The sequence below is a fragment of the Papio anubis genome, chromosome 7 (genome assembly GCF_008728515.1).
Source record: "Papio anubis isolate 15944 chromosome 7, Panubis1.0, whole genome shotgun sequence".
NCBI classification, from domain to species: domain Eukaryota; kingdom Metazoa; phylum Chordata; class Mammalia; order Primates; family Cercopithecidae; genus Papio; species Papio anubis.
The window spans coordinates 133,856,531-133,928,619 of NC_044982.1; the positions used below are offsets into that span (position 1 = coordinate 133,856,531).

The 72,089-nt window shown below is 37.2% G+C and overlaps 1 protein-coding gene across 2 annotated transcripts; it reads left to right on the top strand.

The window, feature by feature from the left end:
- The first annotated feature begins 10,992 nt into the window (after positions 1 to 10,992).
- Positions 10,993 to 27,027, top strand: LOC116275827 (protein unc-13 homolog C-like). 2 transcript variants are annotated; one of them, XM_031668659.1, is made up of 4 exons: positions 10,993 to 11,068; positions 12,334 to 12,339; positions 13,519 to 13,590; positions 26,074 to 27,022. In XM_031668659.1, exons 1-4 carry the CDS (start codon positions 11,021 to 11,023, stop codon positions 26,323 to 26,325), a joined length of 378 nt encoding a protein of 125 aa, XP_031524519.1. In that variant the 5' UTR covers positions 10,993 to 11,020; the 3' UTR covers positions 26,326 to 27,022. The 2 variants fall into 2 exon arrangements, with proteins under 2 accessions (XP_031524519.1, XP_031524520.1); XM_031668660.1 differs by lacking the exon at positions 12,334 to 12,339 and having other exon boundaries at positions 10,995 to 11,068; positions 26,074 to 27,027.
- The last annotated feature ends 45,062 nt before the right edge of the window (positions 27,028 to 72,089 follow it).

Here is a 72,089-nt window from a genome sequence, read left to right on the forward strand (position 1 = left end):
TCATTGATTGGCATTTGAGTTTATTCTGTGTCTTTGCTATTGTGAATAGTGCTGCAATGAACATATGAGTGTATGTATCTTTATAACAGAATGATTTATATTCCTTTGGGTATATACTCAATAATAGGATTGCTGAGTGAAATGATGTTTCTGCCTCTAGATCTTTGAGGAATCACCATACTGTCTTCCACAATGTTGAACTAATTTACATTCCCACCAACAGTGTAAAAGCATTCCTTTTCTCTACAACTTTTTTGCTTTTTTTTTTTTTTGTAAATTTGTTTAAGTTCCTTGTAGACCTTGGATATTAGACCTTTGTCAGATGGATAGATTGCAAAAATTTTCTCCCATTCTGTGGGTTGTCTGCTCACTCTGACGATAGTTTCCTTTGCCTGTAACAACTCTTTAGTTTAATTGGATTCTATTTGTAAATTTTTGGTTTTGTTGCAATTGCTTTTGCATTTTTGTCATGAAACCTTCCCCTGTGCCTATGTCCTAAATGGTATTGCCTAGATTTTCTTCTAGGATTTTTATAGTTTGGGGTTTTACATTTAAGTCCTTAATCCATTTTGAGTTAATTTTTATATCATATGTGTAAGGAAGGAAGGAAGGGGTCCAGTTTCAATTTTCTGCCGATGGCTATCCAGTTATCCCAGCACCATTTCTTAAATAAGAAATTCTTTCCTTATTGCTTGTTTTTGTCAGGTTTATTGAAGATTAGATGGTTGTAGATGTGCAGTCTTTTTTCTGAGTTCTCTATGTGACCTTTTTTTTAAACCAATGCCATGCTGTTTTAGTTACTATAGCCTTGTATTATAGTTTGAAGTTGGCTAGCATGATGCCTCCGGCTTTGTTCTGTTTGCTTAGGATTGTCTTGGCTATTTGGGCTCTTTTTTGGTTCCATATAAATTTTTAAATAGCTTTTGCTAAATTCTGTGACGAATGTGAAAGATGGTTTAATGAAAATAGAATTGAATATATAAATTACTTTGGGCAGTATGCCCATTTTCACAATATTCATTCTTTCTATCCATGAGCATGGAATGTTGTTCCATTTGTTTGTGTCCTCTCTGACTTCCTTGAGTGGTGTTTTGTAGTTCTCCTTGAAGAGGCCCTTTACTCCTTGTTAGCTGTGTTCCTAGGTATTGTATTCTCTTTGTAACAAATGTGAATGAGAGTTCATTCATGAATTGGCTCTCTGCTTGTCTGTCATTGGTGTAAAGGAATGCTTGTGATTTTTGGACATTGATTTTGCATCCTGAGAATTTGCTGAAGTTGCTTATCAGTTTAAGAAGCTTTTGGGCTGACACGATGGAGTTTTTAGATACAGGATTATGTCATCTGCCAACAAAGACAATTTGACTTCTTGTCTTCCCATTTGAATACCTTTATTTCTTTCTCTTGCCTGATTGCCCTGGCCCAGAACTTCTATTACTGTGTTGAATAGGAGTGATGAGAGAGGGCATCCTTGTCTTGTGCCAGTTTTCAAAGTGAATGCTTTCAGCTTTTGCCCATTCAGTATAATTTTGGCTGTGGATTTGTCAGAAATGGCTCTTATTTTGAGTTATGTTCCTTCAATACCTAGTTTATTGAGAGTTTTTAACATGAACGAATGTTGAATTTTATTGAAGGCCCTTTTGCACCTGTTGAGATAATCATGTGGTTTTTGTTTTTAGTTCTGTTTATGTGGTAAATTACATTTATTGATTTGTGGATATTAAACCAACTTTGCATCTCAGGATGAAACCAAGTTGATTGTCATGGATAAGCTTTATGATGTGCTGCTAGATTCAGTGCCAGCATTTTATTGAGGATTTTTACATCAATGTTCATCAGAGATATTGACCTGAAGTTTTCATTTTTTGTCATATCTCTTCTAGGTTCTGGTATCAGGATGACACTGGCCACATAAAATCAGATAGGGATGAGTCCATCGTTTTCAATTGCTTGCAGTAGTTTCAGAGAAATGGTACCACCTCCTTTCTGTACCTCTGGTAGAATTCAGCTGTAAATCCATCTGGTCCTGGACTTTCATTGATTTGTAGTGTCACAGGATCCTTGGAGTGTGACTTTGCTAGCTGGAAACCTCTGGCCACCAGCACCTTCTGCTTGAGTATTGCTTATGACCACTTACCTTGTTCCATCCACTTGCCCCAACTAACTGTGCTTAGCTTATGCCACTGGCCCAGATCCTACACCAGCCAAGGACAAGCCAGGTGCAGAGTGGCAAGGGCTGTGTTGGAGAGCAAGCCTGGGGTCCAGCCACTGTGTACAATCAAGCTGAGGCTGGCTGCTGAGGCAGGGCAGGCAGATCCAGGCACCAGCACACATGTTGGCTCTGTGAGATGCTACAGCTGGACCAGATGTACTGCATGTGACTTGTACTGTAGGCACCTATGTCTGGACAGGGGGATCATGGTGGTGCCTGGAAGCTTGGAGACATCAGAAACTGCAGAACTCCTAAAAGTGTGTTAGACTCCTGGCTCAAGGAGTCCCTAGGTCTGGGATCCTGGAGGACATCAGCTCTTCTCCTTCTCATTACCCACAACGTGGCAAGCAGGGAAGGGTAGGGGGCATGTTTCAGCCCTGTTTATGTTACAACTCTTTTAGTCCCACCATTCAGTGGGTCCTGAATTCTTGTCCTTTGTCCAGGAAGAATGAGGCACACAAACAGCTGGAGAGTGAGCAGAGAGGAGCTTCATGGAGTGGCTGAATGGTTTTCAGGAGACCTGAAGTGGGCAGCTCCTTTCCTCAGGCAGATCGTTTTGATTTCTGTTTAAGTTTGGCTGAGTTCAGGGTTTTTATGGGCTCAGAAGGGAGGAAGTGTGTGCTGATTGGTCCATGGGTGGCCAAGGGTGGGCCTGCAAAAAGCACCATAAGTTCTTACTCCTGACTGTGGACTCCCCCTGGAACTGGCAGCCCAGTCCCCAGGCTTCAAGCCATCCCTCACTTGAAGGTGGAGTTTCACCACACACCCACACCTTTCCACCCTGGAGCCTGCCTGTTGCCATCAACATGACATTTATGGCACCCAGGCTGCTTGTGCCAAGGGGCACCTGCCAGCCCATGCTGAGCCATCTTCGGCACCCCCTCCCACCCTCCCTGAGCTCTTTGGTGCCTAACTCTTCAGAGGGAGACTGAGGGGGAAGGGGGGCTGGTATATCAGGACTTCCCTGAGTGCACACACAATAGCCAAGTCACAACAGTATTCCAGGCTTGGTTTCAGCTTTGTTCCAAAAGTGGCCCAGAGTGAGAAGGTATGGTGCTTTTTCCAGGCACGGGGAGTGGGTAGAGGCCAGGGAGTGAGACCAGGCACTTCCAAGCCTTGGGGGACAAGGGGGCTTCCCGGGCCCCCGAGAGCTCAGGGATGCCCAGGTCCAGCACCACAGCTAGGTGAGTACATCTGTGCCCAGACCACCACTGGTAATGTGCTGGGTAAGTCTTGAAGCCGGTATAGTACTGGGTCTTGCCCAAGGCCTGTCAACCACTGACTGGCTACCACTTATGTTCACTTAAGGCCCTGAGGCTCCACAATAAGCAAGTGGTAAGACCAGCCAGGCTTGTGTCCTTCCCTTCAGGATAGTGAGTTCCCTCTTATCACTAGTGGGTCCAGAGATGCCATCCAGGAGCCAGGGCTTGAAGTCAGAAACTTTAGGAATCTACCTGGTGCTCTTTTCTCCTGCAGCTGAACTGGCACCTCAACCATGCGACAAAGTCCTACTCACTTTCCATCCCTTTTCCACAGGAAGACGTGTCTCTCCCCATGGTCACTACTGCCCCAGATTCATAGTTAAGTACTACCTGGCTGCAATGTCCATTCAAGGCCCAAGGACCCTTTTGTCAGCTTGTGGTGAATGCTGCCAAGCCTGGAGTTCCTTTTTCAAAGCAATGTGCTCCCATCTGGTCCAGGGAAGGTCCAGAAATGCTGTCCAAAAACCAAGGCATGGAATCAGAGATCCCAAGAACTCTGGGTCCTGTACCCCACTGTGGCGAAGCTGGTACCTAAGCTGCAAGACAAAATCTCTTTCATTCTTTCCTCTCCATTTCTCAAGCAGAATGGATCTCTCCCCATTACCGTCACGGCTGGGAATATGCTGCGTTACACCAATACCAGCGTGTCTCTGAGTCTCACCCAGTGCCCATGGCAAGTACTACCTGGCTACAGCTCCGGATTATTTAGGGACCGAGGGTATTTTAGTCAGCAGGTAATGAATCCTGCCAGGACTGGATTCTTTCCTTCAAGGCAGCATGTTTCCTTCTGGCCTAGGGTGTGCCTGGAACTGTTGTTTAAGAGCCATGGCCTGGAATGGGAGTCTCAGAATTCTGATTCCCTATTCTACTGTGGCTGTGCTGGGTTCCAGCTTGCACGACAAAGTCCTCCTACTCTTCCCTCTCCTCTCCTCAAGCAGAGGGAAAGGGTCTATCCCAGACCTGTGAGCTGTGCTACCTGGGGTTGGGGAAATAGGTGGTACAAACTCTCCCTTAGCCACCCTAGATGGGCAAATCTAGGTCATTTGCCCAAGTCCACTGGCTCTAAGGATAGCACAACGCCAGGATTTTCAGTTCTTGTGCCTAGACTGCCTTTCAAGTTTATTTAGGACCCAGGGGCACTGAGCCTTTAGTGGCGAGGCTTGCCAGAACTCAGGATCCAACAGCTGGGACGGGCTAGTCCCCACTTGCTAGTGCTGGTGTAAATGCTCCTGCTGTGGGCTCTGGCTGAGTTCTGCCTGTTGTTGCTTTCTGCTGTGACAGGACAGCATTGAGTTCCAATGTTCCAATGCAAAGTCGCACAGTTACTGCACTCTCCCTCCCTCAAGCACTCAGATTCTCTCTCCATGCCATGTGGTCACTGCCAAGGGATCAGCGAGGGGTGGCATCAGTAGTTATACACTTTCATTCTGATGCTCTCCAGAGCCTCTTTTAGTGATATAAGTTAAAACCAAATATTATGATTGCTCACCTGTTATTTCGTTCTGATGAAGGTGCTTTTTTGTGTGGATGTTTGTTCAATTTGGTATTCCTGTGGAGAGGATGATTGCTAGAGGCTTCTATTCAGTCATGTTGCTCTACTTCCTTGAAAGCTGAGTCTTTTTTAATCACCTTACCGTTTGTTTATTATTATTTTTAAATGATTGGAATAATTGTACATATTTATCATGTACAACATTATGTTTTGAAGTATATTTACATTGTGAAATGGCAAAATCTAGCTGGTGAACACATGTGTTATCTCAGATAGTTATATTTGTGGGGTGAGTACACTTAACATCCACTCTCTTAATGTTTTTCCAGAATACAGTATATTGTTATGAACTATATTCACCCTATTTACAATAGATCTCTTAAACTTACTCCTCCTGTGTAAATTTTCTGTATCTTTTGACCAATATCTCCCGAACCTCCCCTTCCCCACCATCCACCTCTTGTAACTACCACTCTATTCCCTAGTTCTGAAATCAACTTTTTTAGGTTGCACATGTGATCGAGATCATGTGGTATTTGTGTTTCTATGGATGGCTTATTTCACTTAACATCATGTCCTTCAGGTTCATCCATTGCCACAAATGGCAGGATTTTATTTTTTTTAAGACTGACTGGTATTCTATTGTGTATATATACCACATTTTCTTTATCCATTAATCCACTGATAGACACTTAGGTTGATTTCATATCCTGGCTATATTGTGAATAATGTCACAATAAATGTAGGAGTGAAGATATTTTTTCAACATATTGATTTCATTTTATTTGAATATACTTTCATTGGTAGGAGTAACGAATTACATGGTAGTTCTGTTTTTAAGTTATTTGAGGAATCTACACCTTGTTTTCCACAATGGCTGCATTAATTTACATTTCCACCAACAATGTGCAAAGGTCCCTTTTTCTCCATTTCATCACCAACACTTGTTACCTTTTATTATTTTCATGATAACCCTTGTATCACTTGTGAGATGATATTTCATTGTGGTTTAAGTTTGCATTTCACTAATAACTAGTGGTATTGTGTATTTTTTTATATCCTGCTTGATAGTTTTCACGTGATATTTTCCTGGTGTCTTCTCAAATTTCTTTTGCAATCTATATACATTCAATATGTTATTAGTCAATTTTGAGTGAAAATAATAATCTCTCCTTAATCAGTAAAATCAGCTTTTATTTTCTTTATCTAAAAATGAAGTGTCTTAAAATTACAGAACATACGTAATTTGTATACTCTATATTACATTTATTTTATAACAAGACAGTTAACGGAACCTGAGTCAAGGCGTGGAGCAATATACTGTACATCTCAGATTTTATTAAATTCAGTAGACTCATTTAAATATTGTGGAAAGAACTGAGAAACAAAAGAAAACCACGGAAAATATTTAAACTATGTTGGCTAAGAGTGTATATTTTAAAGGTCTCACTACAGAAAATAAGTGAGGTGATAAGTGTGTGAATTAACTTGATTCAATCAGCCCACATTGCATACCTATGTCAAAACATTACATTGTACCCCATAAATAGGTATAGTTATATGTTAATTAAAATATTAATAAAAACTTTGTAATAGAGATGCTATTGAATTTGAGCATGCTTGATTTAGACTTTAAAATAATATCCATTTTGTTAATTTAATGTGATCATTGACTTTCCAAATATTTCCATTGATGTCTTCAGTTTTTTATCCCTCCTGTAATGCCTATAGTCTAATATGTCTGTTTTCCTAAGGAGAACACTTGAATAGTTGGCGAGGGGTCATTTGAGGAAGACTGAGGCTATTTTGTACAATGAAACAGGGTTGTGATCTGAAGATAACACTTTCCTGAAATATATTGAAAAAATATCCAAATGATGGCAAAACTGGTCCATGTGTCTTATTTCTTAACAAAATACTTATTGATTATTAAGAACATTAAGTTTGAGGTAAAATGATCCTGCAGTGGAAATCAATCTCTGCAATATATTAGTTTCATTAAATATAAAATAATATTAATTGTAGACCTCAGTTCATATGAGTTTTAGAGATATAGGATATCCCAATCAGATAAGCAGTGGAGCACGGTAAGTCATAAACTGTGTGCTCAAATCTGGGCACTGCCATTTCAGATCTAAATAGTGACCTTGGGTATGATTTTGAAGGATTCTATGTTTTCATTTTCTTATTATAAAATGAGATAAATAATTGTACCTATACCTCATATGATTTTTTAAACATACAATGAATTAACATAAGTAAAGTGCTTAGAATAATAAGCACTCTGTAAATGTTGGGTACAAATAGTAGCATTGTATCTGTCACCTAATAAGCACCAAAAATATTAGTTATCCTTAGTGAGTTTTCTGCCTACAGTCAATGACATCTTAAAACAATAAACTATACCAGAAAGGGCTGAAATGAAACAGTTTCTCTTCTTATCAGACCTTAACTTTAGAATTACTTGTCTGCTATGGTCTGTTCTGATAACTTCATCGGACTTCTTCATCAAGCCTAGACGGTTTCTTCTGGATTTTAACTATTGCGCATGAACTTAACATCTTGCCTAGAAAGTCAATGATTTATTTATATATGAATATTTCCACTATTTACTAGTTTTTGTTACTTAATCTCTCCAAGATCGCTTCTGGCAAGAAGTCTCCCAGTAAATATTACAAAAATAGTTTGCATTTATGTAGACCTTATCCATATGTGTCAAGTGCTTCTCTATTCATGAGGTGAGGTCAGTAAGGTAGACTGTTTTCAAAGTCATGGTTTACAATAAAATTTTATGTTGCTTGATGGATAGCCTTATCAAGGCTTCTTGTAGGAATGATGAAAATATAAAAGTAAAAGGAAACAACCTGAGAAGGCTATGTTTTGAGGCTGTGAAGGTTAAGAAAGTGTTTGTATTGTCTTGCAATTTTCCAGATTATAAAATGTAAGTTCAGTGAAATTCAGTGGCAAACTCAAAAGAGGCAGAGTTGAATTTTGGATACATGTCTGCTCACCTGGGCTTGTTATACTGCAGTGCTCATATTTGTCCTAGGTCCTTGGATATCTCTGCTCTGATGAGACAAGCATAGGAGTGAAATGTTAGGCCTGATAATGCACATGCTTATAATGATTCCCAAATTTGTGGGTAAATAAGGTTGGTTCAAAATTTTTGGGTGTACTTTGAAAATTTGAATTAAGTTCCACGGAAAGGAAACCTAAAAGAAATAATGATTAGTGATAAAAGAAAATACACAACTCATTTATATAACACTTTGCAGTTTATAAATCACTTTCTCAACCATCATCCGAATTGAATGTATTTCTTTACATAGCTGTGAAAGTTGCATTATTTAGAAGTCAAAACATTTCAAAATACTTGAAGGTTTATAGTTAACATGATTAATAGGTACTGTAGTGAGAAAATATTTATTCATGCATGTTTTAGTTCATTATTGATACTGTTCACAGAGGAGAAAAAGTAGAAACTACTTGGAATGACAGCCTAATATTGGAGCACATGAAACTGGAAGAATCCTTCTAGGTACCCATTCACTTAGCCTATTTCCATGTATTTGATGTTTTGAATGTGAAAGGGTCAAGTATGAATTGGCAGGGGGTGGGAAGGAATATGGAAAGATGACAGGAGGGAAGCAAGAAGTTATTGATGGAGTAGTGCTGTGTATTCTCAAGGTGGGGCTTAAGAAAACAAGTTTATCATTCTTTTCCCTTTTCTATTCTGCAGTTTCTTGACATTCAAAAGAGTATGTCACCAATGGTTCTTTCTTGTGATGTACATTCTCAAACTTTGACTCTGTGACTATCACAGCCCTTCACCTAGAGAGTGCCAATTATCATTATTCTGGGCAATGGGGGAAATCATATTAGCTACTTTATCATAGAATCAGTGGAGAAAAGGGTCTTTTAAATGTCACCTTTCTCCCTGAACACATTCTCTTCTGTTCTTTTCTTCTCTCTTTTCTTTCATCTTTCTTGACCTCTGCTCCACACGTATTCTATTTCTTTATGATCAAAATTAAGGGGGACATTTAGTTGAAGTGCACAACTCTGAAAATAATTTGTTCATCCTTGACATCTTTCTTACACATTTGCAAAGGTTTTAATATTTCTTTTTTTTTTTTTTTTTTTGAGACGGAGTCTTGCTCTGTCGCCCAGGCTGGAGTGCAGTGGCCGGATCTCAGCTCACTGCAAGCTCTGCCTCCCGGGTTTACGCCATTCTCCTGCCTCGGCCTCCCGAGTAGCTGGGACTACAGGCGCCCGCCACCTCGCCCGGCTAGTTTTTTTGTATTTTTTAGTAGAGACGGGGTTTCACCGTGTTCGCCAGAATGGTCTCGATCTCCTGACCTCGTGATCCGCCCGCCTCGGCCTCCCAAAGTGCTGGGATTACAGGCTTGAGCCACCGCGCCCGGCCAGGTTTTAATATTTCACACTTCCTGCATTTGATCCTCACTTCCAAGCATATGTTATGGCATGATTACTATGCATTTATTAATTCATTTTATCTTTATTACTACTTCGTTTTTTTTTCTATTGACATGAATTTGATGACACATTTAGTGACTTGTTCAAGACTACCATGTTAGTAGTAGTGGATACCTGAAGAGTGTTGGAGTTAGGATCATGACTACTAAGAAAAATCCAATAAGACTAAGTTTCCTTATGTTAAGCTAAGCAGCAAGAACAGAGAGGCCATCTCTCCACTGGTGGAAAACTGGACTACAAAATGCTATTGATCTATCATTAGCCTTTGTAGCCTGTTGCAGTGACAGAGACACCTAGCTATAGCCCAGGGGCATGAACTGTGTTGCTCATGGTGAATAAGCTGACCATGGGCAACAGGTCAGCAAGGGGTTTTCTAGTTCAAGTAAGTATAAGGAGAAGCTATCATCAGTAATATTAGCATCTTGTTGGTTATATTAAATGACTGGATTTAATGCAATAAAAAGTCAAATTCAATGTATCAAACTCATTCTAGAGAAACACAGATTCATGCCTCTTAGAAAATAATTTTAATTGCAAACTAATACATGCTTATTAAAAAATTGAACATTACCAAGTTTGTAACAGTGAGTTTTCTCTTTCTCTCACCAAATCTCACTCCACAGAGGTAACTACAGTTGTAGATTTTGTGATTATTCTTCTAGATATTTTCTGTGCATTCATAAACACACAAACACACACACATATATATGTATTAGTAAGTATATATATTAGTAAGTATATATATATATGTGTGTGTGTGTGAGAGTATACTAAACTTACTACTATGCAAACTTGCTTTTTCACTTAACATCTTATGAGTATTTTTATGTATACACACACATGTTTACCTATTTCACTTTAATTATTCTTCCCATTGATTCATTTCATCAATATACTATTGATGAACATGTAAATAACCTAGCTTTTATTGCTATTATTTCAAAGATGCAATAAACATCCCTCTACAACTACTTATTTAAATTCTGTGCATTTACCTGTAGGATGAATTCAGATAAGCAGAACTTGTGGTATAATGGTAATTCCCAATATCTTAAACATGTCCATGACTCCTTGAGACATTATTCTGGAGTTTAATTTGTGAAGCGGAAGCACACAATAACTGGTATTTTTATAATGAAGGTAATTTATTTAGCACCACAGCCAGACCAAACTTGCACCAAAAATGGTTTGGTTCTGTTTTCTCCTGGAGGTAAGACGTTCCACAGATCTTACATGGTGATTCTTGTCTCTGTGATACTAACAGAAAATAGTGTGTCCATCCAGGTCATGTGTATCTTAAAATTTCAACTATCCAAGAAGATGAGTGGTCAGCAATTGTGGTAGCTACAGTCATTTTTCCTCACTCAACAAAGTCCTAGACGCTTGTATCTTTGCAGCTTTGTGAATTATTTGAAAACTATGGTATCCCTGTCATCTTTTTCACAGACTTTATACCGTGAACAGTGGATGTTTTTCTTACAATACATCATTTTACCCATTGAAATTATTGGTTTTATTTTCTCTTTCAGGGCAGGAGGTGGACTTTATGGTATTGACAGCATGCCAGATCTCCGCAGAAAAAAGACTTTGCCTATTGTCCGAGATGTGGTAAGTTACAACTGTTTACTTCTCTTTGATTGCATGTGTGATTTTTTTTTCTTGCTAAAATGTAATATCCTTCTCATTCACTGTCTAGTCTGTAAATATTTCATGGAATAAAAGTATATGAGGCCAGATGCTACCTGCTGTTATATTTATTATTATTTCTTTAAAATCTATTACTTGGAGGAAATAACTCAAACCTTTTGATAGCTTTTGATATAAGTGGAAATTATAATTAAGTTAATACGACCCTATAATTGGAGCAAAAAGAAATCACACAGCATGCCAAGCAAGCGAATAGACTTTGATGTGTTTAGTGTTATGAATGACCAGAAGTTTAATTCACAACGCTCTTCACCTTAACACAGTGAACCTGAATACTTTATAAAGCAAGCAGATAACATTAATCAATTCTTTATTTTATTATATTAAAGTCAATTCTAGCTAAATTAATAAGCTCTTTTATTTAAAGAAAATCATGGTTCACTTTGGGAGGCCAAGGTGGGTGGATCACGAGGTCAGGAGATCAAGACCATCCTGGCTAACATGGTGAAACCCCGTCTCTACTAAAAATACAAAAAATTAGCCGGGCGTGGTGGCGGGCGCCTGTAGTCTCAGCTCGGGAGGCTGAGGCAGGAGAATGGCATGAACCCAGGAGGTGGAGCTTGCAGTGAGCCGAGATCATGCCACTGCACTCCAGCCTGGGTGACAGAGCGAGACTCCATCTCAAAAATAAAAATAAAAAATAAAAGAAAACCATGGTTTGCAAGTCATTAACATCATTATTACTTCTGATCATGACTCTGAATAAATCTGTTTCCTATATTGAAATATGCTGCCACCGCCTTGATAAATGCAAAGAATTGACCATGACCTGTATTAGATTGTAAAACAAAAAAAACATCATGAAAAAGTGTCTCTTCTGTCATCCAAAATGTCTTCACATTTTATACGCCTATTTTTAATATTATATGTGATATGAAAAACGTATTTCCCCCATAAAAAAGTAAATTTTTTCAGCAACAGTTACATAATTTTTTATATCAGTAATTTTTAATTTTGCTAAGAAAGGCTTCATCTGAAGGCCACCACTTTAGTTTTAAAATATAATCCTGACTGAAAAGGTCTTATACTGGAAAGTATAACATGTCAGTACATTTAGCTCAGATTTCTGTCCTTACTGTGTGGAAATAATTGCAAAGTGTTAGGCTAATTTAACATTGTTATACTCTTTTCCTACCTTTCATGTGTCTCACTTCTGGAATCTTCAGGCCATGGTAAGTGCTTTTCTATTTATTTAATATTTTACAGTCTTCTCAAACATACATTGCACTTACTCATGGGGTAAAAGAGGGCAAGATGGAGAAATGAAAAGACAGACATACAAGAATAAGTTTGTTCTACAAGAATTTAACATCCGGTTCATTTCTGAAAGAGAAAATTATGTATACAACAGGTGCAAACACAGACCAAAATAGGATACAAATGTAGTTTTAGGGAATATGTTTTTCAGAGATGAAAGATTTTCTTGGGTAAACTCTTGGAGGTAATTCTTCAAGGTAAATGTGGAGATGAGTGGACAGTGACATTCTTACTCAGGTGTAGGCTGAATTTTATTTGAGTTAATGACTTTGCAACCCTGAGGAGATACGTATATAACCAGTTGGGTCTTGGGTGATCAAGAATGCACTATTCCACAATGATGTCCCTTTGCTCCTAATAGGATATCAGTTTTAATATTCCCATATGGAACTTCTGATTTCCAATGCTTGCTATAGCACTGCTGAGTTTCTTGTAATTCATATATTTTGGGTAGGAGTAGGTAGTGGTGGTTATGGTTTTATTTTATGTGGTAAGGAAACTAAAGGGACTTGACTCTTATTTAAGATCACCCAAGTTACCAGCATCAAGTGAAAAAAATGAATCTGGATATAACAATTCTTAGCAAATTAAATGGGCACTTAGAAAAAATATCTTGAATAGATATGGAAGAATATTCTGGGGAACTATGAACAACTCAAGAACCATCTAATACTAATTATGATTAAGGGCCATCACCAAAGTCAGGCTGGCTCTCTACCTACGGTTACGTATTCTGAATGAATATATCACAACCACCTTGGGGAATAAGAAAGTTTGAGAAGCCTCTTGCTAGCCTGAGGTGCTTGAGGGGGCTAGTCATCTTGAGGCTGGTCATCTTGCCTTTCTGGGCCTCACTTTCATCATCTATAAAATGTAGGGGCAGGGTTGATGAGCTGTGGGACCTTTCCAGTTTTAATATTGTATGAGTCCATATTCTTAGTGAATCGACTGATTATCAAAATAAAATGGCAGGTCCTTACTAACTAAAATATGAACAGCGATAGCTGACACTCTTGCGTTTTCACCTTCTGCTGAGCAGTATAAGCATGTCAACCTCCCTATGTATTAATAAGTCATAATTCTGTTTGTTTTAGACCCTGGCTGCCAGGAAATCTGGACTCTCCCTGGCTATGGTGATTAGGACATCCCTAAATAATGAGGAACTGGTAAGTACAATGTCCATTACTAACTAGATATTCCTCATAACCACAAGGGAGAAACTGTTCTGCTTGAGCTACTCATCTGTGATGTTTAGTCCAGTGTTCCAGAAATAACTGGGAGCATGAGGAAAGCCTGACTTCAAACAAACTTCCTCAGGGCATCAGCCAATCATTTTCTTTTCCTCAAATACGCATGAACCTTCCTATCTTGACAAATGCTGTTCAATTCTAACATAGCTTCCCTGTTATTCTCCCTGTGGAAAAGTCCTACTGATTTTTTACATAGTTTAAGTTTTGCCTCTTTTACAAGGTTTTCCCCAAATATCTTCCTCCCTTCCAGCTGAATGATTAGTTTCCTCTTCGGGGCTTTTATAACTTTTTTTTTTTTTTTTTTGGTGACGGAGTCTCGCTCTGTTGCCAGACTCGAGTGCAGTGACCCATCTTGGCTCTCTGCAACCTCTGCCTCATGGGTTAAAGTGATTCTTCTGCCTCAGCCTCCCTAGTAGCTGGGACTACAGGTGCATGCTACCAGCTAATTTTTGTATTTTTAGTAGAGATGGGGTTTCACCATGTTGGCCAGCATGGTCTCCATCTCTTGACCTTGTGATCTGCCTGCCTTGGCCTCCCAAAGTGCTGGGATTACAGGCATGAGCCACCGCACCCGGCCCTTTAATAGCATTTAATCATGACCTCCATATTGTCATATGTTTACAAGTGAAGTCAGCTTGGTATGAGTCCCATCTGTGCCACTTAATGAGAATTATTATCTCCCACAAGTTATGTTACTTCTTCAAGCCTGAGTTCTCTCATCTACACAGTGAGGTGACAAGGAAACTGAGGGGATTAAAGAAGTAGATATATGCTTAACATTCAGCATAGCTTAACAATTAGTAAATATAGTAAACAATACGTATGAGCTTCTGTTTTATTATTTTTATTACAACTATTTCGATTATTTTGCATACACCTTTTGTTTTAGACTCTGATATCCTTGAGGGTAGCACTGTAAGTTGTTTGTTGTTCTTGTTAAATGTTTCTACCACTATTGCTTAGCACACTGTCTGACATGAGGTAGATGTTTGTAAATTCTGATTGAATGAAAGAACAACGCTGACTAGAAGATGCAAGTAGGTTGTAATTATTTAGGTCAGGGATTCTTAAATCTGGCTCACTGGAACACTTGAGGGAGCTTTAAAACATACAGTGCTGGGGTCTCATTCTCAGTCACTCTGATTTAATTGGCTTCAGGTGAAGTTTGGGTCAAAGGGATTTTTTAAAAAATCCTTGTGTTTTGTGACTGGCATGTTCTGTTCTGGTAAATGTGTCTTGCACACTCTACGGGGGATTTACTTGAGACAATTTATCTGTGTCCCTCCCTACACTTGGAAACTGATATATCCTACCTCCCCAATTTTAGCAACTTTGTCATTCTTATAGAATAAAAATTCTGCCAAAAATATTATATTACTCATTTTGACTTTCTATAACTTAACATTTAAACACCATTTTTATGTCTATATTTCTCATTCCCTTCCTCCTTCTTTCTCTCATTGTCATCTTTCATCCAAATGTCAGTCTTTCCTGGGTTTCTCCATTAGCAAGCTCCCCTACCCAGTATGTGTCAGTAAAACAAAGCATATTCATTTGACTCTCTGGAGGCTACAACAAGTTGATGCATTTTCTATTGTGCCACAGGAGAAAAAACGTAATTGCATTCTCAGATTATTATTCTTTCTTTCTCCTCATTCTTTTTATGTATTTGCTTTTTGCAGACAGAGTCTGGCTCTGTCATCCAAGCTGGAGTGCAGTGGTATGGTCATAGCTCACTGCAGTCTCAACCTCCAGAGCTCACATGATCCTCTGGCCTCTGCCTTCTGGGTAGTTGAGGCTACAGGCATGTGCTACCACACTCAGCTAGTATTTTTAATTTTAGTTTTTAGAGACAGGGTCTTGCTATGTTGCCCAGGCTGGTCTCAAACTCCTGGGCTCAAGCAATTCTTCCACCTCCCAAAGTGCTGGGATTATAGACGTAAGCCACCATGGCCCCCACTTCCTTATTCTTATCCATTAGGTTTATGTTGCCATGTAATATTTTGAGTATAATTTAGGCATAAGACAAAGCGGACATCCTCTGGTGTGGAGAAAGCTGCATATTGCTTGCTGAATCTCAAAACATCTAGTCGTTTTTTTGAGTAAATAATACACGCTGAAGAATTTTATTGATAAACTCCTACAGTGTTCCTTTCCTGTGTTTTAAAACATGGTATTTGATTTGTACTGTTTCCTTTGACATTAGTATTTGAACTAATTCCTTTCACAAGTTAACAGGAAAGCATAGAAATTAGTGGAATGTGGAATGCTACTGTATTTTCTGAGTCCTGAACAGAGAACATATCCTCAATTTAAGGTTAAATCAGCTATTGATCTGCTTTTCAACAACTTAGTAATATCACCTTTACTCCTTTAGTTTCAGAAGAACTCAGTAAAAAACTGCGTTGGTGTTGAATGGATGAACAGAATCCATCAGTTCCCTCTCAAATTCATAAAGCTCATTTCCCTGGGACTCATGTCTCAAAAAGTAAATGAACTATGACTTCTGTACAACAGGCATATTAAATGTCACTCTTGATGAGCTGTCACATTCAGTCATTACGCAGGCAACTAACATAAATGCTGGAGCAAATAATTTGCACTCCTTGGTGCTGAAAATCTTCCTAGGCACACTTGATATAAAAGCATAAAATATTTGCTTGTGTGTGAAGGGACATGGCTTGGTGATGTGGAAAACAACCAATGGTACCACTTCTATTTTAATTAAAGAAATGTACAGTTTGAAGCTCAGTCATCTCTTCCAAGGACAGAACAGAGTCTAATGCCTGATGCAGGATGACAGTGGGTCACCTAGCACTGCCTCCTCCGCTAACGCTCTGCTGGCCATGGGTGAAGCATCGCCAGTGCCTCCATCCATCACCAACTCCACCTTACCCACGAGGCGCTATTAGGACTGATCGAGAATCTCAGCTCAATAAGCTGTTAAGGATTATGATTTCAGAAAATTTCCATCTAGCTTCGTAACATAGGAAGGACCAACCAATCTAGTATCTAAATACCATAGCAGTAGTCTTCCTGGCACTCCACTATCCATCTCTGTGCTAGTTTCACAGACTGATAATTTCTTAGGTGTGAACCTGACAGTGGAGCAATCAAAGTAGATCCATTCGGTAATTCAATACATGCTTATCGACTGTCTGCTGTGTGTTGGGGGTTGTTTCAGACTGGAAATAAAGTAGGCAACAACTCAGCCAAAAATCTCTACTTTCATGAGGCTTACCAGACAGTGGGCGGAGGACTGAGATACTTAATTTTGTATCCACTGTTGCTACAAGTCACATGGAAGCTTCTAGTAGGCAAGAGTGTTCAAACCAAGATAGTCTCAGATGAGGTTTATGGGAAACCAGGTAGAGGGAGGAATGAAAATCACCAAGCATAAGAGGGATCCTAGAGCCCTGTTGGTTCTGTCTGGGTTGAAGGGTGTGTTGAGGCTGGCAGGCTTCTAGGAAGTGTCCGTTCTCAGTAAGGGAAAGTTTGTCTAGGATCCAGACTTAGTGAAAGGGACTAGCAAGAACTAGATGAGAGGTAATCAGGAGATCAAACCTGAGCCCTATTTCCAGCATGACACTAGAAAGATAAAATGGAAGGCGAAAGCTGCTCAGAACACCTCTCTGAGACTTCAACTTCAACCAGCGCTGTAGGCTTACAGCACGCCCAGGTACTTCAGACCCCTACTCAGGAGCAGGAACCCTTTCAGGCCACCTGGATAAGCTTCGAAGTGAAAGGGGCCTGAATTAGAATCTCCACTCCACCTCTCACTAGCTTTGACTACTTGTTTCTTCTCAATATTCTGCACCTTCCTGAGACGACTTTGCTTCATCAATAAAATGAAAGTAATAAAAGTTACCTCACAGTTTGTGAGAATTAAAAGAAATAGCTTATGTAGAAAGCCCTTTGTTTAGTCAAACCCTTCCCATTCCTCCTTTTCTCTTTATACAGTGGCTGGCATGGCAGGTGGCCATCAGCGCAGTAGGGCAGGAACTTGTGATCGGGTCTGCAGAATACGTGCTGAGTCTAATGCCTCCCTGCCCTCTTTGCACCTGAGGGTCAATTTCCTTTCCAGGAAGTACTGACATGGAAGCCAGTAATAATGACACCAAAATAAAAATTATTTCTTATCTACAAGTATTGCTATTGGTTCTGTTATTCTTCATAAGCGTGGACTTCGGCTTGAGATCCAATGTGGGTCCAGCTCCACAATTTACCTGCTGTGGGGCCTGGGGCAAGTTATGGAAATGTTCATGTCCTTGATTTTCTTATATGTTTACTAATTATATCATATTTTTGCATCTACTTTGCATCATAAGGTAAAAATGGCTATGTTTTTCTGTGTCCTTGAACAATTTTGGCATCAATATTAAACTAGCTTAATAAGATAAGCGGAGGAGATTTCTTTTTTTTCCTTCTCCTGGATGTTTTCTATAAAATAAGTTCTGTATCTTGAAGGACTAGCAAAGCTTGTCCTCCAAAACCACCTGGATATGGTAGTTATTTTGAGAGTAATTTTTTGACTATCGAAGCAACTTATTTAATATAGTGATTATGTTCCTTAAGCATTCATTCTTGAGTTAGACTAGACAATTTATACTTTTTTCAGTAAGTTGTCTTGTTTTTCTAAATTTTTGAATTTAATATCATCAAATTGTTTATATGATTATATCATAATTTATATAAAAATGTGTGCCATTTTATCCTATTATTATTTATTTGTATTTTCTCTCTGTTTTGTAAACTCAAAACTGCAGGAAATTTCTCTGATTTTGCTTTGTTGACTCCATATTATCTCCTTGTTTTTTACTTCATTTATTTATGCTCTTGGTCATTTTTAGATTTTTTTTCTATTCTTTGTATTCACCACAAAACTACTTTTCTAAGTTATAGAGTTGAACATATAGTTATTGATTTTAATGGTTCTTATTAACTATCCCATATACACAAAGTAATATTTGCAACATAAGTGGAGAAAATAAATAATAATAATAATCATCATCTAGCCATGTATCCATTTTTGAGGCATAAGTACGTACTAAAAGTTAATTTTGTTATTAACTATTTTTCACTACACAATTTCCCATGGTTCCCTGACTGACTTTGCTTGTTTACATAAAAGGACAGTAACATGGGATCTATTTATAGGAATGGTCAGCCCCTGCCTCACCTTTGTTTTATAAAATCCGAAACATTCTTCTTCTCTTTTTTTTCCTTTAACTTTTATTTTAAGTTCTGGGATACATGTGCATGATGTGCTGGGATACATGTGCAGGATGTGCTTGTTACACAGGTGTGCCATGGTGGTTTGCTGCTCAGATCAACCCATCACCTTGGTATTAAGCCCAGCATCTATTCATTAATGTTCCTGATACTCTCCCTCCTCCCACTCCCACTCCTGACAGACCCCATTGTGTGTCATTCCCCGCCACATGTCCGTGTGTTCTCATCCCTCAGCTCCCACTAGTAAGTGAGAACATGTGGGGCCTGGTTTTCTGTTCCTGCATTAATTTGCGGCGGATGATGGTTTCCAGCTGCATCCATGTCCCTACAAAGGACATAATCTCGTTCCTTTTTATGGCTGTATAGTATTTCATGGTATATATGTAGTACGTTTTCTTTATCCAGTCTATCACTGATGGACATTTGGGTTGATTCCATGTCTTTGCTATTGTGAATAGTGCTGCAATGAACATATACATGCATGTATCTTTACAACAGAATGATTTACATTCCTTTGGGTGTATACTCAGTAATGGGATTGCTGGGTCAAGTGGTATTTCTGCCTCTAGATCTCTGAGGAATCTGTCTTCTACAATGATTGAACTAATTTAATTCCCACCAACAGTGTAAAAGGATTCCTTTTTCTCTGCAACCATACCAGCATCTGTTGTTTCTTGACTTTTTAATGATTGCCATTCTGACTGGCGTGAGAAAGCATCTAATTGTGGTTTCAATTTGCATTTTTCTAATTATCAGTGATATTGAGCTTCTTTTCATGTTTTTCTGACTGCATAAGAGTCTTCTTTTGAGAAATTTATGTTCAAGTCCTTTGCCCACTTTTTAATGAGGTTTCTTTCTTTTTTTTTTTTTCTTGTAAATTTGTTTAAGTTCCTTATAGAGCTTGGATATTAGACCTTTGTCAGACAGATAGATTGCAAAAATTTTCTCCATTCTGTAGGTTGCATGTTTGCTCTTATGTTAGTTTCTTTTGTTGCAGAGAAGCTATTTAGTTAAATTATATCCCATTTGTCAATTTCTGCTTTTGTTGCAATCGCTTTTGGCATTTTTGTCATGAAATCTTTGCCCATCACTGTGTCCTGAATGGTACTGCCTAGATTTTCTTCTAGAGTTTTTATAGTTTGGGGGCTTTATATTTAAGTCTTTAATCCATCCTGAGTTAATTTTTGTATATGATATAAGCAAGTGGTCCAGTTTCAGTTTTCTGCATATGGCTAGCCAGTTCTCTAGCACCACTTATTAAATAGGGAATCCTTTCCTCATTACTTGTTTTTGCCAGGTTTTGTCAGATGGTTGAAGGTGCATGGTCTTGTTTCTTATTTCTCTATTCAATTTCATTGGTCTATTTTTCTGTTCTTATACCAGTACCATGCTGTTTTGACTACTGTATCCTTGTAGTATAGTTCCAAGGTGGGTACGGTGATGCCTACAACTTTGTTATTTTTACTTAGGATTGTCTTGGCTATTCAGGCTCTTTTTGGTCTCATACAAATTTTAAAATAGTTTCTTCTAATTCTGTGAAAAATGTTCATGGTAATTTAATGGGAGTAGCATTGAATCTATAAATTACTTTGGGCAGTATGGCCATTTTCACAATATTGATTCTTCCTATCCATGAGTATGGAATGTTTTTTTGATTTGTTTGTTTCCTTCTAATTTCCTTGAGAAGTAGTTTGTAGTTCTCCTTGAAGAGGTCTTTCCCTTCTTTTGTTAGTGTATCACTAGGTATTTTATTCTTTTTGTAGCAGTTGTGAATGGGAATTTGTTCATAACTTGACTCTGTGTCTGCCTGTTGTTGGTGTATAGAGATGCTAGTCATTTTTGCATGTTGATTTTGTATCCTCAGAGTTTACTGAAGTTACTGATAAACTTAAGCTTTTGGACTGAGACAATGGAATTTTCTAGATATAGGATGATATCCTCTGCAAAAATAATTTGACTTCCTCTCTTCCTATTTGAATATACTTTCTTTCTTTCTCTTGCCCAATATCCCTGGCCAGAACTTCCAATACTATGTTGAATAGGAGTGGTAAGAGAGGGCATCCTTGTCTTATGCTGGTTTTAAACTCGTAAGAATGCAGTCTCCACCCCAAGTAGTAAGTATTAGACTTCCCACATTAAAATGGCTAAAGTTTCCCCCAGTGGAGAAATCCATATTATTTTTAGTTTCATGTATTTATCAAATTAATTATCTCATACCACCCACATCCCTTGTATACATTTTTATTGAAAGTTTGAATTGGGAAAAAAGAACATTTATAGTACATAAAAAATCTATCATATTTTGTTTTCAGATTATGTTCTGTGTCATAACAAAGGGCTTATGCTATATTGTGCTCTCCTTGAATTAAGGAATCATCTACGTTAGCATTGTTCTGCCCTCTTTCTTTGGACTCACCCCATAAGTCTCGTAGAACGATGTTAATTTATATCTGTTATAAAGCAATAGAAGTGAAAGAAAACTACTTACATTCTCACATAGATAGGAATATAACTTTTAGTCTTCGTTTGTACTTTCTGCTACAAAAAAAAAATTACCTGAATAATTTTAGCTTCTACAGTCAATCAATCTTATAGGATGATTACTTAGATGAGCAATCAGCACTGAAATTATGTCTGTTTTTATGCTCAGGATTTTATCCAAGCATTGCTCTGTCTTCACGTTTATAACAAATTTCAAAAATCATATTGTACCTAATGTTTGCTCTGCAAAAATTCTGATGCTTTTGTCCAGAAACAATAACATTTGTACTTTACAGAAGAGCAAACATATTTTTTCTAAAAAGTATCCATCAAGTATATGAAAAATGCCTCAAAACAAGAAGTGTATTTTGTCTTGAAAGTATCAAAATGTGACATTTGGGGGGTATAGGAAAGGTGTGGCTTACATAATCTCACGAGGAGGATTATTTCCTCCCCAGGATGAGGAGGAAAATAGAACTTCATAGGTTAGTCACTGGTTAACACAGAAAGGAAAAAGGAGAGAAATAATGTGGCAAATTGAAGCAGGCAAGCTTTGTTCCTGTTATAATTATTAACAGTTGGTAGATTAGAATATTGATGGTCTGAAAACACTAGTCATTGCTCTTGGCAGGAAGCCTGATTCCTTTATATCTCAGGCTCATTTTAGTTTCCTCAGGTAGTGATGAATAGAAAAGGCAATTCATTTCTTTCCAGTGTCCTAATTGTTCCAAAAGTGATGTATTAGTGCAACTTGCTTTAAATTTATTTGTTGGAGAAGAAAGTTCTAACAAAATATTTGCTAGGGTGTAGTCTACAGATTGTACTTGCCTACAAAGGCTTATCAGAATGTGAAAACATTCCTTACTCATTTCTACAGGTTAACAAGATGTCTATACACAGCAGAAAAATATTGCCTTCTTTGTTGGAATCACTTAAGCAATGTGAAAATAACGGGTTTTTTTTTCTAATTGCAAGAGTATTACATCCTGTCTATACATATAAAAGAATACGGGAAGGATATGTATCAAATAATGCCTAACTTTAAAAGGCTAAATTGAATATTTTTATTATTTATATTAGTGCCTTTCTGTTTTATAAATTATTTTTGCAATGAGCATGCATTTTATTATAATCTTAAAATACGTATTTTTAGAAAAATACATTTTTGTTGTAGAACATTTGAAAAGTTGTAGAAGATTTGTAAAGTTTAGAAACATTTAAAATAGATTAGGAGCTGATGAGAACACATGGACACAGAGGGGAACAACACACACTGCAGCCTGTCGGAGGGTGGGGGTGGGAGGAGGGAGAGCAGCAGGGAGAATAGCTAATGGATGCTGGGCTTTATACCTGGGTGGTGGGACGATCTATGCAGCAAACCACCATGGCACATGTTTACTTATGTAACCTGCACATCCTGCACATGTACCCCTGTACTTAAAATAAAATTTAGAAATTTAAAAAATTAAATAGATTAGCAGCAAGTCACTCATTTTGCCATATCCCGCTGTCCTTGGGTCCTAATTCTAGTAACTAGGTTTTTACTTGTTCTAGGGACCTCCATATGTCTGATTCCAAGTAGTTTACCTAGGCCAGAGACCCTCTCCTGATAACATACTCAGTTCCATCCTTCAGCTCTTATCTATAGCTGATGATTAATCTGCCTGCCCTAAGTGTTACTTTTCTTTTTAATGGTTTTTCATCCCTTCAATCTGATTCCTAATGGTAAACTATAGACTTCATTTGCTTCCATCAATGGCAAATTTTGGGGTTTCCCCTTGTTTTCCTCTGCCATGCTTTTATTTAGTGCTTCTTGCTCTTTTCACCTTATTCCACACAAAAACCCACACTTTTTCCTTCTTATAATCTTATTTCATCTTGCCTGATTTTGCTGCCGAGAAAACAGCTTTCTCCAAGATGCATTATCACCCTGAAATACCAGAATCCCCTATTATGAGATTATTTGTATATGATTTTCCTACCTATTTCATGTTCCTAAACTATCAGCTCAGCATATACTTTGCTGAAAAAAGAATGGTTTTGTATGGCATTTATTTTAGAGTAGAGTAATTTTCAGCTTTGATAAACACATGCCCATACCCCCGAAAGTCAAGAGTGAAAAGGATTCATCATTCCCTAAAGTGTTAAGCCCTTATTAGAGGGGATATATACCCTCTGGTAGGTCGTCTAATGTTTAATGTTTTTCTCTAACTTTAATAACTTTTAAATATTGGCATTTATTTCAGTGCCCCACTCAATTGCTTTTCAATGGGCTGTCTAGTAAATGTTTCATGTTTCTTATTTTCAGAAATTAGCTTCACTCTCCCTTTGCAAGAAATGAATTATGGCTCCTTAGCCAAACCAAACAAAACATTTTAATGAAATCTGCTCGGCTGTTTATTCAGAACTTTTACTTGTTTTCCTCCAGTCTGTTTAATTTTTTAGCAGGGTTATTTATTTTTATTACTCCTACTATAACCTATGGACTTAGAGTACTGACTATATATCACTCGACTTCAGTAAAAGCAAAGTGGACATAGGGAATAAGATCATATATATTAATCATTTACTTAATCTTGAAATATATGAATAAGTTCATGTTCAAAAACAACCTTATTCCCAACTCTACTTTCTTCATTTATGTAAGGTACATTACTTACTTTTCTGGTGTTCATTGGCAGACTCTGTTTTATTCCCACTCAGTATTCCATGTAATTAAAATATTTTATTATTCTATTGTTATTATTTTTTTCCGTTAAAACAAATGAGTTGCCTGATGCAACTGCAAGTATATAAATTAATTCCCTTCCTAATTTTTCTTCTAGACCACAAATGCTACATTACACACACAAACACACACACAGCCCCTCAGCCCAATTAGAACAGGAGACTCTGTCTGTGGGTAGCTAATGAAAAATCTGTTATGCCAAGGATTATTTCATTTGTTTTAATGATAGTGAAGATACTCGCTATGCTAGGTATTAAAGAGGAGGCAAAGGTGAATAATACATGCTTCTAATTCTCAAAGAACTCTTAACAGTTCTTTGTAAGACATCTTCATTATAAAATGAAGCCAGGAGATTTACTTGTTTCAGACACTCTTTATTGAAAGGTGATGGATCCAGTTGTTCTATCTGAATAAACTCTAATATTAGGGTCTTCCACTTGAGTGATGCCCGAATTTGACCATACTGCTGCTCTGTAGACTCACTTGAAGTATAAAGAGCTCTGGATTGACCAGTCCCTTATCTAATAGCAAGGATGGATCTAACCATTCAAAATTAGAAACATTCTTACTGAGGCTTCATTCCCTGGTAGGGGACCTCCCAGTACCATTACCAAACATATTCTGGGAAAACACAGAGTGAGAGTAATGTAATAATAAAGGGAAATATGCTGTTACCATACTGTGGAATTGAAAGTTAGTCATTTCAACACTGTGGGAAAATATTCTGAAATGAGATTTGAGGATAATTAATGCAAAATATAAATGCTTCCCTTCTAGTATGACTTATCCGCTGGGCTCCTACAGGGTTTATGTAAATGTCCATTCATTCTGCATCAGGCAGTTGTGTGAAATTTTCTGTAAATGTAACCTCTGAGAGTGCTGGTCTTTCTCTCAGGAAGTCACCTGCTTTGTGGGATATGAGAAGCGTAGAAAAGGACTCATTTAACCAATTCTCTTTTCTATTGGCCTGTGTTTATTGTTGGTGGGTTTTTTTTTTTAATCCAGCATCAATACTAAGTATTTATTTGGTGTTTTGAAGCCTATAGACTACTTCTGTTATCATTATACAATTTGATCTTCAAAGTAATAGCATTTAAAGCAGAGCAGAGGAGGAGAGTGAGTCTTTGAGCCCTTACATCTCTCTGTAGATTACAAGATTCATAAGTGGCAGAACGTTTATTCATTAAAAGAAATGTACCTCTACTGTGTTCCAGGGACAGTGATAAGCTGTTTAGGCACTAAAAAGGAAAACATGGAAGGCAGTTCCTGCTTATCGAGGCCCCTTTTAAGTATCACATGGTTGGGCCTAGGAGAACTCAGATCTCCCAGCTACTTGTCCAATAGATTTTTTTCACCTCACTTATCATTAGAGAGTCCTTCCATGTGCTATTAGAAACTATTTCCTTTTAAAATATAAATCATCATGGGAGAGTGCCTCATTTGACCTTATCTACTACTGATGCTTTCTTATGAATTAGGTGATAAGATCCTTCCCAGGTGATAGGTGCTGAAAGCAAATTTCCTGCAGATTGCATGACAGAAGCATTCCTTGGGGCTGAGGAGGGGTGAAGTATCAGGGAGGACAAGGGAGTCAGGAAATAACCACCTGGGTAGAAAGTAAAAGAGGTGTGGGGTTTATAGCAAAGCAGGGACTTAGACATCCTCAAGTCATTAGACCTGTGTGCTGCTGGGAAAGAAGCTGCAGACATTGGAGCCCAGTCCAGTCTGGAAGATTAGGGAGTTCTTTGTGTACAGATAACTGAATCAGGCCCTAAAACATTGAGAGAAGAATAAGTTAGCAGAGTTATTATGCTTACTGTCATGACTTGAATCAATGATCAAGGGGCTCTCTCAAAATAGCATTTTCAGAGAAAAGTGATAAAATGGTTCGTTTTACTATGAAACAATTCAAATCCATTGACTTGGCGGTACGCTGGTAACTTCTCTCATGTTCACAGAAAATGCACGTCTTCAAGAAGACCTTGCAGGCATTGATCTACCCTATGTCTTCTACCACCCCACACAATTTTGAGGTCTGGACAGCTACCACGCCCACCTACTGTTATGAGTGTGAAGGGCTCCTGTGGGGCATTGCAAGGCAAGGCATGAAGTGTCTGGAGTGTGGAGTGAAATGCCACGAAAAGTGTCAGGACCTGCTAAACGCTGACTGCTTGCAGAGTGAGTACTTGGTTTGGCTGACAAAGTGGTAGGCAGAGCCTGCCTTATTCCATCTGCTTCATGTTAAATCACTTCAACTCTTGCCGGTTGTCAACAAATCCTACCCGCTCCCCTCCCACCACTTACACAAAGACACACCATACTGTCCATCAAATCATAGTTGATGATGCAGTCTGACAGTGTTGAGCTAGGCGCTGTTAGAATCCTCAGGGTGAGTACCTGGAGTGAAATTGCACTCTCATCCAGTATAAACCTTCAAAGTGACTTCCTATCTATTTTCTTACTCATACATCATAATAGCTCCATGAGGTAAGTGGGAATATATAAAATCAGGTTCCCCAAACAGGGCTCAAGACATGCTCCTGCATTGGCAGCAACTGGAATTCTTTTTTGAGGCCTGTCTGGTGCCTGTCTGGCAGGATCCATGTCCTTCTACAGTTCCTGCACAGGCCTTGGAAATGGGATGTCTTGGGGTTGACTGTCAACAACAAATGTAACTTACCAGATATGTGACTTTGAGAAAATATTTTTACTTCTTGAGGCTTTATTTTTCTCCACTCTATGGGCAGAAATAACAAAATTTACCTTAGAAGGTTATTGGAAAGGCTAAATGTAATAGTCTCTGCTAAGAGCCTGGAACACGGTAGATGCTCAATAAATATTAATGACTTTCCATCCTTTCACACTCTTGAATGAGTACATGCCACATTGATTTTTATACATTACCTTAAATTTTTTATTTCCAAAAAAATCCTTTATTTGCTACTTTAGATCTAGAAATGCTGATACATCACATTCTAAAATACACGTAATTGACTTTTCATTACTCTATTTATTTGGTAGTATTGCTTAAAAATTGCCAAAAACTTGTATTTCAACATGATGTTCATTTGCAAATCATATTATTTTCACATCTAAATTTTGTGCCCTCTATTTATGGTTTATATGGATGTAGTCAATGTAAGATATGTAGATAGCTTGACACTGAAGGGAGGGGAAGAGGAAAATGTGAAAGATTAAATCAGAATTGCTGTCACAGCTGACTTGTAGTCACGATCATATACATTCTAAAGTTTTCTCTACCTGATTAGTATTCTCCATACAAGATCAGATCAGATTGAGGCTATGTTAATGGTAACAGGTGCATTTTTTTAAGCAAAACAAGTGGTATTCTTTCTTTGAAAAATAAGAAGTATAGTTAAGAATAAATATTTTAAAGGAAGGGAGATTGACTTGATATTACTCATTGAATTTACATGCAAAATCTCATAATCCAATTAATATTCAGCCCAATTGTTTAAAAAGTGAATTGTGTACAGGTATCTTAAGAAATAAGCATATTAGGACAATGACATTTAAGAAAATAGAAAACACACTGTCATCTAAAAAAAAATGGCTTAAATTTCTTAGAGAAAAAATGATGCTGCTCATACCTAAGAAATGAATTCATTCTTCTAGTCTTTCAGAAAGGACAGATGCTAGCCATTCATTAAACTTTAGAAACATGTTCATAATCTATTTCCATTTCTCAAAACAACATTTATTATTTCATATTTGTTAAATTATGCAATTCAAAATTCTCTTTGCCGTTCATTAAAATGCACATGTAAATTGGAAGAATCAAAAATAGTGCAGAACAATGAAGGTGGATATGCATGTCCCAGGGAGGGTTTTTTTTTTTTTTTTTTTTTGGTTAGGATTATTATTTTATTTATTTATTTTTTATTATACTTTAAGTTCTAAGGTACATGTGCACAATGTGCAGGTTTGTTACATATGTATACATGTGCCATGTTGGTGTGCTGCACCTATTAACTCGTCATTTATATTAGGTATATCTTCTAATGCTATCCCTCCCCTCTCCTCTCCCAACAATAGGACCCGGTGTGTGATGATCCAATTCCTGTGTCCAAGTGATCTCATTGTTCAATTCCCACCTATGAGTGAGAACATGCGGTGTTTGGTTTTCTGTTCTTGCGATAGTTTGCTGAGAATGATGATTTCCAGCTGCATCCATGTCCCTACAAAGGACACAAACTCATCCTTTTTTATGACTGCATACTATTCCATGGTGTGTATGTGCCACATTTTCCTTTTTTTTTTTTTTTTTTTTTTTAGACACAGTCTCGCTCTGCCGCCCAGGCTGGAGTGCAGTGGCGTGATCTTGGCTCACTGCAAGCTCCACCTCCTGGGTTCATGCCATTCTCCTGCCTCAGCCTCCCGAGTAGCTGGGACTACAGGCACCCGCCACCTCGCCCGGCTAGTTTTTTTGTATTTTTTAGTAGAGACGGGGCCCACATTTTCTTAATCCAGTCTGTCACTGATGGACATTTGGGTTGATTCCAAGTCTTTGCTATTGTGAATAGTGCCACAATAAACATACAGGTGCATGTGTCTTTATAGCAGCATGACTTATAATCCTTTGGGTATATCCCCAGTAATGGGATGACTCGGTCAAATGGTATTTCTACTTCTAGATCCTTGAGGAATCGCCACACTGTTTTCCACAATGGTCGAACTAGTTTACAGTCCCATCAACAGTGTAAAAGTGTTCCTATTTCTCCACATCCTCTCCAGCACCTGTTGTTTCCTGATGTTTTAATGATTGCCATTCTAACTGGTGTGAGATGGTATCTCATTGTGGTTTTGATTTGCATTTCTCTGATGGCAAGTAATGATGAGCATTTTTTCATGTGTCTGTTGGCTGTATGAATGTCTTCTTTTGAGAAGTGTCTGTTCATATCCTTTGCCTACTTTTTGATGCGGTCGTTTGCTTTTTTCTTGTAAATTTGATTGAGTTCTTTATAGGTTCTGGATATTAGCCCTTTGTCAGATGAGTAGATTTCAAAAATTTTCTCCCATTCTGTAGGTTGCCTATTTACTCTGATGGTAGTTTCTTTTGCTGTGAAGAAGCTCTTTAGTTTAATTAGATCTCATTTGTCAATTATGGCTTTTGTTGACATTGCTTTTGGTGTTTTAGACATGAAGTCATTGCCCATGCCTATGTCCTGAATGGTATTACCTAGGTTTTCTTCTAGGGTTTTTATGGTTTTAGGTCTAACATTTAAGTCTCTAATCCATCTTGAATTAATTTTTGTATAAGGAGTAAGGAAATGATCCAGTTTTAGCTTTCTACTTGTGGCTAGCCAATTTTCCCAGCACCATTAATTAAATAGAGAATCCTTTCCCCATTTCTTGTTTTTCTCAGGTTTGTCAAAGATCAGATGGTTGTAGATGTGTGGTATTATTTCTGAGGGCTCTGTTCTGTTCCATTGGTCTATATCTCTGTTTTGGTATCAGTACCATGCTGTTTTGGTTACTGTAGCCTTGTAGTATAGTTTGAAGTCAGGTAGCGTGATGCCTCCAGCTTTGTTCTTTTGGCTTAGGATTGTCTTGGCAATGCAGGCGCTTTTTTGGTTCCATATGAACTTTAAAGCAGTTTTTTCCAATTCTGTGAAGAAAGTCATTAGTAGCTTAATGGGGATGGCATTGAATCTATAAATTACCTTTGGCACTATGGCCATTTTCACAATATTGATTCTTCCTATCCATGAGCATGGTATGTTCTTCCATTTGTTTGTGTCCTCTTTTATTTCACTGAGCAGTAATCTGTAGTTCTCCTTGAAGAGGTCCTTCACATCCCTTGTAAATTGGATTCCTAGGTATTTTATTCTATTTGAAGCTATTGTGAACGGGAGTTCAGTCATGATTTGGCTCTCTGTTTGTTACTGGTGTATAAGAATGCTTGTGATTTTTGCACATTGATTTTGTATCCTGAGACTTTGCTGAAGTTACTTATCAGCTTAAGGAGATTTTGGGCTAAGATGATGGGGTTTTCTAAATATACAATCAATCATGTCATCTGCAAAGAGGGACAATTTGACTTCTTCTTTTCCTAACTGAATACCCTTGATTTCTTTCTCTTGCCTGATTGCCCTAACCAGAACTTCCAACACTATGTTGAATAGGAGTGGTGAGAGAGGGCATCCCTGTCTTGTGCCAGTTTTCAAAGGCAATGCTTCCAGTTTCTGCCCATTCAGTATGATATTGGCTGTGGGTTTGTCATAAATAGCTCTTATTATTTTGTGGTACGTTCCATCAATACCGAATTTATTGAGAGTTTTTAACATGAAGGACTGTTGAATTTTGTCAAAGGCCTTTTCTGCATCTATTGAGATAATCATGTGGTTTTTGTCTTTGATTCTGTTTATATGCTGGATTATGTTTATTGATTTGCATATGTTGAACCAGCCTTGCATCCCAGGGATGAAACCCACTTAATCATGGTGGATAAGCTTTTTGATGTGCTTGATTCGGTTTGCCAGTATTTTATTGAGGATTTTTGCATCGATGTTCATCAGGGATATTGGTCTAAAATTCCCCTTTTTTGTTGTGTCTCTGTCAGGCTTTGGTATCAGGATGATGTTGGCCTCGTAAAATGAGTTAGGGGGGATTCCCTCTTTCTATTGATAGAAATAGTTTCAGAAGGAATGGTACGAGCTCCTCCTTGTGCCTCTGGCAGAATTCAGCTGTGAATCCATCTGGTCCTGGACTTTTTTTGGTTGGTAGGCTATTAATTATTGCCTCAATTTCAGAGCCTGCTATTGGTCTATTCAGGGAGTCAGCTTCTTCCTGGTTTAGTCTTGGAAGAGTGTAAGTGTCCAGGAAATTATCCATTTCTTCTAGATTTTCTAGTTTATTTGCATAGAGGTGTTTATAGTATTCTCTGATGGTAGTTTGTATTTCTGTGGGGTCGGTGGTGATATCCCCTTTATCATTTTTTATTGTGTCTATTTGATTCTTCTCTCTTTTCTTCTTTATTAGTCTTGCTAGCTGTCTGTCAATTTTGTTGATCTCTTCAAAAAACCAGCTCCTGGATTCATTGATTTTTTGGAGGGTTTTTTGTGTCTCTATCTCCTTCAGTTCTGCTCTGATCTTAGTTATTTCTTGCCTTCTGCTAGCTTTTGAATGTGTTTGCTCTTGCTTCTCTAGTTCTTTTAATTGTGATGTTACTTTGTCAATTTTAGATCTTTCCTGCTTTCTCTTGTGGGCATTTAGTGCTATAAATTTCCTTCTACACACTGCTTTAAATGTGCCCCAGAGATTCTGGTATGTTGTATCTTTGTTCTCATTGGTTTCAAAGAACATCTTTATTTGTGCCTTCATTTTGTTATGTACCCAGTAGTCATTCAGGAGCAGGTTGTTCAGTTTCCATGTAGTTGAGTGGTTTTGATTGAGTTTCTTAGTCCTGAGTTCTAGTTTGATTGCACTGTGGTCTAAGAGACAGTTTGTTATAATTTCTTTTTTTTTTTTTACCTTTGCTGAGGAATGCTTTACTTCCAACTATGTGGTCATTTCATTATGTACCCAGCAGTCATTCAGGAGCAGGTTGTTCAGTTTCCATGTAGTCGAGCAGTTTTGATTGATTTCTTAGTCCCTGGAAGTTCTAGTTTGATTGCACTGTAGTCCTGAGAGACAGTTATTATAATTTCTATTCTTTACATTTTGCTGAGAGTGCTTTACTTTCAACTATATAGTCCAATTTTGGAATAAAGTGATGTGGTGCTGAGGAAAGAATCTATATTCTGTTGATTTTGGAGTGGAGTTCTGTGCAGTGTCTGTGGGTCGCTTGGTGCAGAGTTGAGCTCCAGTTTCTGGATGTCCTTGTTAACTTTCTGTGTGTAGGGGTTGGTCAAGTCACAATGTGTTGACAGTGGGGTGTTAAAGTCTCATTATTGTTGGCGGGGTCTAAGTCTTTGTAAGTCTCTGGGGACTTGCTTTGTGAATCTGGGTGCTCCTGTATTTGGGTGCATGTATATTTGGGATAGTTGGCTCTTCTTGTTGGATTGTCCTTTGCCATTTATGTAATGACCTTCTTTGTCTGGGATGTTGATTGACTGAAGCCTTCTTCTCGAAGCATTAGAAGTCATTCTCCGTCCAGCTTTGTTCGTTGCTTGGTGATGGGCTGCGTGCAGCATTAGAAGATAAAACTCAATTATTTAATTTCAACTTTTCTACACTGAATTTCCCCCATCACCAAGTAGTTTATCTACTTGCTAGTCTTTATTAATGGTAGCGTACTAATTAGGAGGTTTTGATGTCAGGTATCCCTTTCTGTTATTAATTTCAACCTCTCACAGTCAGGACCCTCAGGTGTAGGTCTGTTAGGTTGCTTGAGGTCCACTCCACAGCCCTGTTTGTCTGGGAGTATCAGCGTGGGAGGCTGCCAGAAGATAGAATATTGCTGAACAGGTGTTGCTGTCGGTTTGCTCTTGGGCTTGCCGTCTCCAGGGGTGTGCCTGCGTGTGAGGAGGTGTGAAGTGTCGGTCCTGCACCTAGTCGGGGATGTCTCCCAGTTAGGCTACTCAGGGGTCAGGGACCCCTTGAGCAGGCAGTCTGTCCATTCTCAGATCTCAACCTCCATGCTGGGGAAGTCCACTGCTCTCTTCAAAGCTATCAGACAGGGGCATTGACCTACCTTGAGGTTTATGCTGCTTTTGTTGTAATATCGTGTCACAGAGGAGGAATCTACAGAGGCAGGCCAGCCTTCTTGAGCTGTAATTAGACTCCACCTAATTCCGAAACTACCGACTTTGTTTACCTCGCAAAGCCTCAGCAATGGTGAGTGCTTCCCACAGCCTTGATGCCGCCTTGCAGTTAGATCTCAGACTGCTGTGCTATGAAATGTAGGAGAGCTCAGTGGGCATGGGACCCTCTATAGGCCAGGTTAGCAGGATATAATCTCCTGGTGTGCCATTTGCTGGACCCTTGGCAAGATGCAGTATTAGGGTGTGGGTTGCCAATTTTCCAGGTATTTGTGTGTCTCAATTCCCTTTGGCTAGGAAAGGTTGCTTCACGCTTGTGCCTTGCTTCCTTAAGACCAATGCCTGGCCTTGCCGGCTGTTGCTAGTCGGCTGCACCTGCAGTTGAAAGCCAACTGTCCGACACATCCAGTGAGATGAACCTGGTACCTCCAGATTAAATGCAAAATCCCACCTATCTTAAAATTGGCTCACACTGGGGCTGGAGGCTGGAGCTGTTCCTGTTGGCCATCTTAGAAGCAGGAGGGATTTTTGAAATCCATTTTACTTTTCCTAAAATTCACACTCATATTAGGTCAGAAAGAGGAGTCCTACAAGAGTATGTTATTGTAGCTGCTTTCCATGATGACTGTCAATGGAAATTTGAAATTCTCCCTACAGAATCAGTGACATTACCTTAAAATTTCTCATTGGTGGCAGGTAGGTGGGTGGGCATGTGGGGCTGGGCTGGTGCTGGAGAGGAGGGTAGGCAAGAGAATCAGGTGTTCGGCAGAGGTATCCGTAGCTCGGCCCTCCTATATAAATGTAAGAAAGTTCTATGATTGTCTTTATAAAATGGCCATTCAATCTCATAACACTTCCAGGGAAACTTTAAACCCTTAGGAGGCAGTTTAACTCATGATTTCAAAATGCTAGTTCATGAATTAAAATTTAAGCCAAGGTGTCTTTCCTTGTAATTTTTACCCATTAAACCATATCTTACTTATGGAGAAAATATTTAATAAATTCTATTAAATATGACAGTTTTTCAAGTACTGAAAAGTAATTATCTAGTTTTCTATAGGTTTCTAGTACTGTATTTATTTTGCTAATTCTTTTCTGAATAATTATAGTCTATCAGCATGCATGCTTTCAAAGTGGAATTTCTCTGCATGTGGTCACGATGACCCATGCAAAAGACAGAATATGTAGTTGGCTGGAGATTGGTTTGAAACCATTATTTCCACCCACCATAAATCTGCGTCCTGTAACCCATCGCCTTCAATCAAGTAAATTTAGACCAGGTGATGGTGAAATCCCACTCACTGCTCCAGTGCTTCCTTGTGGGTTCAGAGATGCATGGAAATGTCCAGTCAATTCCCCAAAGAGCTTCATCTAACGCCCTCTCAAGCTAATTGTACTTGATGGTAGTTCCTAGATTTTACCCAGCTTCTTGGCCCAAAACTGATAGCCACAGGGTGGTGAGAAGGAGATCAAATGGAAACAGGAAGAAAAATGAGAAAAGAGACCTGATTTATACTCCTTCAATAAAATCAGTGGCAACAGCCAGAGTTCACCTGCTTTTTCTTTAATTAGTTCATTTCGTCTCGTCACCTAAAAAGACATTTTTTTCTTTTTTGGAAAAAGCATTTGGTGGTGAAATAATTTAATTATAATAAATGGAGGAGCAGGTTGCGACCCTGAATTATGTTAACATAACTTCGTAATAGGAACTTGCTGTATGGCACCTCGGTAGAAAAGTAACTTTACTAGAAAAAGGCCGTGATGGCTGGGATGAAAGTTGTCTGCAGAGTGAGTCATATGTAGAAGAGACATCATATGTAAGAAATATCTTCCTTGATTATCCTTTCAGTGTAGAAAAGAGACAGCTACAAAGATTGGAAAAAAATGCAAACAATCATGGCAGTTTCCTTACACATCTCCAAAGAAGGAATCCCAGAGTCTCACTGAACCGGCTTATTCTGCCTACTTTTAAATTCCCTATTTCAAATTTCAAAAGAAACCTGCACTTTGAGGGCAAGAAAATATTTCCCACCTAGCGATGATTTTATATATATTATATATAAATAATATATATTTATATATTATATATAAATAATAAACATTTCTTTCATATGTGGAACAACTATATGTCAGGTACTGCACTAGATTTTTCATGAGTATTCTTTGCAATACTAACAATAACTTTTCAAGTATGAATTATTATTTCTAACATGTAGAGGAGGAAATTGTGTTTCGCATTAGTTAAATAATGTTTTTCAAAGCTAATATAGTTAGGGAAAATTGATTCAAAAATATTCACTAGTAGTTACGAAACAGTGTCTTACATATACCTTAAATAAAATAAATATATGTTAACATCTACCAGATACTTTTTGCCTGTATTATCTCATTTTATCTTATTTAATTCAACCTAATATATAAATTGACTATCCCAATTCTAAAGAAGTTGCACTGAATTTGTTGGATCATGTTGACATTAAAATCAAAATGTATAATTGCTGTTTAGCCGATACTAAGAGGTAGAACCTTCTAGATAATTGTACACATAAAACATTTACATTAAATGTCAGCCTGATGTGGAGGCTCACACCTGTAATCTCAGCACTTTAGGAGGCCAGGGTGGGCCGATTGTTTGAGCCCAGGAGTTCAATACCAGCCTTGGCAATATGGAGAAATCCTGTCTCTACAAAAAAAATACAAAAAATTGGCCAGGGATGGTGACTTGTGCCTGTAGTCCAGCTACTCAGGAGGCTGAGGAAGGAGGATCACCTGAGCTTGGGAGGTCAAGTCTGCAGTGAGCCGTGATTGTGCAGTTGTACTCTAGCCCTGAGTGACAGAGTGAGCCCCTGTCTCAAAACAAAACAAAACAAAAAAACAAAAACCTAAAATGTAAAGGGTCAATTCAGGATACACTTCACTCTATGCCTGAATCCCTAGACCACTTGGGTTAGTTTATAACTGGAGTATAGAATCGTGGTTGCAAGTTGCTTATACTCTCCTTGCAAATATCAAATAAAGTAAAATATCAAATAAAGTTAATACAGAACTTCAAATACCAGAGCTCTTCTCCCTTCTTTGGGTTTCTAAGACATGTACCCCATCATGCTTCCAGTTCTACTCTGAAATCCTCCCTCCTCAAGAATTTAAATCTCCATATAGCTGAACATTTACACAGAGTGAGAGGAGGAGCAGAGGGCCTTGGAGACCAGTTTGTAGTACCCAAGAGAGACTTCCTTTCAGGACAGGAGTACTGAGCCATGACAAAGGCTAGGGCAAGGCAGTCAAAGTTTAAGTGACATGGTTTGTTAGCCATGGACTTGCTTTACATAAAGGAGTTAATGTTTCTCTTTTGGAGATTTGTGTCACACAGAGGCAGGGTTCTTGCATCATTTTGGCTTACCTGTGTTGACAAATGGGATAAGCATAAATGTAGTGGGGTCAAAATAATATACAAGTGAGAGAACTAAAAAGTTATTTTACCTCAAAAGTACTATAGTTTATGGCTATTTATTGTATGTGATATATAATATTTTTAAAAACTCATCTTTTCAATGAGACTTATATAACCTTACCATTCTATTTAATACTGCTCCTTCCCTGCCAAAATTTACCTGCCTCAGCACTTCCAATTCCCTTTATTCTGGTTTAGTTTTCCTATGTTCATAGTTCTTATGACCATCATACACACATCATACACATAATATATTTACGTTTATTATCTGCCATTTCTACTTAGAATTCAAGCTCTGTGAGGGCAGGGGTCTTTATTACCAAATGCCTTGAATAACACCTAGCACATAGTATTTCTCAATAAATGTTATGGGAATGAATAAATGAGTAAACAACCTTGAAATGTTCAACAATAAAAAATTATGCAGCCCTTATTATTTGACAGGTACTGTTATAGCTACATACACACAGTAATTCATTGAATCCTGCTATGATTTGGCTATTTGACCCCTCAAAATATCATGGTGAAATGTAATCCCCAGTGTTGGAGGTGGGGCCTTGTGGGAGGTGCTAGTCTCACGGGGCGGGGGTCATCCCTCATGAATGCACCATCCCCTTGGTGTTAAGTGAGTTTTGCTCTGAGTTATTGTGAGCTGGTTGTTTAAAAGTATGTGGCACCTCTTCTCTCTTTCTTTTTCCTGCTCTCACCATGTGACATGCTTGCTCCCCATAACCTTCTACTGTGATTGTAAACTTCCCAAAGCCCTCCCCAGAAGCTGAGCAGGTGTTGGTGTCATGCCTCTTGTACAGCTTTCAGAACTGTAAGCCAATTAAATCTCTTTCTTTAAAATAAATTTTCCAGTTTAAGTATTCTTTTTAATAGTGACACAAAAATAGCCTAAGACAAAGCCACACAATAAATCTTACAAGATAGAACTACTATTATGCTTATTTTCTACATTCGCATACTAAAACATAGAGATGTTAAGTATTTTGTTCCAAAATCACACAACTGGCACATATAAAGCTCAGATTTCAACCCAATCAGTCTGCTTTCAGAGTGCAACTCTTGATCACTACAGTAGTGAATGATATTCATGACAGGCATTGAGTCATTTTAAGAAAAGACATATATCGTGTTCTGAATAGTTTAAGAAGTCAGAGATGTACAAATTTTTAGAAAAATATCTAGTCAAAATTATCCCCAAATTATCCCCATTATAGGTACTACAGTTAGCTGGATAATTAACTTACATGAATTATTCCATTCCCTCAAAAACTTAATTGTAAAATGCTAGCAGGCATATTTCTACTTCCACAGTTTCTTCTCCTTCTCTCCCTCCCCTAAGTTCAAGATTGGGCAGCTATGTGTGGTGAGGGCCTCATGCTCCTTCTGCTCATGGCAGAAAATGAAAAAGTGCAAAGAGATCACATGGCAACCGAGGCCGTGAGAGAAAGAAAATAAGAAATTTACACTATTTTTAACAAACAGCTTTTTTTCTGGAACTAATCCATTCTCAGGAAAGCAAGAACTCCCTTACCTTAAAGGAGAGCACTAATCTATTTATGACGGCAAACACCCCTCACAGGCCCCACCTCCCAACACTGCCACATCAGGTGCTGGAGAGGATGTGGAGAAATAGGAAGGCTTTTACACTGTTGGTGGGAGTGTAAACTGGTTCAACCATTGTGGAAAACAGTGTGGCGATTCCTCAAGGATCTAGAACTAGAAATACCATAAGACCCAGCCATCCCATTACTGGGTATATACCCAAAGGATTAGAAATCATGCTGCTATAAAGACACATGCACACGTACGTTTATTGCGGCACTATTCACAATAGCAAAGACTTGGAATCAACCCAAATGTCCATCAGTGACAGACTGGATTAAGAAAATGTGGCACATATACACCATGGAATACTATGCAGCCATAAAAAAGGATGAGTTTGTGTCCTTTGTAGGGACATGGGTGCAGCTGGAAACCATCATTCTCAGCGAACTATCGCAAGAACAGAAAACCAAACACCGCATGTTCTCACTCATAGGTGGGAATTGAACAATGAGATCACTTGGACTGTGGAAAGGGAACATCACACATCGGGGCCTATTATGGGGAGGGGGAGGAGGGAGGGATGGCATTGGGAGTTTTACCTGATGTAAATGACGAGTTGATGGGTGCTGACGAGTTGATGGGTGCAGCACACCAACATGGCACAAGTATACATATGTAACAAACCTGCACATTGTGCACATGTACCCTAGAACTTAAAGTATAATAGAAAAAAAAAAAAAAGGAATCAAATTTCAACATGAGTTTTGTTTGGAACGAACAACACTCAAATCCTTGTAATTATCATCATCATCATCATCATCATCATCATCAATAAAATGCCACTGCTACCTTACCTTGGTACAATGCATTGCATGAGGATGCTTCCTCCCTGCTACTGTGAGATCCAAACTTTTATTTAGGACCTGGGGTATTTTTGCTACTTAGGGTACCTTGGGTTTTATTTTTCCATTAGGAATGGGTTATATCTTAACAACGTCAGCACAACCCTTTATTCTGGGAGATCTAAACACAAGCCAAAGTTATAGACATCTGACATTCATGAATTGTGTTCTTGCCAGAGCAATTTCATAAGCCAAGACCTCCTGACATGCAGTTTCACTTCACTATAATTTTCTAGACTAGGATTGTTTGACCACACTGAGTTGACTCTTTACATTCACTCTTAGTATATCTATTAGAAGTGCCATGAGGCTGCCATTTTCACAATATATTGGCTGACAAGTGCCACAAATATCTTTAATACAATTTACTGTCTGGTTTACATAGAGTTATATACGTCAGATATTTCCTTCACCGGATCCTAGTTTACTGCCCAGCTGTGAGGATGATCTGTTTTGTCTAAGGAAGTAGAAGCAAGGTGATAGAATCCTTATATACTACATGCATTGATTAATGGTTCATTCTGTAATAACCATCAGCCATTTAAAAGTCAAAACAAGAGAAACAATATTCCAGTTGTCAACCATTTTCTTTCAGAAATGTTAAGTCTCACTGAACTATTTCAAGAAAGTGGAGCTGATTTCAGAATAATTCCAATGCAAAAAAATCTGCAAACTTTTTATGTTATCAAAACTTTTATTTATATAAATGATCACTTGACTTGATTGGAGGATGAGGCATAGAAGCCTTAAGATGAGTTAGGCAGGGGATAATGGGTGGCAAGTGACCAGTGCAAAGAGAAGGGAGAGGCACTTACAGGACAGAAAGAAAAACAGAAAAAAGTCACCTACAAATATTTTTAGGAAGGTAATTTCTGAGTTTTTGTGATGTGCATAACATCAGAAATAACAATTTCTTTATATGATTAAATATTTACTACAAATCCACAATCTTTTATGCATTAATACTATAAAATTACTGATTTCATTGCGTTATTTTTAAAGAGAGGAAATCCTTGATTAAAACTAAATTATACCCTAATCTCTTCAAAGTAACAACTTATTAGTTCAGCTAGAGAAATTTGTGCTTAGATATGCTGAATTTAATCCTATGCCAGCCTTAAAATCTCAGACGCCCAGCTGTAATTTCAGCTGACTGAATTACTTCCTTATTAACTCACTGATAACCAGTTTTGTAGACACACTACTGTTGTGTCCTACAATAAACTCTGAGACAGGTGCTTTGAAAAGTGAGGTGTTTACCTTTCAATTTATACTTTGAACACGTATAAGAACGACATAAATTCTGCAGAAAGTAGAGAACTTTAAAAGATGACATGACAATGCTTTTAAAAATCAAGTCCCATGGCAGAAAAAAGGAACCTGTTTTCTGTTGCTCCAGACAGCAGAACTAGGGCTAACTGGTGGAAATAACAGAGAGTTAGGATTTGACTCATCATCGATTACTATAGTCACAATAAACATGAAGATAGACAATATTTATATAGCCTTTACTGTGTGGCAGGTATGAGGCATGATGCTAAGAGTTATACAAAAAGTATCTCGCTTGTTTTTCTTTAGTATTAACACTTTTGAACAATAAGAACCTGATATTAGTTGAATAATTGCTTAGTGAGCTCCTTGCCTATAGAAATATATAAGCTGAGACAAAGTGTCTTTTAGGATAGCACAGAAAGAAAAATCTTACATTGGGGGATGAGAGAAACTAGAAAATTAGTGGTTCTCTTAACTAGTTATCATTAGACTCACCAGGAGAATTAAACAAAAACAAAAATAATAACAATGGGAGAGGAGTGGATGTTTGATTTTTAAAACAGTACTACACTACTAATCATTACTTCTTTCACCGTATTCCCATGACCCAAGGTATGATTTAGCAAGATTCTGATTAAACCAACCCTTAAGGAGTCATAAAATCTATGTTTTTAAAAATTCAGTTCTATGATTATCAGTCAGGATTAGGAAACCATTACTTATAATATAATTGGGATTATAGAAATTTGACAGTAAATATTAAAAGAATAAAACATATTTTAGAATTAAAATGATTTGTAACATGACATTGAAACTGCTTTATGATTAAATGACTTATATGTAATGACGTAGGTAACATATGCATGCCGATAATAAAAATAACCCATGTGTTTTCTACTCAGTTCAAAAACCATTTCCAATATTGTTGACTTTCCCAAATACTCTTTTACCCTCCCCTCCAAAGGTAGCTACTCTCCTGAATTCTGTGATAATAATTCACTTGCTTTCCTGAACATGACTCTCTCTTAATTATTAGCTTAAAAATAAGTTACTAATCTGGTAAAATAAGTACTTCTACCTTGTTCTTTTTCTTAAGATCTTAGCTGCTTTTGCTTTGTTTTGCAGAAAAATTTTACAACTTTCTTGAGTGAATAAAAACAATTTGTTGGGATCTTTTTTTTTTTTTTTTTTTTTTTTTGAGACGGAGTCTTGCTCTGTCACCCAGGCTGGAGTGCAGTGGCCGGATCTCAGCTCACTGCAAGCTCCGCCTCACGGGTTCACGCCCTTCTCCTGCCTCAGCCTCCGGAGTAGCTGGGATTACAGGCGCCCGCCACCTCGCCCGGCTAGTTTTTTTTGTATTTTGTAGTAGATACGGGGTTTCACCGTGTTAGCCAGGATGGTCTCGATCTCCTGACCTCGTGATCCGCCCGTCTCGGCCTCCCAAAGTGCTGGGATTACAGGCTTGAGCCACCGCGCCCGGCCCTTGTTGAGATCTTAATTGTAATCACATTAAACGTGTTGACCAGTTGAGAGAGAACTGATATCTTTATATTTGTTTATCCTATCTATAAACATAGTAAATATCTCTATTTGTTTAATCTTTAATATTTTTCCAAAAATAGCATAAATATCACCCAAAATCTAGTTTATTCATACAGCCCTTATACTACTGTTAATATTGCAAATTCTTTTTTTAAAATTGGGTTATATTTATCTTTGTTGCCAGTATGTAAAAACACAATTGAGTTGGTTTTGGGTTTTTCTTTTTTTTTCAATTTTTAATTTTTTTATGTCAATAGGTTTTTGGGAAACAGGTGTTGTTTGGTTACATGAGTAAGTTCTTTTGTGATTTCTGAGATTTGGTGCACCCATCACCCAAATCACCTAAGCAGTGTACGCTGTACCCAATGTGCAGTATTTTATCTCTCACCACCCCCAACTTTTCCCGAGTCCCCAAAGTCCAATACATGATTCTTATGGCTTTGTGCCCTCATAACTTAGCTCCTACATATGAGTGAGAACATACAATGTTTGGTTTTCCATTCCTGAGTTACTTCACTTAGAATAATAGTGTTCAATTCCATCCAGGTTGTTGCAAATGCCATTATTTTGTTCCTTTTTATGACTGAGTAGTATTCCATTGTGTGTTTGTATATATACACATGCACATGTATACATAGACATATATGTACATATACACTGTATATACATTTATACATGTATACATATGTGTATGCATATATGTGTTATACATACATACACAGCAGCACAATTTGCAATTGCAAAATATGGAATTGCAAAAATACGGAATCAGTCCAAATGCTCAACAATCATGGGTGGATAAGGAAAATGTAGTGTGTGTGTATATATACACACATACATATATATACAGACACACATTTTCTTTACACATACATATACTTGCATATATATATACACACACATACACACACACACACACACTACATTTTATTTATCCACTTGTAATTGATGGGCATTTGGACTGATTCCATATTTTTGCAATTGCAAATTGTGCTGCAGTGAACATGCACGTGCAAGTATCTTTTTTCATATAATGACTTCTTTTCTTCTGGGTTGACACCTAGCAGTGGGATTGCTGGATCAAACAGTAGATCTGCTTTTAGTTCTTTAAGGAATCTTCACACTGTTTTCCATAGTGGTTGTACTAGTTTACATTCCCACCAGCAGTGTAAAAGTGTTTCCTTTTCACTTCATCCCCACCAACTTCTATCATTTTTTTTTTTTTTTTTTTTATTATGGTCATTCTTGCAGCAGTGAGGTGGTGTCACATTATGGTTTTAATTTGCATTTCTCTGACAATTAGTGATGTTGGGCATCTTTTCATATGCTTATTGGCCATTTTTATATCTTCCTTTGAGAATTGTCTATTCATGTCCTCAGCCCATTTTTCGATGTTTTTTTTTTTTTTTTTTTTTTTTTTTTTTTTTTTTTTTTTTTTTTAACCTTGTTAAATTGTTCGAGTTCCTTGTAAATTCTGGATATTAGTCCTTTGTCAGATGTATTGATTGTGAAGATTTTCTCCCACTCTGTTGATTATTTCTTTTGCTGTGCAGATGCTTTTTGGTTTAATTAAGTCCCATCTATTTGTTTTCATTGCATTTGCTTTTGGATTCTTGGCCATGAAATCTTTGCCTAGGCTAACGTCTAGAAGGGTTTTTCCAATGTTATCTTCTAGGGTCTTTATGGTTTCAGATCTTAGATTTAAGTCTTTAATCCATCTTCAGTTCATTTTTTGTAGAGGGTGAGAGGTGAGGATCCAGTTTCATTCTTGTACAGGTGTCTCGCAAATTCACCTAGTACCATTTGTTGAATAGGATGTTTTTCCCCACTTTTTGTTTTTGTTTGCTTTGTTGAAGATCAGTTGGTTGTAAGTATTTGGGTTTATTTATGGGTTCTCTATTCTGTTCCATTGGTCTATGTACCAACTTTTATATCAGTACTTTGCTATTTTGGTGACTATGGCCTTATAGTACAGTTTGAATTTGGGCAATCTGATGTCTCCATATTTTTTCTTCTTGCTTAGTCTCTCTTTGGCTATGTGGGCTCTTTTTTGGTTCCATATGAGTTTTAGAATTGTTTTTTATAGTTATGTGATGAATGATGATGGCATTTTGATGGGAATTTCAATGAATTTGTAGATTGCTTTTGGCAGTACTATCCTTTTCAAAATATTGATTCTACCCATCCATGAGCATATGTTTCCATTTGTTTGTGTCATCTAAGATTTCCTTCAGCAATGTTTTGTAGTTTTTACTGCAGAGGTCTTTCACCTCCTTGGTTGGGTATATTCCTAATTATTTATTTATTATTATTATTATTTTGTAGCTATTGTTAAAGGGGTTGAGTTCTCGATCTGATTCTCAGCTTGGTCACTGTTGGTGTACAGCAGAGCTACCAATTTGCGTACATTGATTTTGTATCCTGAAACTTTACTGAATTCATTTACCAGTTCTAGAAGCTTTTTGGATGAGTCTTTAGGGTTTTCTAGGTATACGATCATATCATCAGCAAATAGCAACGTTTGAATTTCTCTTTACCAATTTGGATACCCTTTATTTCTTTCTCTTGTCTGATTTCTCTGGCTAGGATTTCAGTACTATGTTAAAAATTAGTAGTAAGAGTGAGCATCCTCGACTTGTTCCAGTTCTCAGGGGAAACGCTTTCAACTTTTTCCCATTTAGTATAATGTTGGCTGTGGGTTTGTCCTAGATGGCTTCTATTACCTTAAGGTATGTCCCTTCTATGACAATTTTGCTGGGGGTTTTATTAATAAAATGATCCTAGATTTTGTCAAATGCTTTTTCTGTGTCTAATGAGCTAATCACGTGACTATTGTTTTTAATTCTGTTTATGTGGTGTATCATATTTATTGACTTAAGTATGTTAAACCATCCCTGAATTCCTGGTATGAAACCCACTTGATCTTGGTGGATTATCTTTTTGATATGCTGTTGGATTTGGTCCCCTAGTAGTTTGTTAAGGATTTTTGCATCTATATTCATCAGGGGTATTGGTCTGTAGTTTTCTTTTTTTGATATGTCCTGTCCTGGTTTTGGTACTAGAGTGAAACTGGCTCCATAGAATGATTTAGGGAGGATTCCCTCTTTCTCTGTCTTTTGGAATAGTGTCAATAGGATTGGCATCAATTCTTCTTTGGATGTCCGATAGAATTCGGCTGTTAATTCGTCTGGTCTAGAGATTTTTGTTGTTGGCAACTTTTTTATTACTATTTTAATCTTGCTGTTCGTTATTGTTCTGTTCAGAGATTCTGTATCTTCCTGGTTCAGTCTAGGAGAGTTGTATATATCCAGGAATTTATCCATCTCCTCTAGGTTTTCTAGTTTTTGTGCAAAAAGGTGTTCATTGTAGCCTTGAATGATACTTTGTATTTCTGTGGTATCAGTTATAATATCTATAATATCTCCCATTTTATTTCTAACTGAGCCTGTTTGGAGCTTCTCTCTTCTTTTCTTGGTTAATCTCACTAACAGTTTATCAATTTAACTTTTTAAAGGACCAATCTTTTTTTTCATTTATCATTTTTATTTTTTGTTTCAGTTTCATTTAGTTCTGTTCTGATTTATGTTATTTATTTTCTTCTGCTGGGCTTGGGTTTGGATTGTTCTTGTTTCTCCAGTTCCATGAGGTGTGACCTTAGATTGTCTATGAGTGCTCTTTCAGACTCTTTGATGTAAGTATTTAATGCTATGACCTTTCCTCTTATCACCACTTTTCTGTTCCAGAGGTTTTGATAGGTTGTGTCACTATTACCATTCAGTTCAAATAATTTTTTAATTCCCCATCTTGATTTCATCATTGACCCAACGATCATTCAGGAGCAGGTTATTTCATTTTATTCCACTGTGTTCTGAGAGAGTACTTGATAAAATTTCAATGTTTTTAAATTTACTGAGACTTATTCTGTGGCCTATCATATGGTCTATCTTAAAGAATGTTCCATGTGCTGAAGAATAAAATGTGTATTTTGCAGTTGTTAGGTAGAAAGTTCCATAAATATCTATTAAGATCATTTGTTGTAGGGTATAGTTTAAGTCCATTGTTTCTTTTTTTTTTTTTTTTTTTTTTTTTTGAGACGGAGTCCCGCTCTGTCGCCCAGGCTGGAGTGCAGTGGCCGGATCTCAGCTCACTGCAAGCTCCGCCTCCCGGGTTCCCGCCATTCTCCTGCCTCAGCCTCCCGAGTAGCTGGGACTACAGGCGCCCACAACCGCACCCGGCTAATTTTTTGTATTTTTAGTAGAGACGAGGTTTCACTGTGGTCTCGATCTCCTGACCTTGTGATCCGCCCGCCTCGGCCTCCCAAAGTGCTGGGATTACAGGCGTGAGCCACCGCGCCCGGCAAGTCCATTGTTTCTTTGCTGAGTTTCTATCTTGATGGCTCATCAAATACTGTCAGTGGAGTATTAAAGACCGCCACTAATGTGTTGGTGTCTATCTCATTTCTTAGGTCTAGAAGCAATTGTTTTATAAATTTGGGAGCTATAGTGTTAGGTGCATATATATTCAGAATGGTGATATTTTCCTGTTGGATTAGTCCTTTTATCATCATATAACGTCCCTCTTTGTGTTTTTTAACTGTGGTTGCTTTAAAGTTTGTTTTGTCTGATATAAGAATAGCTACTCCTGGTCACTTTTGGTGTCCATTTGCATGAAATATCTTTTTCCACCCCTTTACCTTAAGTTTCTATGAGTCCTTATTTGTTATGAGAGTCTCCTGAAGATAGCAAAAACTTAGTAAATTTTCATCTATTTGGTCATTCTGTATCTTTTAAGGAGAACATTTAGGCCATTGACATTCAATGCTAGTATTGAGATGTGTAATACTATTCTATTCATCATACTATTTGTTGCCTGAATACCTTGATTTTTTTTTTCATCGTCTTATTGTTCTATAGGTCCTGTGAGATTTGTGCTTTAAGTAGGTTCTATTTTGGTTTATTTTGAAGATTTGTTTCAAGATTTAGAGCTCCTTTAGCAGTTCCTGTAGTGCCATCTTGGTAGTGGCAAATTCTCTCAGCATTTGTTTGTCTGGAAGAGATTGTATCTTTCCTTCATTTGTGAAATCTAGCTTTGCTGAATATACAATTCTTGGTTGATAATTGTTTCATTTAAGGAGCCAAAAATAGGACTCCAGTCTCTTCTAGCTTGTAGGATTTCTGCTGAGATATCTGCTATTAATATGACAGATTTTCCCCTATGTATTACCTGATGCTTTACCTCGCAACTCTTAAGATTCTTTCCTTTGTCTAGACTTTAGATAACCTGATGACTATGTGCCTGGGGGATAATCATTTTACAATGAATTCCCCAGGTTTATTGGAGCTTCTTGTATTTGGATATGTGGCTCTCTAGCAAGGCTGGGGAAGGTTTCCTCAGTTATTCCCTCAAAACTGTTTTCCAAACTTGTGGATTTCTCTTTTTCCTTGGGAACACCAATTTTTCTCAGGTTTGGACTTTTAACATAGTCCCGAACTTCTTGGAGCCTTTGTTCATTTCCTAAAATTCTTATTTCTTTGTCTTTGATGGATTGGGTTAATTCGAAAGCCTGTCGTCAAGCTCTGAAGTTCTTCCTTCTGTTTGTTTGATTCTATTGCTGAGAGTTTCCAGTGTATTTTGCATTCCTCTAAGTGTGTGCTTGATTTCCAGAAGTTGTAATTGTTTATTTATGCTTTCTGTTTCACTAAAGATTTTTCCTTTCATATCCTGTATCACATTTTAGATTTAAGTTAGACTTCCCCTTTCTTTTCACAATTGACCTTCTGAATTCTTTTTCTGGCAATTCAGAGACTTTGTCTTGGTTTAAATCCATTACAGGTGAACTGCTTATGATCTTTTCGGGGTGTTAAAGAACCTTGTTTTGTCATATTACTAGAATTATTTTTCCGGTTCCTTCTCATTTTGGTGGTCTACCTCAGAGGGAAGATCTGGGATTCAAAGGCTGCTGTTCAGATTCCTTTTTCTCACGGGGTGCTCTCTTGATGTGGTGTTCTCCTACTTCCCCTAGGAGAGGGGCTTCCTGAGAGCCAAACTATTGTGATTGTTTTTGTTATTCTGCATCTACCCACCCAGTGGAGCTACCAGGCTCTGGGTTGCTACTGGGGAGTGTCGGCAAAGTGTCCTGTGATATGATCCATCTTCAGGTCTTGCAGCTGTGGATACCAGCATCTGCTCCAGTAGAGGTAGCAGGGGAGTGAAGAGGATACTGTCAAGATCATTGGTTGTATTTTTGTTTAGTGTGCTGGTTTTGTTTTGGTTGGCCTCTAGCCAGGAGGTGGTGTTTTCAAGAGTACATCAGCTGTAGTCCTATAGGGAGAATGCAAACTTCCCCTAGGGACATCTGGTTAAGTATTCAGGTTTCTCAGATAATGGGCAGGGCCAAGAGATCACGAGCTTTGTCTTCAGCTACCAGGGCAGGTAGAGAAAGACCACCAGGTGGAGACACGGATAAGCATGTCTGAGCTCAGCCCCTCCTTGGGCAGGGCTTGATGAAGCTGCTGTGGGAGACAGGGGTGTGGCTCCCAGTCTAATGGAGTTATATTCCCAGGGGGATTATGGCTGCTTCTGCTGAGCCATATAGGTTTCCAGGGAAGTGAGGGAAAGCTGGCAGTCACAAGCCTCACCCCACTCCTACACAGCCTGCAGTCCTAAAGGCTGGTCTCACTCCCACCATACCCCTCCAACAGCACCGAGTCTATTTCCAGGCAGCTGGTGACCAGGGCTGAGAACTTGCCTCAGACCATGAGCCTCCTCATTGATAATGCAAAAAGACTTACAGTTTTTTGGTGTCTCAGGGAGCCTGCTGCAGTGATCCACTTCCTTCAGAGGGTCTGTGGACTCTTTCGGCTTTCCTGGTATGTATGTTCCTGCACTAGTTCTTGAAGCAAAAGTTCATTTGTAATACTCAATATGTGAGTATTCATATATTGCTTATTGCTCTCTCTGTCTGAGCAGGAGCTGCAAGCCAGTCCAGCTTCCTATCCACTATCTTAATCTGATATCCTCCAGATGCTTTATTTTTAAAAGTCCCTTTTACAGCCAGAAGATGCACTTCAGGCAAAGTTTTAAATGTGAAAAAGTTTGCTCCCACAACTCAATTATTCTCAAAGCCTCCATATAGAGATGTGCTTAAAATGTAATCACGTAGTTGAGTTTTGTATATTAAACCCATCCAGCATCTTTCTAAATGTGTTTTTTTTTTTTTTTTTTTTTGAGTTGGAGTCTCACTCTGTCACCCAGGTTGGAGTGCAGTGGCGCGATCTCGGCTCACTGCAACCTCCACCTCCTGGGTTCAAATGATTCTCCTGCCTCAGCTTCCCAATTTGCTGCGATTACAGGCGCCTGGCTAATTTTTGTATTTTTAGTAGAGGGGTTTTGCCATGTTGGCCAGGCTGGTCTCGAACTCCTGACCTCAGGTGATCTGCCTGCCTTGGCCTCCCAAAATGCTGGGATTATAGGCATGAGCCACTGTGCCCAGCCAAAAGTACTTATTAAAACTAATAATTTGTTTAAAGTTTCTTTTGCATTTTCTATGTGGATCATATCATCTGCTAATAATGAAAGTTTTGTTTCCTATTTTCCAAATATTATACCTTTTATTTTTCTTTTTTATGGTGCTTTTTAGAATCTCCAAAACAATGCCAAGCAGAGGTGATGATATAATAGACACATTTCTCATCCGTGACCTTAAAGTAAATATTTCAGTTTTTTACTGTTAAGCATGAGTGTTCCTATAGGTTTTTATTATATAAGTTCATCAGGTTAAGATATTTTCCATACAATTTACTAGAATTTCTTTCTCAAAAATCATGAATGGGTTTTAGTCTTGAATGACTTTTCATCTGTTGAAATGATCACATAATTTTTCTCCTTTAATCAGCTACCGTAGATTAGTATATTACTCACTGACTGCAAGTCAAGTTAAACGTGAAAGCCTAGGTTTAACTTAACTTGGTCATGATATACTGTCTTTTATATATTGTTGGATGTTAATATTCCATCTATTAATTTTTTATTCATACTCATGAGTGAACATGGTCTGCAACTTTCCTGCTTCTTATTGTCCTTATCTGATTTGGGTACCAAGGTTACACCAGTTTCATAAAATAACTTGGAGAATGTTTTCTCTTTTTCTATTATGTGGAAAATTGAATGTGGAATAGATCCCAAAGTCCCACTTTTTGCAGGGATCTCTACTAAAAAGTCTCATTTCTGAAGGTTGCAGGTTTCTTTCTCCAGTGACCTGCATGCTGCTAAAGCTGAAGATCTGGGTTTGTGAGATCAGCATTTACCCCAGAACAGTTCACAGCTGTTTGCTTGTTGCTCTGCATTTCCACTTCCACTTTCTGTTTGACCTGTAAGAATTTCCCATATTTTCTTGCAAGTTCACCTATATACTTAAGGAGATTATATTTTATTTAGAAAATAAGAGTGTGTTATACGTTTAGCAGGGAGAAAAATAAACCTCATCTCCTATTCATAGAAGAGCTTTCCCCTATGGTGAAACATAATCTGCTTGGATGACTTCAGGGAACTGTTTCAGCATTCATAAGTTTGGCATGAGATAAAGATGGTCACGGATACTTGGTTCTATGAGAAAGGGGAAGAACTTGCACATATTCAAGGTGTCAGTAAAAAGACAAAATAAGACACAGTTGTGGTACAGTAAGCTGGGCAGATGGTTTTCAATTAATTCAGCTTTGGTATATTATCAAGCAACAGGTAATTTGAACAATTTTAACCAACTGCAGGAAGATGTCTTCACTGCAACCGTTAGCACTCTCTCTTCTGGCTGCACTTCTCTGCAATGACATGTTATACCACTTATAACAAAACCACTTTGCTAAACATTGCTGGAAAGAAAGTACAAATAGAACGGTAATGAGAGATGATCTGTAAGAGTATAGAGACTAAAGAGCAAATAATGGGGGATTTTCAATGTTCAGAGGAGAAGTTTAGGTTATATAAATAGTGCGGCTTACCTTGTACCTGACATGACATTACATCGTGACATTAATGCTGTATTCATTGTCTATCTATGGCACAAAAGGTGCTGCTTCTGTCCTGCTACTATGCCACCTCGCTATTCAAACAGTACAGAGTTGATCACACAATACTATTTACTGAATGAATAAAGGAAGAATTCACATTCCCATAGCTCTTTCCAAAACCAATGTTATTCATTATACCTTTGTTCCATAGCAAAGCTACAGTGCAAAAATGTATTGGAAAGGCAGTGTTTGAACTGTTAAATTAACAAACGACTGTTTTCTCAGCCTACATGTCATCTGCCAGCCAATGATGTAAACAGGGGTGTAGGGCATAAACCCGGCTCCTGCTGAGAGTGCAGTCTTTTTTCCTCTACTGCCAGAGTTGTTTATGGTACAGCTGGAGAATCACCAGGATTGAAATTCCATCTTTGTGAGTGCAGAATTAGAGATCATGGGGAAGAATCAAAAAAATTGCAGACACACCCACACAAAACTTCTGATCCTGAAAAGTGAACCCAACTCAATATTCTATGCATGGAATGCCAGGAGGTAAATGTAACTTTTGAGAAAAGATTACAAACTAAATGGAAATAGAGTTTTAATTATGAATTCTTTGATGTTTTCCTGTTTGAGTTTCCTTGAGGACTTTTGTCTTATGTTTTATTTCTCAAAAAAACATGTTTAGTGTTTAATGCTGCTTTCAAAAATAAATATTAAAAATTTTTTGGTACCTAATCTCAGAAGCCCACTCAGAGGCCTTCAGCTGTGTCTGTGTAGACCTGTCTATCTGGCTGATCTGGGGCTCAGACAGTGTCCTTTCTTATGCTCCTAGTAGTATCCCACTCCATTTCAACTTCATACCCACTCCATTCCTGAGTCCTACTTCAGCAGTCAAGGCAGCTCATGTCCTTTTACCCAGATCTCGCACTTAAATGTCATAAAGTAGCTTTGAAGTAATTTTTAATCAATGGAGAGTTTTGTATCATGTTGTTTCAATCCACAGACTCAAACACTATTATCAAATTCTTAAATTTGATAAGTTGAGTGTCAACCTTAAAACTTCATTTAACACTGTCTTTTAACATTTAAATATTTTCTGACTAAAATCTGGATCAGTATTGTCCTTGCCTCAAACAATGTCCAAGAACTTTGAAGAATAAAAAATATTCTACAAATGGAAGATGTTATTGTTACCACACACAAGAAATCACTCCTTCAGCTAAGGGTGCAATATAAGAGCATATGTCAGGGAAAACAACAGATATTGATAAAACAGCATTTGTCTAAGAACCCTGAAGGACCTTCAAAATATAATCATCTATAGTACGTATCACTACTCTAGTCTAAACTATCACCCCCTCTAACTTGGGTCATTGCATAGTCTCCAAACTGGTCTACACAGAGCAGCCAGAGTGTTCTCTGCAAACCCTGTTTCCTACTAAATTTAAAGGGAGGTTCACATCCTGTATGAAGGCCCACTTGGCCCTCAGAGATATGGCCTTTGCATCTTTATAAATTCATCTTTACCTACTCTTCCCTTGATTCACTGCATTTGGACTACACTGGCCTTCTTCTAGTTGGCCAAGCTCATTCCTACCTCTGTTCTCTTCAGTAGAATCTTCGTGGCTCCAGATCTCATTACCTAGGTGTTAATTCAGATGTCACTTTGAAAATTATTCCATAAAAGCTACCCTGGCACTCTCTAGCAGTCTGAGAAATCAAATCCTGATTTGTACATTTGGCAATCAGTGCTATGGAGGTAACAGGGAAATCTTTGTAGGGAGATGAATTTCTCTTAAGAGATTGCCTTATAGTACAAGTCTAGATCACTTAACCTCTTATCACCCCAATCTCTTATCAGTAAAATGGAAACAATAACAGTAAATTGCCTAACTCTTCAATTAGCTTATTTGAAAAGGGTAAAACAGAATGGCACAGTTGATTGAAGGGTCAGGGGGTGTGAGTGGAGACTTTTTGGTAGGTGGAACCAGAGGGAACACTGAAAAGCTGATTGGCAGCTCAACAGAGATGGAAGCTTCTAGGATAGAGGGGAAGGAGAAGAAAAAAAGAATAAGGAAGCAGTAAAAGGAGATTGCCTTTAGGGCAAAAAATAAAAAGGATAAACTTTTGAAAGAAAGAAGCTATTTCCTAAATGAGGGGATGTCAAGACATACTGAATAAAGACAGAAAACATGTGTTGTATAGACATTCAAGCTTTTTAGAGCAGGGATTCAAGAAGTATCCAAGCATATCACGTGGTCATCAGTGACCAGTAGTAATTGAGGCTGAATTTACGATTCATAAGGAGATATGTAAAGACTCTTAACAGAACTTTAAAAAATTGTCTTAAAGCCCAAATCTTTCACTTTGTTTCTCATTTACAACATAGTAAATATCATCTCACTTAGTACTTTATAAAGTAGAAGAAAACAACTTTGTGAATATCTGAAGCCTCAGTTGTGATGAAAATAAATCTAAGATGGTAGATTACTTAGGAAAAGTAGTGGGGCATTGGTAACATACAGTAAGTGCAAGTATGAGCTTTGAGTTACTTGAGTTTCCATTTAAAAGATGAATAAAAATAAATATCACTTCCTTCTTTTTTCCTTTCATCTTAATGTGTGTGTTTGTGTGTGTGTGTGACACACACAGAGAGAAAGAGAAAAAGAGAGAGAGAAACTTGTTTTAGATAAACCAAACTTGTCTTAGATAAAAACTGTCTGTAATTCAAAGCACAATATATGAGAAAGGACTGGCAAATACAATGAAGACTGAAGGCCCAGTGGGAAGCTGAGTAGTGCTACAGCTACAGATCTCAAGTGAAACTAACAGAACTCTGTGATTGAAATTACAGATCGCATCCTGATTAATAAAACCAATAATTCTTTGGAATGACGAAAAAGATATGTCCTGAACATGTTATGACAGTAAAATAAATCAAGGAAGAGCCAACAAACAAAGGAACTATCCAGATACAGTACTGTGATGAGCGAGATGTTAGAGAACCAGGGTGGAGGAAAGCGGCTGTATTGTGAAGAGTCTGGCAGCTGCCAATCACAGTTGTTTGTAAAGATATGAAGGCCAAAAGAATTCATGGATATATCACCCTGTGTCCAAAGGTACTACTTGTGAAGCATGGAGAATCTATCCTTGCCTGCAATGCTCCTTTATTAGATGACACAAGAAAAACCCATCTCCTTCAAAAATGACAGAGCAACAACAATAGGAAACTAATACATTATAGTCACAAAGACTAGAAAAATAAAGAAGAAATGAAAAAACAAATGACAAGAAAGAAAAAAGAATTCAGGAATAAAGAAATTGCCTTTACAGTATCATTCAGGACATAGGCATGGGCAAAGACTCCATGACTAAAACACCAAAAGCAATGGCAACAAAGTCCAAAACTGACAAATGGGATCTAATTAAATTAAAGAGCTCCTGCAGAGCTTCATCAGAGTGAAAAGGCAACCTACAGAATTGAAGAAAACTTTTGCAATCTATCCATCTGACAAAGGGCTAATATCCAGAATCTACAAGAAGTTTAAACAAATTTACAAGAAAAAAAAAATCCTATCAAAAAGTAGGCAAAGGATATGAACAGACACTTCTCAAAAGAAGACATTTATGCGGCCAACAAAAATATGAAAAAAGCTCATCCTCACTGGTTATTAGAGAAATGCAAATAAAAACCACAATGAGATATCATCTCATGCCAGTTAGAATGGTGATCATTAAAAAGGAAACAACAGATGCTAGAGAGGATGTGGAGAAATAGGAATGCTTTTACACTGTTGGTGGGAGTGTAAATCAGTTCAACCACTGTGGAAGACAGTATGGCGATTCCTTAAAAATCTAGAAGCAGAAATACCATTTGACCTAGCAATCCCATTAGTGGGTATATACCCAAAGGATTATAAATCATTCTACTATAAAGACTCATGCACATGTATGTTTATTGCAGCACTGTTCACAACAGCAAAGACTTGGAACCAACCCAAATGCCCATCAGTGATAGACTGGATAAAGAAAATGTGGCACATATACACCATGGAATACTACGCAGCCATAAAAAAAGGATTAGTTCATGTCCTTTGCAGGGACATGGGTGAAGCTGGAAACCATCATTCTTAGCAAACTAACACAGGAACAGAAAGTCAAACACTGCATGTTCTCACTTATAAGTGGGAGTTGAACAATGAGAACACATGGACACAGGGAGGGGAACATCACACATCAGGGCCTATCGGGGTTGGGAGGCTAGGGGAGGGATAGCATTAGGAGAAATACCTAATGTAGATGACAGGTTGATGGGTGCAGCAAACCACCATGGCACGTGTATACCTATGTAACAAACCTGAGGTTCAGAACATGCATCCCAGAACTTAAGGTATAACTTAAAAATGCCTTTACATGACAAAATGTTATAGGAAAACATACATGATCTCAGCGAATATATGACGAGATATCATGTAGAGATAAGTTTTTGGCAGATAGAACTAAAGACAGAAGGAAGCAATAAAGAGAAAAGAAAATCTTATGGAAAAGGAGACACCACTGAAAATACAGAAAGATAGGAGGACAAGATTTAGAAGACTGAGAAAATTAAGATGGAAATAAATTCATTGTTTAAAGCAATGAGAAATAAAAAGCTGTATATGGAAGACCAACAAAAAGAGATTCCATCTATGTACATTTAAAACTTCAAAAGTAAAGCATGATAATCATAACAAATATAGTCAAAGATAAGTTCATTTTTTCCAGAAATAAAAGATGATTGAAAACATGTTGAAGATATATTATGCTTCACAATTAAACAAAATTCAGAATAATCTATATCAAATATCTTATTAAAATTATTTAATCTTAAAGATAAAAATGGCTTTCAGTATATAAGCAATAATGTCAATTTATCAATGAAACAGGAAAGTGGGTTATTATTCTTAGATTCCTTCACAACAACATTCAGAATTCACAGACAACATTCATAGAATTGCTTGCAAGCTCCTCAAGAAAGGAAACTATGACTCTAAAATTTTGTGCCAAGACAACCAAGTGTTAGTTGATTAATTTAATTGGCAGGACTGTAGATGAGAGAAAGGTAAAAACCATATTGCCCAGACTCACTTGCAAATATGGTTCTTATTTCAAATTACAATCCGTCAGTTAGATGCACTCGTGAGATTTAGAAGGCAGAAATGTGCAGAGTTCATCTTTCTGACTTTTTAGAAGCATGGACACGGGTTTCCTGCAACAACATTCTACTTTTTTATTCTCCAGGATTTTAGGTATCAAAAGATAGGTATGATTGTATCAGTGTAAGTGGCAGCTTCTTAATTCTGGTTTCCTAAGCTCTGATTGGCAGCTATGAGTTTAGAGATTTAATTCAATATTTGTAGAGTTTACCTCAGAAGTAATAACTCTGCTGTCAGAAGAGTTCTATATTGTTCTGCGAAATATTTCTGAAATATTATTTATATTATCTACATTAATTATCTACATTAATTATCTACATTAATTTTTTACGGTGAATTTTGCTCCCCTGCACTGAACTCTAATTAATAAAGTAATTAAACTATTGTTCAATTATAAAGACAATAAATACACTTTTTTAAAAAGTTGAGATACAGTTACCGGTATGGAAATAGTAGAAGAGGATGAATTTCAATGAACCAAGGGATTAATGGAAAAAGTAGAGAAAAAAATAGAAGTGAGTTGAATCACTTAGCTGTGAGTCAAAGACAAAAATAATGTGTATTGGTATTATGATGGCAAAAAATAAATGTAAATATTATTAGTTCTTCTCATGCAAAAATGATTTCACTGACAAAAGTTGTGCAGGGGAGGGTAACAGGTGAGAAGTGGTTTGAGTATGCTGATTTACTGCTTTTATAGACAGGAGCAAGAGTAGTATTAAAAGTACAAAAATAGAAGGCAATTTTAAAGTAAAATAAAAATAATATTCCATCTGGGGGATGAAGAAAAAAATTGAGGAACTAAACTAGTATGGACTAAACTAATTTTGTCATTGCTTATCATGGAAAATGCATACATAATGTCTCAAAAATGAGAGGAATAAATATATTATAAATTAAAAAGATCAACTTTCTAAATTACTAAAATAAATTATAGATGGAGTAGAAAACAAAAGAGATTATAAAAAGAACAAACATAAAAATGATAGAACTAGGCCTGTTATATCAGTAAGTGTAAATGGTTCAAACAATAAAATGTTATGTTTAAAAGCAAAGTTTGTCTATTATATACACAATATCTACCTAAAACAAAATTACTAAATGGGATATATAAAAAATAATAATCTTTGCAGTATATTTAGTAATCAAATATGATGGGAAACAACTTACTGACCCTCATGGATATTGTGATACATTATACAATGGAATACAATGTATCCTCTAGAAAATATGAAATGACTTTATATTTGTATGTAAAGACCTATATGTTATGTTAAAAACTGAAAAAGGATGGAGAATGTTGCATAATCTATCATTTGTTTATTTACATACATAAAGATCTATATAAAAATGCTTGATGTGCACAGCATATCACTAAAAGGATACATAATTAAATAGGTAACATTAGCTCTCCCTAAGGAAAAGGGATGGGTGGTGAGAAGCGGGAGATTTGCTTATTACTATGTAGTATTTTCACTTTTGAATTTTTATTGTCCATAGGAATTACTTGTTTTGTTCAACATTTTTAAGCAAAAAAAAAAAAAGCTTGTACATCTGAGTTTTTGAGTCTTGACTTTGTCACTTAATTTGTTGTGCTTGCTAGCTTAAATCAGTTTCCTTATCACCCTAATGGAGGCAAGAGTATTAATCAACTTGTAGGGTTGGTTAAGATATCTGCAGGGACCAAAACACTAGAAAGTGTGACCTTACCCATTACCTTAGAAACCTGTACTAAGAGTAAGGTATTCCCTCACTGGACAATTTTGTAGAATCAGTTTAGTCTCTAAAGCCTTTTATAAATGCAAAACATTAAGCTAAAATTAGAACTGTTTACCTAACGTGTTACATAATATGTTTGTAAGATTTTTCCTGAATTATCTAAATCACTTCTGTTTTTTACAATAGGACATGATTCCAAAATAGAATCTTTACCAAAATGGGTATTAAGTGGCATCAAAGAATCAAGATGCCACAATCAAGCAGCTGTTTGTGGCATGCATTTCTCCCCTTTATGGAACCTTGATCTGAACATGGCCCTATAAACTTTGCCACAACTAACGCTGACTCATGACCAGGCAACTTCTTATATTAAAAAATTCAATTTTTAACCAAATTATCTTAATTATCTTGTTTCCATTTGTGTTACATTAAAAAATTCAATTTTTAATCAAATTATCTTAATTATCTTGTTTCCTTTTTCCCGAAATATCTAGATAATTGCTTCAGCTGTCTCTTTCATCTCCCTCTGCAGACACAGCTCCACACTCTAATATGCTCCAAGTTTCCTAAGAACTTCTATTGAAGTAGTTATTACTTGTGGAGCTCATTTTCCTAATAGCTATAAAAGATTCAGCAGGCAACTGGTGTTATGACGGTGTTGTTTTTCTTGGAAGTACTATTAAAATAAATTGAATTTTAAAAAATGGTACCATCAGAGGGCCCACTTTATAAGAAAAGAAATTCTGAGTAGAATATGAGCAGGCCAACTTAACACCTGTATCCTCCAACTCATTTCTCCCTTTTGCCCAGGGAATATTTGTCTGGGAGACAGAATTTTCTGAACCACTTTCACACATTTTAATTTTGTTCCAGACACTGACCTGTGGGACAAAGAAAATGAGCTTTTCATCTAGCCTCATATGAGTACATATGACTAGTACTCATAATAGGCAATGAGATATCCTTGCTATTTTATTATTTTTGGTGCATAAATCTCTAAATTATCTACCAATAGTTGACTTTGTAGGAGAATATCATTCACCTAAAAACCAGCATTTAAAGCAACAACGGTCCTTATTTTTAATGTGGTTTTACCAAAACAGCATTATGTAAGCACATGCATTGTTTCTAGAGAATTTGGAAATGGTAGCAATGGAAGAGTAAGCTTGCATTTCTTCCTACGATAAGCTCTGATTTGGAAAACATAATTATATCTAAGCATTAATGATGGCCCCTTTGTAACCATCAATTTTAAATTTCCAATAAATGCAATTCCCGAAATAGGGTATCTAATAAATAGGGATCATGATATGTACCTATCCAGGTACGACGATCAGAGAGATCACGTACTTTTAGAGTGTCTGACACATAACAGATGCTTAACAAATAAAGGCTAATATAACATACATAAAATTGCCACAGCAAAGCAATAGTGTACTCATTAAGAACTTAGGCTCTAAAGTAAAGCAATCTGGCTTTGAAAATCATTTGCAATTGCTCTTATCAAGACAAAATAAGGTAATATTTGAACATTGTTTAGCAGAGTACCACTCCGCTAATGAATTTAAAATAAATGTAGTTTTCTGTATTCAATTCTCATTACCATAAAGTCTTTGTATGTAATCATTCAATAAAAATTACAGAGACAATAAAAATAAAATTCCTTATATAATTATTAATTGCCTGTTGCTAGCATATGTGTTCAACAAGTCGTTTACCTCTATATAATCACAACTAGAAAATTATTTAATACATTTTGGGTTTATCCAAAACGAGGTCAGTGTCTACCTTCTTATGCTGTTGGAATTGACTTCAAATGTTATGATTTTCTACCAAGTTGAAACAATGTAAGAATATGAAATAAAAATGTATTCAATCCCATTATGTACCAAGTTCACTCTTCTAGATGCTAAGGAGCAGGTGATGAGTAAAAACATACAGTGTGGCTGGGCTCAAAGGCTCATGCCTGTAATCCCAGCATTTTGGGAGCCAAAGTGGGTGGATCACTCGAGGTTAGGAGTTCCAGATCAGCCTCACCAACATGATGAAACTCCATCTCTACAAAAAATATAAAAATTTTATCCGTGCATGGTGGTGGGCGCCTGTAATCTCAGCTACTTGGGAGACTGAGGCAGGAGAATTGCTTGAACCCGGGAGGTGGAGGTTGCAGTGAGCCAAAATCGTGCCACTGCACTCCAGCCTGGGTGACAGAGCAAGACACTGTCTCAAAACAAAACAAAACAAAACAAAACAACAAAACATACAGTGTGGATCCTGGTAGACCTCATTATTTAGTGAAGAGATAAGACATTATTAATCAAATTATTACAAGGTATAAATACAGCTGCTTGAGTGCTATAAAGATATGATGCCACAAGAAATTTTTATAGCAAAAAATCATGTTGTCACTGAGGTCAGGAAAAGCTTTTTCTGAGGACAGGCTGACTGAGAGATTCAGTGAAGAGGAGTTAGCTATGCAAAGGGAGGTAGAAAGGCTACTCCAAGCAGAGGGGTATCAGAGACAATGGGCCAGCTGTAGAGAAAGCTATTCACATTTTAGAAACTGAAGCCTACTGTGACTGGAATTCAAAGAGCAAAACCAAAGAGTTGTTGAGAAGGGTCAGGCCTTTTTATTCATGGTTTCGATCTTTACGAGCAATGGAAAGTTATTAAAGAATTCTGAGTAGTAGAATCACCTGATCATAATTACATTTTGAAACAGCCCACTCTGGCTATGGTACGGAGAACATCTTCTCGTGGAGCAAGAATGGATGTAAGAATGCCAGTTAAGAGAGCATGATAGAAGTCCAAGTCAGGGTAGGACAGTAGAGATGAAGAGGAGAGATTTAGGAGATATTGTATTTTATTAAACATTATAATTTTGATCTAATTTGAAGAATTACTGTCAGGAAATGCATATGTGTCAGCTCACACCAACTTTTACTTGTAAAATTGATGCCAAGGTGGGCGGATCACCTGAGGTCAGGGGTTCAAAACCAGCCTGGCCAACATGGTGAAACCCCATCTTTACTAAAACACAAAAATTAGCCGGGCATGGTGACATGTGCCAGTAATCCCAGGTACTCCGGAGGCTGAGGCAGGAGAATCGCTTGAACCTGGGAGGCGGAGGTTGCAGTGAGCTGAGTTTGTGACACTGCATTCCAGCCTGGGTGACAGAGCAAGACTCTGTCTCAAAAAAAAAAAAAAAAAAAAATTTATACTGTGTTCTTTGTACGTGCCATTGAACATGATAATGTGGCAATTAAGAGCAGTGAGCATTAAGTAATATGTAAGCCAAAGGGACATGCTTACTTCTCCACTACATGATTAAGGTTTTCTCCAGAAGCCCAGAAATATTAAGCTGTTCTTATATTGATCCATTCTTACTACAATTCATGATTAAATTTTTCCCACAGTGTGGGTGGATTATTTTCTGTTATAATATTAAAATAATAACATACATTCCTCACTTTGAGGAAAAATTATACTGTATGATGTGAAATTAAAAGATACATTTGTTTTTAGAATCCTGAAGTATATAATTAAGCAGAAAATATTTTATTTTGATATACCAATTGATTACATACAGTTATTTTGTGGCTTAAGACATAATTTTTCAAGCATCGAGTACATACCAGAATTTATTTTCTTCATCCACTTTCAGCAAAAGAAATTTAAACGACAAAGCAAATGGATAATGAATCCAATAGAGAAACATTGAAAACTTTAACAAAGGAAAATACCTTGGCTTACTTTCTCGTTACCTTTCTTATTTGCATCAATTGCCTCAAAACAAAACCAATCTAAAATCATACTAAATCAGATGTAACAATTCATGTGAAGGGAATGTACAGTCTGTATTTCAGAGATTATAATGCTAAACAAATTATCCATTTCAAGTAATTTTTGTACTTTTTAAAAGTGTGAATCTTTTTGCAGTAATTTTTTCAAAACTGATTGAACGTCCTTTCCCCAAGTAAGTGAGCTATTAAATATTTAAGGCATAGTTAATGTGTCTGGTCTTTTGTGAAGATTTCAGGATCTCACACTAATAAAACAAATTGTTCCTTTCTCCGTGCCATTGCTCAATCTGAGACTTAGCTCTATTCTATTACTTAATACTGTCTGCAATGACTGGTCCCCATGTTTTTTTTTTTTTTCCATCTTACAATGTCTGGTGTCTAGCACAAAGACTAACATATATTATGTAATCAATAAATAGTTATTGCATGAATGGTGATGGTCCATCACTTATATTCTCCAAAATCATCTCAATAATCCATGGTCCTTCAATTCTATAAATGCACTATGCGAGTAAACTTCTTTTGGACATTTTAACACAAACAAAAATATATATTGGCCCTTATAACTTACACATGGAAATATTCACACAAGGCAAATAGTAATCATTTCAATAAAAAGTGATTGAGGAATCAAAATCATATATATATATATATATATATATATGAAAGTTTTTGAAAAATAATCTTTTGCTTTGCAAAGACAAGTTGCTATTTGCTGGTTATTTAGATAACTGATAGCATAGTCAGAACTGCATCTAGTCTGCCTAAATTCAGAAAACATTCTCTTCTGCCTCCCTATAGTATTTATTGTGCCAGCATTTTCCAAATTTCTGTCACCTATGTACAATCAGCACCATTTATTTATGTAATGTCTTTCTTAAACTCAACTGACTTTTAAACTTAAAGAATATATTTATCAACTTTATATTACTATAATAAATGGAAGCAATATGTATTAATATTTGATATTCATTCTCCCATCTCTGCTTTTGTCCCCCTATTTCACCGTTTTTATCGTATTTGGGGTTCGTAAAATGTTTTTTTTTTTGTTATTTCATTTTTCTCCTCTACTAGCTTGTGTTATCTATTTTATTATAGTGGTTATCCTAGATATTGAAACATGAATGCTTGTTTACTAAAGTCAAATGGAATTAGTACTTTAGCTTCCTGAACAATGAATGAAACATAATACTTAACTCAATACTTTATACCATTACTGTTGTCATTTATTTTATTGCTGCATATGTTATAGGCTGTACATCATTTCTCTTTAACAATCAATACTCCTTTATAAACACCTATATATTTTCCCTTTCTAGTACTTTTCTATCTTTCCTAAAGTTCCATGCTTCTTGGAATTATTTTCCTTCAATTTCAATAATTTTTAAAATATATCTTGGGTGTGCTGCTGATGAATTCTTTCAGGGTTGTTTTTTAGAGTATATTTTCCTGGAGGGTAAATCGTGGGTTGTTTAAAAACAAAAAACAAAAAAACAAACAAACAAAAAAAACAAACAAAAAAAACAACCTGGTTGAGATAGATTTGCAGTTGAATTCTACCCCAGTTGTACAAAGAATAGCTCATACCAATTCAACTGAAACTATTCCAAAAAATTGAGGAGGATGGATTCCTTTCTGACTCAATCTATGAAGCCAGCATCACCCTGATACCAAAATCTGGCAAAGACACAACAAAAATAGGAAACTAGAGACCGATATCCCTCAAGAAAATACTAACAAACTGAATTTAACAGCATATCAAAAAGTTAATTCACCATGATGAAGCAGGTTTCATTCCTGAGATACAAGGTTGGTTCAACATACACATATCGATAAATGTGATTCATCACATAAACAGCATTAAAAATGAAAACCATATAATCATCTCAATAGATGCAGAAAAAAGCTTTCAATAAAATCCAACATCCCTTCAGGATAAAAACCTAAGAAACTAGGCATCGAAGGAACATGCCACAAAATAATGAGTTATCTATGACAAACACAGAGGCAACATCATACTGAACGGGCAAAAACTGGAAGCATCCCCATTGAGAACTAAAACAAAACAAGGTTGCTCACTCTAACCACTCCTATTCAACATAGAACTAGAGGTCCTAGTCAGAGTAATCAGGCAAGAGAAAAAAATAAAAGGTAATAAAATAGGCAAAGAAGAACTCAAACTATCTCTCTTCATGGAAAGTATGATCATATACCTAGAAACCACTAAAGATTCTAAAGATTCTGCCAAAAAGCTTTTGGAACTAAAAAGTGACTTTAGTACAGTTTCAGAATACGAAGTCAACATATAAAAAATAGTAGCATTTCTATACACCACTAAAAAGGTTCAAGTTGAGAGCCAAATCAAGAGTGCAATCCCATTTAAAATAGCCATAAAAATAATTTTTTAAACCAAAAAGGTAAACTATCTGTAAGTGGAGAACTACAAAATGCTACTAAAAGAAATCATAGATGAAACAAGCAAATGGGAAAACATACTATGCTCTATACATTGGAAGAATCCATATCATTAAAGTGGTCATACTGCCCAAAGCAATCTACAGATTCAATGCTATTCCTATCGAACTATCAGTGTCATTTTTCATAGACCTAGAAAAAAACCACTCTAAAATTCACCTGGAACCAAAAAAGAGTCCAAATAGCCAAAGCAAGCCTAAGAAAAAAGAAAAAAACAAAAACAAAAAACAAAAAAACAGAGCCACAGCCATTACACTACCTGACTTCAAAGTATACTATAAAGCCACAACTACTAAAACAGCTTGGTACTTGTACAAAAAACAGACTTATAGACCAATGGAACAGAACAGAGAACCCAGAAATAAAGCAGCACATCTTCAGCCATCTGATCTTCAACAAAGTCTACAGAAATAAGCAATGGAGAAAGGACTCCCTATTCAATAATGATACTTGTATAACTAGGTAGCCATATGCAGAAGAATAAAACTGTACCCCTACCTTTTACCATATACAAAACCTAACTGAAAATGGATTAAAGATTTAAATGCAAGACTTCAAACTAGGATTCTTAAATCCTAGAAGAAAACATAGAAAACACCATTCTGGACATCAGCCTTGGGAAAGAGTTTATGACTTAAGTCCTCAAAAGCAATTTTACAACAAACAAAAGTTGACAAGTAGGACCCAATTAAACTAAAGAGATTCTGCATGGCCAAAAAAAAAACTATTAACAAGAAAGCAGACAACCTAGAAAATAGGAAAACATATTTTCAAACTATGTACCCGACAACTATCTAATATCCTGAATTTTAAGGCGCTTAAATCAAGCAAAAAAATGAAAAATGCCATCAAAATGGACAAAAGATATGAGCAGACCGTTCTCAAAAGACATACCAGTGTCCAACAAATATATGAAAAAAAAAATGTCCATCATCACTAATTGTCAAAGAAATCCAAGTCAAAACCACAATGAGATACCATTTCACACCAGTCAGAATGGCTATCATTAAAAAGTCAAAAAGTAACAGATGCTAATGAGGCTGCAGAGAAAAGGGAAACTTATACACTTAGTGGGAATGTAAATTAGTTTGGTCACTATGGAAAGCAGTTTGGCAATTTCTGAAATAACGAAAAGCAGAACTGCCATTTGACCCAGCAATCCTATTAGTGGGTATATAACTAAAAGAAAACATATCTTTCTACCAAAAATACAAATGCACTTGCATGTTCATCACAACACTATGCACAATATCAACAACATGGAACCAACCTAGGTGCCCATCCATGGTGGATTGGATAAATAAAATGTAGTACATATTGCCATGGAATACTGTGTAGCCATGAAAAAGAATGAAATCATGTCCTTTGCAGCAACATGGATGCAGCTGGAGGCCATTATCCTAAGCAAAACAATCCAGGAATAGAGAACAAAATATGGCATGTAATCACTTATAAATGGGAACTAAACATTGGGTACTCATGGACATAAAGATGTAACAATGGACACTGGGGACTATCAGAGGGGAGAAGTGTGGGGGCAAAGGTTTAAAAACTATTGGGTACTATGTTCAATACTTGAGTGATGGAATCATTCATACCCCAAACCCCAGCATCACATAATATACCCAGGTAACGAACCTGCACATATACCCCCTGAAAGTAAAATAAAGTTGATAAATAAATTTCTAGTTTTTATTTTAGCACTTAAAGATATCATTTTCTCTTGTCTTTCACAGTCACTATTGGAAAATTAACTTTATGTTTTATTGTTTCTCTTTTGAAAATAACATGATTAGTCCTAAATTTTTTTCCTTTTCTCTGATATTTAATAATTTGACTGTAGTCATTTTTGGTGTGATCATTTCTTATTTTTCCTGCTTGGGTGCCGTTAGACTTTTGAATTTGTAATTTGATGCCATTTATTACTTTTGGAATATTTTTGATTGTCTTTGCCCTCCATTTTTTGCATTCCAATTGCACATATATTTGAATTTCTCACTGTAGCTCATATACTGATATTTTCTTTTTCTTTAATTATTATTTTCTTTCGGAGCTTCCTTTAGATGTATTCGACTATCTCTAATTGTATTTATAGTATCTTCTCTATGTCCCTTCTCTTGTGAAACCCATCCAATAAGGACTTAATAGTATATATTGTATTTTGCAGCTCTAGAATATCAACTTGTTCCATGTATTTCAACTCTTTAGTGAAACTCTCCATATATTCCTAAATAGTGCATGTATACTTCTGCCCTTTGATATATTAATAATAGTAATTTTAAAGTCTATAGATACAGACTAAATCCATTATTAGATTGTTAGTCTGCTTATATGTTTCTTTTGATTATTAGTCACATTTTCTTGTTTATTCACATTTTCAATAATTTTTTATTGTATGTGCATATCATGTATTAAGGAAACATAAAGGATCTGGTTGAGTTTATCTTCTATCTAGAGTTCCTGTTTAATTCTGTAAGGTGGGTAGGGTACATGTGAGGGGTGTTAATAACTTCTACTCAATCATGGATTATAGTGAGCAATTGACTGGTTTGGTGCTTTAGTAAGAATTCATTCATTTCTGATTCATTCATGTTATTCAGGCATGTTCCAAGCTTCCTCTTGGGAGACTGGTAGGTTTATACCTCCTGATCTCTAAATAACTATGAAAATTCAGCCAGCCTTTGTAGGTCTTGGGTTTTTCTGTTTGCCCTTCCATTCCATGCTATTTCCAAACTTGGTAGATGTCATGAGAAGATGACAAACTATGTGTTTGAGGCAGGCCTGTTCCTCAAGCAGGATTTTATTTCCTTAATTCTGTGAAGGTATGGGAAGAGGCCAGACTTCAGCAAGAGAAGAGGTCAGATTTCTCTAAAAAGCTCCCAGTCCTTCAGCATGACCCCCAGAGTTGGCAAATAGGTGATGGGGAAAACAGGATTCTGGGCTCCTTGAGTTTCTTAAATATTGTGCAAGTTCTACACAGAAATTTTGTTAATTTTACTTTCTCCTTTGTGTGAGCAAAGCCTGACCCTTAATTCACACTGAGAACTGGAAATTATTTCTGGGGAATAAAACAACAGGCATCAATTTTGCACATTGGAAAAGCTTATCCCTCTTAGAACTTGTTTATTTAATCCTCTCTGTTTTCACAGCTCTATTAAACACAGTTCACTTAAGACTCTAGGAGTTACACTTCTGTGTATCTGCTGATTTGTTTTTTGTTTTGTAATTTGAGATACTTCATGAATAGCTTAAAAATTGATGGTTTATATCTTAAATATCCATCGATTTTTAAGCTATTCATGAGAAAACCAAGAGTTACAGTGCAAACTCATTAAGGCTATTCTGCCTCAAACTCATTAAGGCTATTCTGCCTCGGGCAGAGAAAGACCATGTGGAGAGAAGATACGGGGAGGGAGGAACGCCTCTTTTAACAGGGGTTCCTTACATCCACTTCAAACAAACAGACTTGTTTCAAATGGTTTTACATCATCAGCTTATAGCCAATGAGACTCTAAATACAGGATTGTATAAATTGAAAACCATGCTTGATGATCAAACACTTGATTTACTGTAGCTGAAAAACAGACAACAATTTTTCTGCTTAAAAGAAAAATATGATAGAAATTAAAGGGAAAGATGGAGGAAAGTAGGGTATAATGTTTTTATTTTTATAAAAAGTCAATAAAAATGCACATTTTAAAAATTCTGAGTAATAAATTCCTATGTGATCATAGGCAGCAAACTAGTAAAGGAAACAGCAACAAAGAGAGAGACAGAAAATGAGAAAAAAGTTTAATAATACTACCTACATACAACATATCACAGGATTTTATCTGTTATTATAGAAAATCACGTTCTTGTGACTGAAATAACACAGCTGTTCTATTTTACTAACTCAGGAAGATGATGGATACAGACTAACAACTATGGATAGATAGTAATAGCTATATATTATAACAACTGGAGGCTGAGTACACTGATTGTAAATTTAACAATTCACAATACCTGAAATTATACATATCATGCCTACATAATATGTATAATTTACCAGGAAACAGATTCACAGAAGAGAATGCGCACTGAAACAAAGCAGCAAAGTGAAAAATAAAACTTTGCTTGTTTTATTCTGGTATTCCTTTCCATTGATTTATGGCCTCTTTTAACCTCTTAGTGAGGAGAGATTACTGACTCATGTTAGAGCTATAATGCCTACCTGTATTTTACTTGAAGATTACATGTATATTTGTATTCGTAGAGTGAGCTACATGTAGTATTTTCCAGAGTATGCAAATTGCCTTAGCTATTGTGTATGAACATGTGCTTAAAAAACAGTCTTAAATTGTAAAGAACCTCTTCGGAGAACCCAAAGAATCAACGCAGTCATTTTCCCAGTCTATACATACAGTACCTCTGATAATTATTACCATCACTATTGTTTAGTTATGGTAGTATTTGATAAAATTGTACAGATCAATTCTCTTTAAGTGTGTTACTTGCTACACATGCACATAGTATAGTCCTAAAATTATATGTCCCTGCTGTTCGATACTGCTTGTTTTTTTTTTTTTTTAAGATCTTTATTCAGAGTGCCTTTGAAACACTTTAGGTTTTCAGATTTCCAGGCTATATAATAAGAGAAAAGTATTCACTTGGGAGGTCAGGCAACCCAATCACATAGGCAGTCTGCCAGTTTGAAGATAGTTTGATAACATCAATCTCAATGCTACTGGTGTTCACTTGATAAAGAATATTAATCTCTTTTCACCTTAATGTGATGAGTCTTTATCAGTAGCATTTATGTTTCTTATATAGCATTATAAGGCATCTCCTATGAACAATTCATCTTTTTGTTCCATAGAACAAGGCAGAAATTATAACTACAGAGTGAACCAAAACTTTAATATTAGATTTTAATATCTTAGTCTTCAAATATTAAACCCATGTCATATTTGTGCTTTTAAGGTACTATTTGATATTATTAAATTTATTCTTCAATGTCAGAGTTTCATAAAAAGTATTGAGTCTATAGGCTCAATTTTATTTCATGCTCCCTGGTTTTAAGGTGGATATGAATTATTAGAATTATAACTAGCTACTTAAGAACTTTTTGATAAAGGATTTCAGTCATTCAACAATTGTTTCAACTTCATTTTTTTATGTAATATATGCAGAAATATTATCATAAGGGTTAAACAGGGGCTAATGAAGACATTACAAAAAGTGTAGATTACAGGGCCAAGGTAAGCCAGACCTCAAAAAGTGGAAAGATTGAGGAATAAAGACAGAATAGAACAGACAATCTAAGTTAAAAGTTACATTGTTTCTTTTTTTTTATCTTTGTAAGATGTATTTTATTTAACTTTTTTTATTTTTTATTTTTATTTTTATTTTATTTTATTTTATTTATTATTATTATTATACTTTAAGTTCTAGGGTACATGTGCATAACGTGCAGGTTTGTTACATATGTATACTTGTGCCATGTTGCATTGTTTCTTTAATGGAACATAGTAATCTCAGTACCCTCACTGTAATTGGCTCCTACCTTCTAGAAGCCACTGGTCCACAATGTGATTTAGAGATGCTACTAAAAAGTGGGAAACACTTTCTTATATACCATTGGAAGCAGCCTTAATACAATTTAGCAGAGGAAAAAAACAAAAAAACTACGATCTTGAAGATTGTGGTCAAAAAGAATGTTGAACCCACAGTGCTTTCAGATTCTTTTCAGGATGTTTCAATACAAATTTCGTAAAGTTGAAATGCAGAACCATGTTTAAAAAACCCTAAGCAACAAAAAAAGAGTAGACATCTACACTAAGTGTAAGAGACGAGGAAAGAGATATCTTATATATGACACATGCATTATTTTCGACACTAAAAATATGTTTTATACTAGTGCTTCTCACACTATGCTGAAAAGCAATTTTTCAAAAATATTTCTATTCACTATAGACCAGTATGTGGTCTTAAAACCTCATAACCAGTTTTAGAACCACTGCTCATAAATATGCAGTATACACCACATGACCCATAACCCTTTCAATAAGGTAAGTCCACTAATGATGAGTCTGAATGGCAGAGCAATGTCAAATTGAGAAGTGACACTGTGCTAGCAGCCCTCGCTTGCTCTCAGTACCTCCTCACCCTAGGCATCCACTCTGGCTGCACTTGAGGAGCCCTTCAGTCCACAGCTGCACTGTGGGAGCCCCTCTCTGGGCTGATCGAGGTCGGAGCCGGCTCCCTTTGCTTGAGGGGAGGTGTGGAGGGAGAGGCGCGGGTGGGAACCAGGGCTGCTTGCCCTGCTGGAGGCCCAGTACGAGTTCGGGGTGAGCGCAGGCTCAGCCAGCCCCGCACTGGGAGCGGGGGCCAGCACCACCAGTCCATGGCAGTGAGGGGCTTAGCACCTGGGCTAGCAGCTGTGCAGGGTGCGCTGGGTCATCCAGCACTGCTGGCGGGCTGGCCCGTGCCTTGCTCGAATTCCCGTGAGGCCTCAACCGCCTCTCTGCCAGGCAGGGATGGGGACCTGTAGCCTGCCATGCCCAAGCCTGCCACCTCCCACCCCGGGAGAGTCTCCCCGCCAGAGCCTCCCCGACGGGCACTGCCCCTGCTGTGGGGTGCCCGGTCCCACCGACCACCCAAGGGCTGAGGAGTGCAGGCACAGGGCACTGGACTGGTGGGCAGCTCTGCCCGCCGCCCTGGTGCGGGATCCACTAGGCAAAGCCAGCTGGGCTCCTGAGTCAGGTGGGGACTTGGAGAACTTTTATGTCTAGCAGGAGGATTGTATATGTACTAATCAGCACTCTGTGTCTAGCTGGGGGTTCGTGGATGCACCAGTCAGCACTCTGTATCTAGCTAATCTGGTGGGGACTTGGAGAACCTTTATTCTAGCTAAAGGATTGTAAATACACCAATCAGCACTCTGTGTCTAGCTCACAGTTTATAAACACACCAATCAGCACTCTGTGTCTACCTCAAGGTTTGTAAATGCACCAATCAGTGCTCTGTTTCTAGTTAATGTGGTGAGCATTTGGAGAACTTTTGTGTCTAGCTAAAGGATTGTAAATGCACCAATCAGCACTCTGTCAAAACGGACCAATCAGCGCTCTGTAAAATGGACCAATCAGCTCTCTGTAAACTGGACCAATCAGCAGGATGTGGGTGGGGTCAGATAAGTGAATAAAAACAGGCTGCCCAAGCCCGCAGTCGCAACCCGCTTGGTTTGTCTGAGGTGTTGTGGAAGTTTCAGTCTTTGGTTGTTTGCAATAAATCTTGCTGCTGTTCACTCTTTGGGTCCTCACTGCCTTCCTGAGCTGTAACACTCACTGTGAAGGTTTGCAGCTTCACTTCTGAAGCCAGCAAGACCACAAATCCACCAGAAGGAAGAAACTCTAAACATGTCTGAACATTAGAAGGAACAAACCCTGGACACACCATCTTTAAGAACTGTAACACTCACCACGAGGGTCTGCGGCTTCATTCTTGAAGTCAGTGAGACCAAGAACCCCCTAATTCCAGACACAAAATCACTATAAAAGTTTCTAAACTTACTCCCAGTTTCTGTACATCTCCCTGTGGAGCAGTTAAAATTTTAGGGCCAAGACACTGTTTTGGGAAACATCTTTTCATACTGGAAAGAGGATTCATTTGGTATCAGGAAAGACTCACCGTGGTTTACTGTTTTATAGTTATGGTGGCACATAACATGGTGCTACTAGAGAAAAATTGGACACCATGGCTTCTGCCTCTCTTGTACTTGTTTTGAAACTTTTATTTCCTCTTTAGTCTTTCCTTGGCCAGGGTTTAAAGTATCGAACATCGATCTGGGTATTAAAGTAATATTTTGAATCCTACATAAAGGAAAGCTGATGTAGAGATAAGATTTAGAGATTTCTTTTCCGTGGTAAGTTAGTTTCTGCTGCAGGGAAAACATAAGTGGTGGAAAGGAAATATGCCCTTGTTGAGGTTGTGAACTTAGCCAAGGGCTGGAGAATTAAGGAGCTGAGAAAGATAAAGGTGCAGGTTATTCTGCTTCTCACTACCACTGGGATGGCATGCTTAGGTAAGTGCAAGGAGAAGCATGTGGGGACAATAGGCTTGAGCTCGGCAAAAGGATATACAAAAGCAAAATTTATTCTCGTGAGGTTCCTTCTGATTGAGTTTACATTCAAAGATTGTGAACTTTGGATAACTGGCATCTTAATTAAATTGAAATAAAGAGGAGTATCTCTGTTCTTACCTGCTTTATCAGTACATGACCCAAATTGTTCACAGCTGGAAAAGGAAACATGGGGGCTTTTAAAATTATTGTTATGAAATATTGTCACTTTAGA

Bases quoted from the DNA above. Each gene is read 5' to 3' on its own strand.
- LOC116275827 (XM_031668659.1), top strand. From the start codon at position 11,021: ATGCCAGATCTCCGCAGAAAAAAGACTTTGCCTATTGTCCGAGATGTG. The intron at 13,591-26,073 runs GTAAGTACAATG...TCATGTTCACAG, and splicing joins CCCTAAATAATGAGGAACTG to AAAATGCACGTCTTCAAGAA.